This window comes from Erythranthe guttata, chromosome 11 (genome assembly GCF_056151865.1).
Source record: "Erythranthe guttata isolate IM_541 chromosome 11, IM_541, whole genome shotgun sequence".
Lineage (NCBI taxonomy): Eukaryota > Viridiplantae > Streptophyta > Magnoliopsida > Lamiales > Phrymaceae > Erythranthe > Erythranthe guttata.
Window position 1 is genome coordinate 11,455,103 of NC_142543.1, and position 72,089 is coordinate 11,527,191.

At 36.9% G+C, this 72,089-nt stretch overlaps 2 protein-coding genes and 2 long non-coding RNA genes across 4 annotated transcripts; 2 read left to right on the forward strand and 2 right to left on the reverse strand.

The window, feature by feature from the left end:
- Nucleotides 1-30,509: 30,509 nt before the first annotated feature.
- Nucleotides 30,510-33,417, reverse strand: LOC148767000 (uncharacterized). The gene is made up of 9 exons (XM_088825903.1): nt 33,345-33,417; nt 32,841-33,260; nt 32,540-32,755; nt 32,342-32,434; nt 32,037-32,144; nt 31,323-31,562; nt 31,186-31,239; nt 30,773-31,073; nt 30,510-30,657 (listed from the first exon to the last, which is right to left on the reverse strand). Exons 1-9 carry the CDS (start codon nt 33,357-33,359, stop codon nt 30,623-30,625), a joined length of 1,482 nt encoding a protein of 493 aa, XP_088682029.1. The 5' UTR covers nt 33,360-33,417; the 3' UTR covers nt 30,510-30,622.
- A 2,271-nt stretch (nt 33,418-35,688) lies between these two features.
- LOC148767001 (uncharacterized) lies at nt 35,689-50,001 on the reverse strand. The gene is made up of 6 exons (XM_088825904.1): nt 49,030-50,001; nt 37,875-38,577; nt 37,130-37,758; nt 36,755-37,039; nt 36,572-36,677; nt 35,689-36,336 (listed from the first exon to the last, which is right to left on the reverse strand). Exons 1-6 carry the CDS (start codon nt 49,797-49,799, stop codon nt 35,689-35,691), a joined length of 3,141 nt encoding a protein of 1,046 aa, XP_088682030.1. The 5' UTR covers nt 49,800-50,001.
- Nucleotides 39,098-41,390, forward strand: LOC148767002 (uncharacterized). The gene is made up of 2 exons (XR_016034334.1): nt 39,098-39,391; nt 41,191-41,390. It is a non-coding gene; the product is annotated as an uncharacterized LOC148767002 (long non-coding RNA).
- On the forward strand, nt 46,346-48,638 carry LOC148767003 (uncharacterized). The gene is made up of 2 exons (XR_016034333.1): nt 46,346-46,639; nt 48,439-48,638. It is a non-coding gene; the product is annotated as an uncharacterized LOC148767003 (long non-coding RNA).
- Nucleotides 50,002-72,089: the final 22,088 nt, after the last annotated feature.

Sequence of the window (72,089 nt, forward strand, 5' to 3'; positions counted from 1 at the left end):
GCAACATGATACCTACACTTAGATTATTAGGCCATAACTTAGGGGTATCACCTTCATCACTAACTTATCATTCCTACCTCGGATAAAAATAGTCATCTTAAGAAAATCAAACAATTTTGGTATCCTAAGTTTGAAAAATCATTTCTCTTGCACCACAAATCGAAAGCCTTTGAATTTTTTACAACATACTCCTTTATATGTCATTAAAATCAGTAAGAAACAGTTTATAAAAATCATTATTCGAATAAAAGATATAAATAAATTTCTAAGGGGTACATAAAGGCTTTGTATATATTTGAAAGCCACTAGAGAATCCTTAAAGAATTTCGAAAATTAGAAATAGGAATTATAGGGGATTTCGAAAAGTTTAAGAACGAAACAAAGAACAAAGATTTTCTTACCCTTCTTGGTTGAAGAATATTCTTTTGGAGATGAAGAACTATACTAGCTAGGAATTAATGATAAAAAACGAGAAGAAGAAGAATAAGGAATTAGACCTTGATCTTGAACTGTAGGATCACAGAATGTTTTTTGGTGTAGAGAATTGTGAAGAAGAGGTGAGTATTTATAGAGTCTTGGATGCTTGCTACCTTAATAACTAAGTAGGAAGAGGGGTCTTTTTGCAATTTGGAGAATCTTGAAATAATCTAGACGGACTTCTTGGCAATTTTATTTAAGTTATCTAAAAGAAATGCTAAATGAAAAGCCAAGTGGAATTTCACATGGAATAAGTGTATGCATGCAACACATACAATCATAACCAATTTAAAGAGAGGAGTTTACTATCAATTAAGCACATAAACTTTCTAGTGTGAGAAAATAAATTCTTATGTTACTAAAATTAAATCCACGTAGATCACATAACTTCACGTGTTCAATTATACTAAACACATAAAATACATTTTAGTTGCACAAATAGAGAATAAAATGAAAAATATTCATGTAGACATACAATGCACATTAGTTCACATAATTTCATATAAATAGCAAATATAGCAAACTGAAAAGCAACTAACTAAATTCGTACGTACAACACATATTCATCCAAAGGAGACGAGAGGGAAAAGACGGAAACGCGGGGTGTTACACCTAATTTTCGATTTGTACCTTTAAGACACAAAATCTTCCAATTAAAACAGAAATATAAATTAATCTACCCCAAAATCCACGTAAAGGTAAACGTATTGTGTTATTTCTACACTCCATTGTATCTTTTTTATCTAGTGTTTTAGATGTTGTTTGTTGATGCGTATTAAAGTCCTAGTATTGTAGTTCGTGTTTTTATTAACGTTGTTGCGAATGCACTTTAGCGCATCGTTATTTACCTGTACGTTTGTGCATGTCCTTTTGAGAGAGTGTGTTTGTGCATGTTTGTTGATTTCATTCATGTCCTAGAATTGTAGTTTGTGTTTTCATGATCCTTTTCTGCGAATACACTTTTGCGTGAGTACTTTTGTGCATGATTTTGTACCTTTACTTCTCTGTGTATCATTTCTAGCGAGTGTTTTTGTGCATGGTTCTTGATGCGCATTCATGTCTGAATTGTACTACGTATTTTCATGATCGCTTTTGGTATCCAATTTTGACCATGTTGGAGTCCGAATTTGGAAATATGTCGTGAGACGGGAATTGCAGCCCACTGAAATAGCTCTCAAATGCCCCCGGAACAAGGTGATTCGGATTCCGGATGAGAGAGATATGCTCGACTTCATGGACATTAACAACGATGTTGCGGGATTCCTTCTGCTAATTTGAATTTATTTTCTTAATTGCAACTCTTTGCTTACTCTTTGATCATTTTTGCTCCATGGACACCTAATTTAAGATTTGTACGTATAAGACACAAAATCTACCAATTAAAACATAAATATAAATTAATCTACACAAAAATCCACGTAAAGGTAAACGTACAGAGTGTTACTTCTACAGTCCACTGCATCTTTATTATCTAGTGTTTTTTCTGTTGTTTGTTGATGCGTATTAAAGTCCTAGTATTGCAGTTCATTTTTTAATAACGTTGTTGCGAATGCACTTTTGCACATCGTTATCTACCTGTACGTTTGTGTACGTCACTTTGAGCGAGTGTGTTTGTGCATGTTTGTTGATTTCTTAATGTCCTTGTATTGTAGTTTGTGTGTTCATAATTTTTTTTTGCGAATGCACTTTTTCATGAATACTTTTGTGCATGTTATGTACCTTTACTTCTGTGCGTATCATTTCTAGGGTGTGTTTTTGTGCACGTTTCTTGATGTGCTTCATGTCCTAGAATTGTACTACGTATTTTCATGATCGCTTTTGGTATCCAATTTTGACCATGTTGGAGGCCGAACTTGGAAATATACCGTGAGGTAAAACTGTAGCCAACTGAAATAGCTTCCAAATGCCGCCGGATCTAGGTGATTCAGAGTCCGGATGAGAGAGATATGCTCGACTTCATGGACACTACCAACGATGTTGCGGGATTCCTTCTAATTTGAATTTATTTTCTTAATTGCAACTCTTTTCTTACTCTTTGATCATTTTTGCTTCATGGACACCTAATTTTAGATTTGTACTTATTGTTGGGATGTAAAGCCCAGGATTCAATGAAAATTTGCAAGAGGTTCTAGATGAGCCGGTTTTAATTTTATTAATATGCTTTGATAAGATTCGTTTAAAGTGGAATAAATCTAATCTACCATTTTATAGTTTTCGCGAGCAGATTCGTTTCTATCTTCGGCGCACGAACAAGGAACCATACCAAGCCTTCAATCATCGAAAAACTGCTGTCCAAAAATTTACATACCTCTTCCTTCATTGATATCTCCGCTGTCCAAAAATTTACATACCTCTTCCTTCATTGATATCTCCGAGATGGTTAATCGGATTCATAAACCCTTTGACCGGATAATAGTACTATGGGTCAGGAAACTTCTTTATAAATTTCAAGTCTATCAGACAAACGGTTGATTTATGGTGAATTGTTGTTTGCAGGACTGCTCTGAAATTTCGGGAATAATAGTTTGCTCTAAAAACCTATAGTCTTCTATTGTATATCCCAGATTAATAATTCTTCTACAAGAGTGGACTTGTGCTTGAAGAAATCTTAACCTATAATCTAGAAACTTAGAGAGAAAAGAAGAAGAGAAAAATATTTTCTTCTCCACGAGAAATAGGCGTGTACCGAGTTATTAATTTCTCATCAACCCAATCTCTGTTATATAGCACAAGGGATTAGAGTCACACATAGAGAGGATTACGTGGAAACAAATCCCACTCATTCTATAACTCTATAGAGTGGAAAATGAAGGTCCAATAGGGACTTAATTTTCGGGTATATTAATTCTAATCTATAATGTTGGTTTAACTTTATTTTCTCGACTAATTAGAAAATCCATTGGGCTACAATAGGTACTAAAGGAGAAAATATAAATCGGGCAATTAATAATTAATTAAATCCAAATTCTTAAAAGAATTCATTTAATTAATCATTAAATAATTATTTATTTTCCACTACCAAATAATTATTGAACTCCTCTTTATATTCTCAAATATTACACTCGAGCTCCGGTCGATCATTACTTAGATTCTCCTCACATTAAGATATCTTACAACCACCAAATAATTTATTCACTGCTAAATAAATTAAATGATTTCTTTTCATGAGTCTTACCCGCTTAACTTATTTGAGTATGTCGGATGCAAAATCCACCTGGCCAGGACTTGGCATAAACAAATCTTATAAGCTACTCAAGGGTCATAATCAATCTCATATTTTAGAGATGTGGATTCTTTTCGATAATTTATTTCCACCTATTAATTCTTAATGTCTCTACCTAGCGCACCAGGGGCCATTTGACTCAATATAGGAATCTCTCCCATTGTGATATCTAAGTCGAGATCATCAACTAAATATGTATGTTAAATACTTTCATTTGTGAACAGTGATGAAACAATTATTTCACTTTGTTCGGTTCAACAAATGTCGGGTGTGCTAGCACAATAATTCAAAACAATAACTAAAAAAGTTATTCTCTGTTTACTGTGATCAAGACCAATCACTTAAATATTGTGCTACAAACTTTTACAATGGTTAGTCCATTTCCATCTAGATCGTGAACGTTTATCTTATATTCTAAACGATATTTCGAAATGATCTTTCTATGGGCCGTAGCACACCATTTCGAATACTATTAGAATATTAGACTTATGATTTTAATTAATTGATAAACAATCAATTAAATGCATTGAATACCCTAGTGCAGATTCCCATAAAATGATAATATACTATTTTATTAATTCAATAATAAAATTATGTAGCTAAAAGCGAGACTTTTAGTCTACTATCCTAACAATCTCCCACTTAAACTCAAAGACTCGCAGCTCAACGTCTCTAACCCATCCATAGAACATATCTATGGGGCTATCATCCGATGTAAAAGCACACATTGTATATCTAGCAGAATATGCAATCGCAGAATTGCATAAACCTCCCACTATACGTTTTCACTTCCTTAGGAAAATAAATCTCCCACAGTGATAACATGCTAAAGAAAAATTACTATACTTGACCATTAATTATTGAGTCGTACCAAGACTATCCGCCTAGTAAACTAGTATATAATCTCGTATCCTTGAATACTTAAGAATATACTTTACCGCAGTCTGACATACTAGCCTCAAAATAAATTCACATTTGCTAACTATGCAAGATGCAAAGCAAACCTTGAATTTAATTATTTACTATATAGCATATGTAAGGCTTCCTTTACAATAAGAAACTGGCTTCAACATCTCTATCGCACTACATGTTCAAAGACACTAATTTCTCGATAGAGTGACTCCGTGCCTGAAAGAAACAATTATTTCTTTGGAATTTGTGCATGCTAAATTTGGCAAGTATATAAATCAATATAACTTGTCCGTGACAACTTAATGTCCTATTTCATAGATGTTAAAAAATGATCCATACGACATAACTAGTTTCACTCAAGTTATCCATATTGATTTGACTCGAGAATCAATACCCTTACCTAAATAATTTCCAAATCATTTTCTAAAAGGAAATTATTATCCAATACGTCTTTTAAGGCTTTCACCACGCTTCCTTTACAACATGTGATATATCTAGATTCCTTATCAAAATCAAAACATTGATTCTAAGATCAATCTAAATATCACATGATATACGCACTTTGCTTATATTCAAAAATGAATTAATAATAAGTTTGCATTACAATGCATATGGCTCTAAGCTAAAATCCATTTAATTTGCATCGTGAAATTCACTCGTCAAGAGATACAAAATCTTCACATCCATCTACCAAATTAAACAAGGCACTGACAAATTTTAGGAATTTGAATAGATTAAAGTGTGGCTACTAGCTAGAAAGTTTCCTCGTAGTCGATCCATTTCTTTCCGACATAAGCTTCTTACTTTAAGCCTCACCTTTTAAAAGGTTTTCACTTTTCTCAGTCCAATCATTTCCACTTTGGATTCTTATAGCACTAAGCCAATTTCTTGCATCTATAAAAATGGGCGTTCATTCATAGTTCAACGAAGGAATTATATGTTCATCAAGAATCTTTTTATCACCAACACTCTGTAAACATACAATCTTACGATTTTATTATTAAAAACATGTAAAACCGAAAATTATAAAACATACTTGTTCATCATACAATGAAATCGAAACATGTAATCACATATTACTCATGCTCATAAATTGAAATTCATACAAACATGTTCAAATCAATTTACAAAAGTTTCGATTTAATTACCTCTTGTAGCGTGAGATTTCGACGAATCGAAACCTAGAACCAAACACGTACAAGCAGCAAATTACCAATCCTCGGGGCTGCAACTCACGGCCGGAACAAACTGATCCAGCAGGCCACGGACGGCGGCGCGTGGCGAAGTCAGCGGCGGCGGCGCGTGGACGGTGCAGCGGCGCGTGCGGCGGTGCAGCGGCGGTGCGTAGATTCCGTCGGGCCAGCATCTCCTCTCCAATTAGGTTTCACCTCGAATAAACGGATCTCCCCCTACTGTAGCACTAGATACAAAGTGGTAAGATAACAAGGGAATACGATAGAGAAAGGAGAGGGAAAAACCGGCGGATTCCGGTGGCGGACGGCGGCGGTGCGGCGGGGCAGCGGCGGCCGAGAGGCTGGACGGCTAGGGCTGGGCGGCTAGGGTTTGAGGAGTAAAAATCTGATCTCAAACTCTTGTTTGAGGTCTATTTATACTTAGGGTTCTCAACCCTTGTGGGCTTAAGTCATTGGGCTTGACCCACTGATGCATTAAGTCCATTCCCTCGTCGGCCTCGTTTCTAACAAACGATCGTTCACAAAATTATAACAAAATTATATTTGTGACGAGCTCAAAGTCCTCGTCGATACGAGTGCCTCTTCAAAATTTCCAATTTCCAAAATTGGAAACTTCCACTTCAGTGGACCTGCGAAATCGAGAAACTTCCCAATTTAGAGAGTTCACTAAATTCCGCATTTCTCTCTTTCTCTACGTTTATTTCGATTCGCAGTTCACAACTACGAATCTTGGATTCAATCATATCGACATCCAATCGTTCAAAGATTAACATATTAATCTATGCTTGTTGTTATCAAGGATCTATATTACACGAGAAGTGTGACCCTCAATGGTTCAGGTGTATGCTAGCCGTGGGCTCACAACTCTCTGTGATTCGAACAACACATTGTTCTTATACGAACTCCTCCCAAATCGGTGCCCAACAAATCAAGATTGGCGTCTAGCAACTACGCATCATGATTCCCTAGATACAAGTGAAGCGCCTGCAAGAACCTTATGATATAGTTAGCGTACAATACGATCCTTTCGCAGCACATGTCCTGATTGAACTAGAGGCATTGGTTCACCGAGACCTCTTATAAAGTTCAATAACCGTGCGAACGTTCTAGGTATTATAAATCCGTTCGTGTGCGACTTAAGGAAACACATTTCCCTAATCACCCCACTATCAACTCTGGCCAGAGATTCCTTGGATTATAAACCGTCAGAAGACACAGGACATCCATGACTACTCAAGCGCTCGAATCCCCTACTACAATGCACAGACTTCACACTAGATTTCGGATTGCACGAACGTTGGCCCTTGGAGCGGTCCGCGGTGGGACTCAGGGACAGGTCACGATACAATCGGTCCTCTAGTGAAGTCACGGTGATGTCTGGGTCTTAAGGACTAATGGTGTACAACTATATCTTAGAAACCTATTACTCGATGAATGAGAACCACTTATAGATTTCTAGGGCGAGGGAGTTCAGTGAACTCATCTAGTATGAGCACCCACTCAAGTATGCCGATGTCACAACACCGAGGACTGATGAGACGCAGTACACATACACTAAGTGCTAGTCTCAAAAGGGAAAGGCCGGTATCCTCATTATTGGCGTAACCCATCGACTAGGAACAAGGTTTAACAGTTACATTACATTGCTGAGTTATCTCACGATTCTACTAGACCAACTCACAGTAATAGAGTAACTCGTTAGGACTATATCTATGCTGCTTGCATGGGATTAGAGATATAGAATGCCAAATGAAATTTTTTATTATTACGAATGAAAAAAGATTGTTTTATCATAAGATAAAAATGAAAGACCACAGCCACAAGTTGGCTTGTTGGTCACCTACTCCAACAATTTCCTCCCACTAGAAAGTGGCATTGGCATTTCTATACTAGAATACAAGCCAAATTCGTAATGTATTTAGGGTATACCAGAAGATTAAGACGGTCAAACTTCCTTAAAACTTCGTCATTAGGCTATGTAGTCCAAAACATGATCTTCATTTAAGAATCCAACATTGATACAAATCAATGTTTTCGTAACTCTAGGAATCAAAATGGACCACTATTATTTTTCTCTTACTATCCCATACAAGAGACATTTATTTCTAACTTATCTTCTATCAATCGTGTTCTCCCGAAGCATAAATGCTAACTGATTCCAGTTCCGAATACTACAACGATTGTATGTTTAAACAATCTTTAATTCAACTAGAGTAATTGGGTACTAACTTAGAAAATCTTAAGTTCGTAAATAAATAACCGTCTCAAATGTATATATATTATAAAAATAAACAATACTCAATAAATCACTATAGATTAAACCGTCTTCAATAAGTATTAATTATTTTTGACGCTAAATTATATTCTATTGTGGTTCAATTTGGTACAAACATATCTAGGACAAATTCTTAGTTTAACCAAAATGTTAAATAACTTATACCCATAAAGTTTCGCCATATATCTGTCACGGTCTTCAATTTCTTTAAGACCTCAGATGTATGTCGCATAATATGAATATATCTATGTCTCGAGATATCATTAACAAAGGAGATGTACTACTCAAAACTACTTTAACTAGTGTATCTATAGGTCCACAAACTATAGAATAAAATAAATCCAAAAATTATTTGATCTTAGTTACACTAGGCCCATCAACCGGGCACTCGGTCCTTTTACTTTTCAATTAAAATTCTTAGACTGGCAGTGCCCTCACTTTTCATGATCCGTAACGGGCCATTGTAAATCAGTCTCAAAATTTTATTTACAGTAAAATCCAACCTCTTGTAAATATCAAATAATCATGCCATGGATGCGATACAAATACATATATATACTCTATTGAGGTTAATTAATAGATTTATTCATTGAATATAATAGTAGTGTAGGAAATAAAAGATTTCAATATATTTATTATCAATCAATGTGTCTAAATAAAAAATGGTCTATTTTTCACAATGATCAAGTCATTATTAAATAAACAAACTATTTATTTTGAACCATCCTATAAAAGAAAAATAAATTCCTTCTATCTGGAAGACACAAAATGATAATCTCTAAATATAAAATCCTACTTTCGATTTGAACATGCTTAAATTTTACTACTATTATATATGTCACGTGAGTGACAAGAAGCCTAATTAGTAGCTGATGAATGAAGGATTGATTGAATATGACTTCTAAAAGTGCCTTATTCGATCTTCAGAGGAAAGTAAACTCTATTTGAATTACCCATAATAATTTCGATAGAAAATATCATTTTTTTATTCAATTGAAAATATTAAAATTTAATAGATTTCTTTTGTATTAAGTTGATCTCGGTTTCCCACTGATCTAGGTTTCTAAGAATTCATGAATTGTCAAAAGACGTATAGTTTGTCGAACAAGAAGACTAACCAATAATTCAAATAAATATGCATGTATTCAAGAGGATTTTAATATGGCTAAAAATAAAAACATAGTTCTAAATTTCTCACGTTACTAAGAAATTCACTATTGTATTATTTTGTACTTGCCACAGGCTCATTGTAGTGTTTATATATTGAACCAAAATTCAATATATAACACGGAACCAATTAATTGTCCTAAGAAAATAAATGAAGAACTAAATTTTCTTCCAAAATTTCACTTCATTTATTAACTCACGAATTTCCTCAATTAAAATTTACATTTTAAATTCATCAATCGAACGACACTACTTCATATATTATTATAGGTCGATTAATCCTAACAAAGGTAGTCTATAAAGTGGATCTAAGGAATATATCATTAATTGCTAGAGAATCAAGCAAACAAATTTAAACTAAGAAGGGCATCCTTAAGAACTCTAGATTGTCACTTAAAATGGCTCCCTCAAACCAAATTTTGAAATCAACTAAAAATCCATCACTATGAGGAACCGGTAGGCTACGGAGTGTAGACAGACTACTAGTTTTCAATAGATAGACATGTAAAACATCTTTAATTTTATTATCATTCCAATTCAGCGGTCTTGGAAAATAAAATTAAATAGTCGGTTACTTTGGTCCAATAAAATATAACAGGAACTTCGGAGTGAAATATAATTATAATTATATTTTATTGTTAAGTGTTTAACCATCAAGTCATCTTTAAATCAATTGTTTTATGATATCCGTCGACTGGGAGTGAGAAAAAAATATCACTACAATTTCTTTAATAATTATCCGTTATGAGACTTTTCTAGATAAGTCTATAATTAAAAGTGCCCGGAGTGGGAGAGAAATTCGATAAATCTCCTTTCTCACAATCAATTAATTTATCTTAAAGCCTATGATGGAGACCTTAGGATTTATACCTAATAAACTCCCGATACACAAAATTATTTTTCATGAGGGAATATTTGAAAATAATTACCATGCTCAATTTCTAGATTCTCTAATTATATGTCATTGGATTATCAATTAATTTTAAATTGATTATTCTATGAAATCTATTTTACACCACATGGAGAAAATAATGTATCACTATAATCAATTCAAAATTATCCATTTAGGAGACTCTTCTAGATAAGTCTATAATTAAAAGTTCCCGGAGTGGGAGCGAAATTTGATAAGTCTCCTTTCTCACGATTATTTAATTTATCTTAAAGTCTATGATGATGTCCAATATAATTAATCCTAGACATACTATGGACATTTTGAGTGTGCTCAATTTCTATGGTCTCTAATTATATGCAATTAGACTATCAATTAACTTTGAATTGATTATTTTATGATATCTATTTCCCACGACCAGGAGAAAATAATATATCACTATAATCAATTCCAAATTATCCGTTATGAGATTTTTCTAGATAATGTCTACAATTAATTATGCCCGGAGTGGGAGCGAAATTCGATAAATCTCCTTTCTCATAATCAATTATATTATCTAAAATCTATGACGATGTCCAATATAATTAATCATAGAAATACTATGAGCACCTATTGAGTGTGTGCTATTTCTATGTATTCTAGTTATATATATCATGGGATCCTATTAATACACAAATTAATCATCCTATAACACACATAGAAAAACAACAAATCATGATAAATTTATCATGTTCAACAAAGTTATCTATGTTATCTAATTATAATCCATGGTATCACGTAAAAACATTTATAACCAAATATAATTCACATAGATGAACATGAACATAATAAATTAAATGCAAATTTATGCATGTCCAAATTTCATGTTGTCCAATTATATGTCATGCGTATCAATCACATAATCAAATTAAACCCAAATATAATAAACATGAATAATACATGCAATCATGCTTATAACAAATATAAACATACATGAACCATAAAACATTAAATAAAGCAATTTAATATTCCGCTATTATGGTTAAGTTGGGACTCCCGGATTTAGATTCCTTAAAATTAGGAAGTCCAAAATTCCCCGTAAACTCCAGAATTCTCGAATTCCAGGCGGCCCGGAGCCGCTGCCCGCTGCCCAATGTCGAGACCCCGCGCGGTTGATAATTCTTGTCTTGTCCTGGAATTTCAAGCCTTGTTTTAAAAGTTATATCTCTATCTGGATAACTCCGATTCACGATCCGAACGGTCTAATTTTACGCCAAGGAGTTAAGAACCTACGATTCACGATCCGACGATGGACTGGGCCGTAATAAGAGAAACGACACAGTCGTGCAGACAATTCCGAGAACAAAAACTGCTCTATTGTATCTTTGTAATTTCTATCTAAAACTCCTCTAGAAAAATTACAAAAAATAAAAATGTCGTAGGCACACGATCTCCCATCAATATCTCGTGATGGAAATTAAAACCGACAAGTAACCACTCACGAGGTAGTGGGATCCATTCACATAAAACATAAATAAAACATTGATAACCATAATAGCGGATTTTCTATTCTGCAAAACAAAGTCAGAAACAAAACGCTACATGCAACATATGAGTTTTCCGTTTCATGCAACTTTGGTCTACATGGTGAACCTCAAACGGATTAATCAAAGAAGCTCTGATACCAATTGTTGGGATGTGAAGTCCATGAGTCAATGAAAATTCAAAAGAGGTTTTAGATTAGCCATTTTTAATTTTATTAACATGCTTTAATTAGATTCGTTTAAAGTGGAATAAATCTAATATAGCAACTTACAGTTTTCGCGAGCAGATTCGTTTATATCTTCGGCGCACGAACGAAGATCCACACCAAGCCTTCAATCCTCGAAAAACTACTATCCAGAAATTCACAGCCCTCTTCTTTCACTGATATCTCCGAGATGGTTGTTCAGATTAAGAAACCATTTAGACACACTATATTTATATGGGTCAGGAAGCTATTGTATAAATTTCAAGCCAATCGGACAAACCTTTGATTCATGGTGAATTTCTTCACAAGACTGCTCAAACATTTCGGTAATAGTTTGCTCTAAAAACCTATAGTCTTCTATTGCATATCCCAGATTAATAATTCTTCTACAAGGGTGGACTTGTACTTGAAGAAATCTAAATCTATAATCGAGAAACTTACAGAGAAAAGAAGAAGAGAAAAATATTTTTTCTTCCAACATGAAATAGGCGTGTGGAATTATTCTTTTTCTCATCAACCTAATGTCTATTATATATAGCACAAGGAATTAGAGTCACACATAGATAGATTTACCTGGAAACAAATCCCACTCTTTCTATAACTCTATATAGTCAAAAATTGCAGTCCAATGGGGATTTAATTTTCGGCTATATTAATTCCAATATATAATATTGGTTGAACTTTATTTTCTCGATTAATTAGAAAATCCATTGGGCTACAAGAAAATATAAATCGGGCAACTAATAATTAATTAAATCGAAACTCTTAAAAAAATTCATTTAATTAATCATTAAATAATTATTTATTTTCCACTAAAAAATAATTATTGAACTCTCGTTTATATTCTCAGATATTACATTCGAGCTCCGGTCGATCATTACTTAGATTCTACCCAGATTAAGATATCTTATAACCACCAAATAATTTATTCACTTCTAAATAAATTAAATGGTTTCTTTTCATGAGTCTTACCCACTTAACTTAATTGAGTATGCCGGATACGAAATCAACCTGGCCAGGACATGGCATAAACAAATCTTATAAGCTACTCAAGGGTTATTATCAATCTCTTATTTCAGAGATGTGGATTCCTTTTGATATTTAATTTTCACCTATTAATTCTTAATGTCTCTACCCAACGCACCGGAGGGCATTTGAATAAATATAGGAATCTCTCGCATTGTGAAATCAAATTAGAGATCATTAATTAAATATGTACGTTATTTATCTAGGGATTAAGAGAGTAAGTTATTTTACTGTCAACTAGAAATAATACAGTTTCATTTGTAAACAGTGATGAAACAATTATTTCACTTTGTCCGGTTCAACACATGCCGGGTGTGCTAGGACAATAAGTCAAAATAATAACTACAAAAGTTTTTCTCTATTTACTGTGATCAAGACCAATCACTTAAATATTGTGCTACAATCTTTTACCAATGGTTAGTCCATTTCCATCTAGACTGTGAACGTTTATCTTTATATTCTAAATGAACTTTCGAAATGATCTTTCTGTGTGCCGTAACACACCATTTCGAATACTATTAGAATATTTTACTTATGCTTTTAGTTAATTGACAAACAATCAATTAAATGCATTGAATACCCTAGTGCATATTCTCATAAAATAATAATATACTATTTTATTAATTCAACAATAAAATTATGTAGCTAAATGGACAATAACAAAGATGTTGAGGGATTCTTTCTTCTAATTTGATTTTATTTTCTTAATTCCAATTCTTTTCTTGCTCTTTGGTCATTTTTGCTTCATGGACACCTAGTTTTCGATTTGTACCTATAAGATACCCAATCCACCAATGAAAACATAAATATAAATTAATCCAAACAAAAATTCCAAGTAAACGTAAATGTAAACGTAGAGTGTTATTTCTACACTCCACTGTATCTTTTTTTATCTAGTTTTTTTGCTGTTGCTTGTTGATGCGTATTAAAGTCCTAGTATATTAATTCGTGTTTTTTAGAACGTTGTTGCGAATGCACTTTTGTGCATGGTTTTTTACATGTACGTTTGTGCTTGTCCATTTGAGCGAGCGTCTTTATGCATGTTTGTTGATTTGTATTCATGTCCTAGGATGGTAGTTTGTGTTTTCATGATCCTTTTTGCGAATGCACTTTTGCCCGAGTACTTTTGTGCAAGCTTTTGTACTTTTACTTATGTGCGTATCTTTTCTAGCGATGTTTTTTGTGCACGTTTCTTGATGCGCATTCATGTCGATGAATTGTAGTAGGTATTTTCATGATCGCTTTTGGTATCCAATTTTGACCATGTTGGAGTCCGAATTCGGAAATTCGCCGTGAGACGGGAATATTAGCCCACTCAAATATATTTTAAATGCCGCTCGAACTAGGTAATTTGGAGTCCGGATGAGAGAGATATGATCGACTTAATGGACACTACCAAATATGTTGAGGGATTCTCTCTTCTAAGTTGATTTCATTTTCTTAATTGCAACTCTTTTCTTGCTCTTTGGTCATTTTTGCTTCATGGACACCTAATTTTCGATTTGTACCTATAAGATACCAAATCCACCAATTAAAACATAAATATAAATTAATCCAAACAAACATTCCACGTAAACGTAAACGTAGAGTGTTATTTGTATACTCCACTGTATCTTTTTTATCTAGTGTTTTTGCTGTTGCTTGTTGATGCGTATTAAAGTCCTTGTATATTAGTTCGTATTTTTAAGAACGTTGTTGCGAATGCACTTTTGCACATGGTTTGTTACATGTATGTTTGTGCATGTTCATTTGAGCGAGCGTGTTTGTGCATGTTTGTTGATTTGCTTTCATGTCCAAGGATTGTAGTTTGTGTTTTCATGATCCTTTTTGCGAATGCACTTTTGCCTGACTACTTTTGTGCATGCTTTTGTACTTTTACTTATGTGCGTACCTTTTCTAGCGAGTGTTTTTGTGCACGTTTCTTGATGCGCATTCATGTCCTTGAATCGTAGTACGTATTTTCGTGATTGCTTTTGGTATCCCATTTTGATCATATTGGAGTTCGAATTTGGAAATTTACCGTGAGACGGGATTTGTAGCCCACTGAAATAGCTTTCAAATGCCGCCGGGACCTGGTCATTTGGAGTCCGGGTCCGAGTTTTGCACTAAATTTGGCACGGCCGTCCGGAATCACGAGGAGGCGCAGTGAAGGAAGTTTAATTATACAAGGAGAAAGAGAACGGAGCAACGAAGACCAATCCAAGCACACAATTGGGGATCTTTTTCGATACGTAATCTAGGAGCAAGAGAACGGAGCAACGAAGACAAAGACTTGACGAATCTTCATCATAGTTCTCCCTTTACTTTTATTTTTCAACTTTTATGAATTTTCGTATTTTTATTATGCTTTTCGTAGAAAACATGAATAGCTAAGTTTTTAATCTAGGATTTTATTTGAACCCTATGTGGTGATTCGAACCTATTTTCTTATATTATGCAAGTTTAAATTCCATGATTATTTCTTCTATTTGATCTTATTTAGCACATGAACCTAGCTAACTTATGTTGCTATGTGTTATTGTTAGAATTGATTGACAGATCGTTTGAATAATTAGAACAGGGATAGAAGAGCTTTCGAGTAGTTTTCAGCGGATGAGTGTGTTAGTTGCATGTATTATCGTAGATATATAGATAATACCTTAGGTAGCCGTTTACGAGACTTGTAATTTAATGCTTTAATCATACCTGGTTTGCATAGACATATAGCGAATCGTTTATGAATAATATACTCATAATACACGCGACAACGGGTTATGAGTAATTTAGCGTCTCGGGTTAATAATCAAGAATCGTAACTTGCATGATAGAGGTTTAATTGGGTATTGAATTATCGCATAGGGGGAAGATAAAATCCTAGATCCGTTTTTATTAATATTCTCTCATGTTTATTTGCTTTCATGATTAGTTTAGTTATTTAGTTTATTAAAGTTGACAACCTTGCGTAGGGTGGATAAAAATGATAATTGTTAGAATTTGGTACTTAGGATTAGATAATTTTAGTATTCCCTGTGGGATCGACATCCGACTCTCACGAGTCCACTTTTACTACTTGTTTGCGATACATGCACTTGCGTGTTAGGTATTTACCCAACACCTGGACACCTAATTTTTTATTTGTACCTAAAACATTCCATATCCACCAATTAAAACAGAAAAATAAATTAATCCAACCAAAAATTCACGTAAACGCAAACGTAGAGTGTTATTTCTAGACTCCACTGTATCTTTTTTTATCTTGTGTTTTTGCTGTTGTTTGTTTATGCGTATTAAAGTGCTAGTCTTGCAGTTCGTGTTTTTAAGAATGTTTTTGCGAATGCTCTTTTGCGCATGGTTTTTTACATGTACGTTTGTGCATGCCGATTTGAGCGAATCTGTTTGTGCATGTTGGTTGATTTGTATTAATGTCCTAGGATTGTTGTGTGTGTTTTCATGATCCTTTTTGCGAATGCACTTTTGCCTAGTACTTTTGTGCATGCTATTACTTTTAATTATGTGCCTATCTTTTGTAGAGAGTGTTTTTGTGCACGTTTCATAATGCGCATTCAGGTCCTTGAACTGTAGTACGTATTTTCATGATAGCTATTGGTATCCAATTTCTTCCATGTTCGAGTCCGAATTCGGAAATTTGCCGTGAGACATGATTTGTAGCTCACTGAAATAGCTTTCTAATGCCGTAGGAACCAGGTGATTGGGAGTCCCGATGAGAGACATATGCTCGACTTCGTGGACACTATCAAAGATGTTGAGGGATTCTCTCTTCTAATTTGATTTTATTTTTTTAACTGCAACTCTTTTTTTTCTTACTTTTTGATCCTTTCGCTTCCTGGACACTTAATTTTTTATTTTGTACCTATAAGATACTGGATCCACCAATTAAAACCAAAATATAAATTATACCAAACAAAAATCGACGTAAACGTAAATGTAGAGTGTTATTTCTACACTCCACTTTATCGTTTTTATCTTGTGTTTTTGCCGTTGTTTGTTTATGCGTATTAAGGTCCTAGTATTGCACTTCGTGCTTTTAAGAACGTGTTGCGAATGCACTTTTGCGCATGGTTTTTTAAATGTACCTTTGTGCATGTCCATTTGAGCGAATGTGTTTGTGCATGTTTCTTGATTTGTATTAATGTCCTAGAATTGTAGTTTTTGTTTTCATGATCCTTTTTGCGAATGCACTTTTGCCAGAGTACTTTTGTGCATGCTTTTGTACTTTTACTTATGTGCGTATCTTTTCTAGCGAGTGTTTTTTGCACGTTTCTTGATGCGCATTCATGTCCTTGAATTGTAGTCGTATTTCCATGATCGCTTTGGGTATCCAATTTTTACCGTGATCGAGTCCGAATTTGGAAATTTGCCGTGAGACAGGAATTGTAGCCCACTAAAATAGCTTTCAATTGCCGCAAGAACCAGGTGATTCGGAGTCCCGATGAGAGTGATATGATCGACTTGATGGACATTACCAAAGATGTTGAGGGATTCTCTCTTCTAATTTATGATTTTATTTTCTTAACTGCAACTCTTTTCTTACTCTTTTATCATTTTTGGTTCATGGACACCTAGTTTTTGATATGTACCTATAAGATAACAGATCCACCAATTAAACAGAAATATAAATTAATCCAAACAAAAATCCATGTAAATGCAAACGTAGAGTGTTATTTCTACACTCCACTGTATCTTTTTTCTCTTGTGTTTTTTATGTTGTTTGTTTATGCGTATTAAAGTCCTAGTATTGCAGTTCGTGTTTTTAAGAACGTTGTTGCGAATGCACATTTGCACATGGTTTTTTACATGAACGTTTGTGCATGTCCATTTGAGCGAGTGTGTTTGTGCATGTTTGTTGATTTGTATGAATATTCTAGCATTGTAGTTTGTGTTTTCATGATCCTTTTTGCCAATGCACTTTTGCCTGAGTACTTTTGTGCATGCTTTTGTACTTTTACTTTTGTGTGTATCTTTTCTAACGAGTGTTTTTGTGCACGTTTCTTGATGCGCATTCATGTCTTTGAATTGTATTATGTATTTTCATGATCGCTTTTGGTATCCAATTTGACCATGTTCGAGTCCGAATTTGGAAACTTGCCGTGAGACAAGAATAGTAGCCCACTAAAATAGCTTTCCGTTGCCGCCGGAAATAGGTGATTTGGAGTCCGGATGAGAGAGATATGCCCAAATTCGTGGACACTACCAAAGATGATTAGGGATTCTCTCTTCTAATTTGATTTTGTTTTCTTAATTGCAACTCTTTTCTTACTCTTTAATCATTTTCCCTTCCTGGACGCCTATTTTTTGATTTGACTTATAAGATACCATATCCACGGATTAAAACACAAATATAAATTAATCCAAACAAAAATCCATGTAAACGCAAACGTAGAGTGTTATTTCTACATTCTACTGTATCATTTTTATCTTGTGTTTTTGCTGTTGTTTGTTTATGCGTATTAAAGTCCTAGTCTTGCAGTTCGTGTTTTAAAGAAAGTTGTTGCGAATGCACTTTTGCGCATGGTTTCTTACATGTAAGTTTGTGCATGTCGATTTGAACGATTGTGTTTGTGCATGTTTGTTGATTTGTATGAATGTCCTAGGATTGTAGTTTGCGTTTTCATGATCCTTTTTGCGAATGCACTTTTGTCTAGTACTTTTGTGCATGCTTTTGTACTTTTGCTTATGTGGGCATCTTTAATAGGGAGTGTTTTGGGTACGTTTCTAGATGTGCATTCATGTCCTTTAATTGTAGTACATGTTTTCTTCATCGCTTTTGGTATCCAATTTTAACCATGTTCGAGTCCGAATTCAGAAATTTGTCGTGAGACAGGAATTGTAGCCCACTAAAATAACTCTCAATTGCCGCCAGAACCAGGTGATTTGGAGTCTTGATGAGAGAGATATGCTCGAATTCATGGACATTACCAAAGATCTTGAGGGATTCTCTCTTCTAATTTGATTTTATTTTCTTAACTGCAACTCTTTTGTTACTCTTTGATCATTTTCGCTTCATGGACACCTAGTTTTTCATTTATGCCTATAAGATACCAGATCCGCCAATTAAAATAGAAATACAAATTAATCCAAACAAAAATCCACGTAAACGCAAACGTAGAGTGTTATTTCTACACTTCATTGTATCTTTTGTTTCTTGTATTTTTGCTATTGATTGTATATGCGTATTACAGTCCTAGTCTTGTAGTTCATGTTGTTAAGAACGTTGTTGCGAATGCACTTTTGCGCATGATTCTTTACATGTGCGTTTGTGCATGTGGATTTGAGTGAGTGTGTTTGTGCATGTTTGTTGATTTGTATGAATGTTCTAGGATTGTAGTTTGTGTTTTCAGATCCTTTTTGCGAATGCACTTTTGCCTAGTACTTTTGTGCATGCTTTTGTACTTTTGCTTATGTGGGTATCTTTAATAGGGAGTGTTTTTGTGCACGTTTCTTGATGCGCATTCATGTCCTTGAATTGTAGTTCGTAAAATGCTTATTGTCTATGGTTTTACTTGATTTTCAAAGGATATCCGAACGCAAAATGTTTTCTCACACACCTAATCAAATTGCTTGAAATGAATGAAAGTATGTGCTAACCTCACTTGCACATTTTTAAAATTGGAAAGTCTTGTAAAACATAGATCGAATAAGCACGGGGTATGAGGGACCGGTACCCCAAAAATGAGATGAAGAGTGTATGGCTTGATTCCACTTATGAAACGGGTTCCAAATAAATGAAGCCTTATTGTCTATGGTTTTACTTGATTTTCCAAAGGATATCCGAACAAAAATGTTTTTCTCACACATTGTATGAGCACTTGAATGAATGTGTGTGTAAAAGAATGACGACTCCCTTGTAAGGGATTACTCTTATGCCTTATGAAATGATGAAAGGAAGGTCTAAGAGGTAAAATGAGAATGGTCTAAGAGGTAATCCGAGAAGGTAAAGGAAAATTGGTAAAGTCCCCTAATGAAATGAAGATTGAGGTAAAATCGAAATGTTTATATAGTGTATGTGTGTGATTTGAGATAGCATATATACATATATACATATCATAAATATAAGCTTGTTTGCCTATGTGTATTCGGTATTTCTTCGGAATTCTCAATGAGTCCAAAAGACTCATATAGGTGTGTTAGAGTAGGTGACCGGCAAGCCAACTTGTGGCTGTGGTCTTTCTCTTTTCTTTGTAATAAAACAATCGTTTTTCGTTCGTAATAATAAAATATCTTATTTGGCATTCTATATCTGTTATCCCATGCAAGCAGCATAGATATAGTCCTAATGAGTTACTCTATTACTGTGAGTTGGTCTAGTAGAATCGTGAGATAACTCAGCAATGTAATGTAACTGTTAAACCTTGTTCCTAGTCGATGGGTTACGCCAATAATGAGGATACCGGCCTTTCCCTTTTGAGACTAGCACTTAGTGTATGTGTACTGCGTCTCATCAGTCCTCGGTGTTGTGACATCGGCATACTTGAGTGGGTGCTCATACTGGATGAGTTCACTGAACTCCCTCGCCCTAGAAATCTATAAGTGGTTCTCATTCATCGAGTAATAGGTTTCTAAGATATAGTTGTACACCATTAGTCCTTAAGACCCAGACATCACCGTGACTTCACTAGAGGACCGATTGTATCGTGACCTGTCCCTGAGTCCCACTGCGGACCGCTCCAAGGGCCAACGTTCGTGCAATCCGAAATCTAGTGTGAAGTCTGTGCATTGTAGTAGGGGATTCGAGCGCTTGAGTAGTCATGGATGTCCTGTGTGTTCTGACGGTTTATAATCCATGGAATCTCTGGCCAGAGTTGATAGTGGGGTGATTAGGGAAATGTGTTTCCCTAAGTCGCACACGAACGGATTTATAATACCTAGAACGTTCGCACGGTTATTGAACTTTATAAGAGGTCTCGGTGAACCAATGCCTCTAGTTCAATCGGGACATGTGCTACGAAGGGATCGTACTGTACGCTAACTATATCATAAGGTTCTTGCAGGCACTTCATTGGTATCTAGGGAATCATGATGCGTAGTTGCTAGACGCCAATCTTGATTCGTTGGGCACCGATTTGATCGGGATTAGGTAAAATGAGTTTTACTCTAATCGGGACTCTTGGGAAGAGTTCGTAAAAGAACAATATGTTGTTCGAATCACAAAGAGTTGTGAGCCCACAGCTAGCATACACCTGAACCATTGAGGGTCACACTTCTCGTGTAACATGGATCCTTGATAACAATGAGCATAGATTAATATGTTAATCTTTGCAAAGTTGGAGGTCAATATGATTGAGTCCAAGATTCGTGATTGTGGATTACGAGTCGGAATAAACGTAGAGAAAGAGATATGCGGAAATTAGTGAACTTTCTAAATTGAGAAGTTTCCCAATTTAGCAGGTCCACTGAAGTGGAAGTTTCCAATTTTGGAAATTGGAAATTTCGAAGAGGCACTCGTATCAACGAGGACTTTGAGCTCGTCACAAATATAATTTTGTTATAATTTTGTGGACGATCGTTTATTAGAAACGAGGCCGACGAGGGGATGGGCTTAATGCATCAGTGGGTCAAGCCCAATGACTTAAGCCCGCTAGGGTTGAAAACCCTAAGTATAAATAGACCTCAAACAAGGGTTTGAGATAAGATTTTTACACACAAAAACCCTAGCCGTCCAGCCCTAGCCGTCCAGCCTCTCGGCCGCTGCTGCCCCGCCGCTCCGGCGCCGATCACCGTTGGAATCCGCCGGTTTTTCCTCTCCTTTCTCTATCGTATTCCCTTTGTTATCTAACCCCTTTGTATCTAGTGCTACAGTAGGGGGAGATCCGTTTATTCGAGGTGAAACCTAATTGGAGAGGAGCTGCTGCCCCGACGGAATTGCCACGCCGCCGCTGCACCGCCGCACGCGCCGCTGCACCGCCCACGCGCCGCCGCCCCTGACACACACGCGCCGCCGTCGCCTCACTTTCGGACCAGCTGCCGTTTGGTGTTGTTCCTGCAGCCCCTAGGAGTGGTATATAGCAGCTTGTACGTGACTCGTTCTAGGATTTCGATTCGTCGAAATCGCACGCTACAAGAGGTAAATGAATTGAAACTTTCGTAAATTAATTCGAGCATGTTCTGTATGAATTATGATTCATGAGCATGAGTAATACGTGATTACATGTTTCGATTTCGTGAAATGAAGTATAAGCATGTTTCGTGATTTTCGGTTTTACGTATTTTTCAATTAAATCGAAAATTACCATATGTATGGCGGAAGCGTTAAGGTACGTTGACTATGTGATTAGTTTATGCATGTAATCGAAACTAGTTCGATGTAAAAAAAAAAAAAAAAATTAAATTCCGCTGCGTATACATGCACGATCCCCAACAGTGGTATCAGAGCCACGGGTTAATCGTTTATTTGTCAACGTGTTTATCGTTTTCGAAAGCATGCTTCGATTTGTTGAATTGTTGAATTATTGGTGTTATCTAATTGGGTGTTTTAATATTAATTAAATATTTTGAATATTTCAGAAAATATTAAAATTTTTAATTTTGAAAAAATTCGATTTTGCTGCTGTTTTTCAGCTGACCGAACCGGTCCGGTCCGACCGGTCCGGTCAGCACAACAAAAAAAAAAAAAAAAAAAAATTTAATTCGATTTTCTGAAATTAATATTAAAAATTAATTGATTTTTAATTTATGAAATTATTTATCAATTAAACCCAAATTAGATAATTGACCCATTAATTTAATTTGAATTCAAAGAATAGTGTTGGATTAATTATTTAATTTAATCGTTAAATTAGTTTAATTAATGGAACACAAATTAGATAGCAAATAACTAATGGACTTCATTCTTATTTGATTGATTTATGAATGAAGGGAGTCCGTTAATTATATTTGCAATTAATCGTATTAATTAAATAATTCATGAGATGAATAATTGTGATTAAGTACGATGATGATCGTATGTCTCTCTTAGGATCAATATGCGTTTCCACATACCTAGAGAACATAGTTGTAGGAATCACAAATGATCATAACCTAAAACTTCCGATGAGCTAATAAGATTTAATAAATAAAATCCCTCATTCTTTATTAAGAATAATTATCAAGCTATAAAGAAAAACCAAATTGTTGAATTTTTCTTTCCTTCTACCAACAATTAAATTATGTGTAGCCTCTCATAATAGTGCAGTAAGCCGTGTTAGCGGGGAGTGCTATTGTGGGATAAGCTGTAATTTAATTGACATTAGATGGAGATACGGTCATAGATAAAATTATGTTGGATTAATGTGGTCGGCTAGATTAACTAGGGATTGCATTAGTTTGATATAGTTGGATCTATGACATCTCATATTGGTAGGCTAGACTTGACACACGAAGATTTTGATATTCGCTAGATTAACTTAGGTCATTATCAAGTGTGAGGTAAATCGATCTTTAGGGTCACATAGTGATGTGATTGATAGTACTCTACCTTTAGGCTTATGTAATCGTGATAGATTAACTACGGGTTACATTAGCGCTATTGGACCTAAAGCCCATTAAAGAAAAATAAGTTTTCTCGATTGTCTGCTAGAGGGTGGTGGAATTCGATAAAATTAGTGGGAGAACAATTAAAACATAAAAGTCCAAAATTTTAATTGTAACGATTATTACGAACTAAACTCTAATTATTGTCTTCTTAAAATTTTCTCAGCAACAATGTCCAAACATCCCCTTTCCTCAATCCTCGACCAAAACAAACTCACCGGTCCAAACTATTTGGATTGGCTTCGCAATCTGAAACTTGTGCTCCAAGTCGAGGAGCGTCTCTATGTGCTCAATGAACGTCCCCCCGCTGCTCTTCCTGCGACTGCTACTGCTGACGAGACTGCCACTTTCGAGGCATGGAAGAAGGACGACCTCCATGCGAGGTGCTACATGCTAGCATCCATGGTGCCAGAGCTCGCGAGGAAGTATGAGTCTCACGTGCATGCTTATGATATCAAGCATCATCTTGAAAGCATGTACAGTGAGAATACTAGGGCATCGAGGTACTCAGCTACCAAGGAGTTGATCACCATGAGGCTGCGTGAAGGGGCTTCGGTCCACGAACACGGTCTCAAGATGATCACTCTCCTTGAGAAGTTGGTGAACCTTGATGTCACCCTCCCGGCCGAGCTCTCGGTGGATTTGATCCTACTGTCTCTTCCTAGTTCTTATGAATCGTTCATAGTGAACTTCAACATGAACAAGCTCGATCCACCATTGGATGAGTTGTTGAACATGTTGGTCAGCTATGAGTCCACGATCAAGAAGGAGAAATCTGTTCTCCTAGTTGCTCCTTCTGCAAAGAAAGGTTCTTTCCAGAAGAAAAGGAAAGAAAGGAGTTTCGGCCCGAGCAAGAAACTTGAGAAGGGCGAGTCGAGCGGAGTGAAGAATGACAAGGTCACCAAGCAAGTTGATGACGCTTGCCATCATTGTGGAAAGAAGGGCCATTGGCGACGCAACTGCAAGGCTTACCTCGATCAGAAACGTTCTGAAAAGGGTACGTATTTAGTTGAAGTTAACTTGTCCGTTAAAACTTCTGCTTGGGTATTGGATACTGGTTGTGGCTCACATCTTTGTAATGATTTGCAGCTCATGACAAGAAGTAGGAAGCTTAATGTGGGTGAGACCTACCTAAGAATGGGCAACGGAGCAAGGGTTGCTGCTAAAGCCATTGGGACAATTTATCTTTCTGTTTTGGATTCTAGTTTTTCCATTTTTTTGAACAATTGTTTATTTGTTCCGTCACTTATTCGAAACCTTATTTCTATTCCTGTTTTGGATAATGAAGGTTTTACTTTTGTTTTTGGAAATTCGATTTGCATTATACAAAAGGAACAAAATATGATTTGTAAGGGACAACTTATAAACAACTTATATGAACTGAATCCAAGTGAAATACCTATTAACGTTATATCAGCAAAACGAAAAGATATAAGTCTTAACCCCGCACAACTTTGGCACGCTCGACTAGGTCACATTTCCTTGAGAAGGATGAACAAGTTTGTTAGTGAAGGAATGTTCTCCATGGAGGACGTTAAATCACTTCAAACTTGTGTATCCTGCCTTAAAGGAAAAATGACCAAGACTCCCTTCAAAGGGAAGATGGAACGGGCCGAGGGTCTTTTGGATTTGATCCATTCAGACGTGTGTGGTCCACTAAGCGTTAGTGCTAGGGGTGGTTTTAACTACTTCGTTACCTTTACCGATGATTATTCTAGGTATGGTTTCGTGTACTTAATGAAGTATAAGTCTGAAACTTTTGAAAGGTTCAAAGATTTTAGACACCAAGTAGAAAACCAACTCGGTAGACGTATTAAGAAACTACGATCCGATCGTGGCGGCGAATACTTAAGTACTGAGTTTATAGACTATCTTAAAGAGAATGGGATTCTGTCTCAATGGACTCCTCCTGGAACTCCTCAACTTAATGGAGTTTCCGAACGTCGGAATCGAACACTGTTAGACATGGTTCGATCTATGATGGGGTTCACCGAGCTACCGGCATACCTATGGGGTCATGCACTCCTAACTGCCGTGTATTTGCTGAATAGGGTTAATACCAAAGCAGTTAACTCCACACCTTATGAACTTTGGCACTCCAAGAAACCCACGTTTAAACATATTAGGATATGGGGTTGTCCCGCTTACGTGAAGCGGCTAGTGGGAGATAAGTTTGATACAAAATCCGACCTATGCTATTTTGTGGGGTATCCCGAGGATTCCATGGGATACGAATTCTACTATGTTTCCGAGGCAAAGGTGTTCGTCTCGAGAAATGCCGTGTTCCTTGAGAAGGAATTTCTATCGGATAGAAAGGGCAGTGTAGTTGATCTCGAAGAAGTTCGAGAACCACAATCTGAAGTTCAAGCACAACAATCAAATAATGAACCAATTCAACAAACCACTAATATACCTCCTGAACCGTCGCTGCGTAGATCCGAAAGAGTTCGGAGAGCGCCCGATAGGTTATTCCTCGTTGATGAAGTTGACCAAGGATGTGATCCTAGAACTTTCAACGAAGCTATATCGGATACAGACAAGGGACATTGGCTAAATGCCATGAAATCCGAAATGGACTCTATGTACTCCAACAAGGTATGGACCTTGGTAGATCCACCCGAGGGAATCGTTCCCATAGGCTGCAAGTGGATCTATAAGAAGAAAATTGGAGTAGATGGAAAGGTATCGACCTACAAGGCTAGATTGGTAGCGAAGGGTTATACTCAAAAGCAAGGAGTTGACTATGAGGAAACCTTCTCTCCAGTTGCTATGCTTAAGTCCATTAGGATTTTGCTGGCCATCTCTGCGTGGTATGACTACGAGATATGGCAAATGGATGTGAAGACCGCTTTCCTTAATGGGGACATTGAGGAAGAAATTTACATGGCGCAGCCGGAAGGCTTCATATCTTCTGGAGATGAGCAAAAGGTTTGCAAACTCCAGCGATCCATTTATGGATTGAAACAAGCATCCCGTAGTTGGAACAAAAGGTTCGACACAACTATCAAAGAGTTTGAATTTGTGAAAAACCCGGAGGAACCTTGTGTCTACAAGAAGGTTAGTGGGAGTGCAATGACTTTTCTTGTACTTTATGTTGATGACATACTACTCATTGGGAATGATGTAGGGATGTTGCAGTCGACTAAAGTATGGTTATCCACACGTTTCTCGATGAAGGATTTGGGAGAAGCATCCTACGTATTGGGAATACGGATCTATAGAGATAGATCGAGGAGATTGCTTGGCTTGTCCCAATCCATGTACATAGACACCGTTCTTAAACGGTTTAGCATGGAAGAATCCAAGAAGGGATTCTTGCCAATGTCCCATGGGGTTCGTCTCTCGAAATCCATGCGTCCTCAAACGCAAATGGAAATCGAGGAGATGAAAAGGACACCTTATGCATCCGCTATAGGAAGCATAATGTATGGCATGCTGTGTACACGACCTGATATTGCGTATGCTGTGAGCGTCACAAGCAGATATCAGTCGGACCCCGGCCCAGCCCATTGGAAGGCTGTGAAGGACATTCTCAAGTACTTGCGAAGAACTCGAGATTTGTTTTTGGTCTATGGGGATACCGAGTTGAAATTAGAAGGCTTCACGGATTCTAGTTTTCAATCGGACGTGGATGACTCAAAGTCAAACTCGGGGTATATATTCAAAGTCAACGGAGGTGCCGTGTGTTGGAAGAGTTCCAAACAAGGCACGACGGCTGATTCCACCACCGAGGCTGAATATATTGCAGCATCAGATGCTTCAAAGGAAGGGTCATGGATTAGGAAATTCATCCAAGAGTTGGGTGTATTTCCGAACGCTAGCGATCCAGTACGGCTGTACTGCGATAACAACGGAGCCGTAGCGCAAGCTAAGGAACCAAGAGCTCATCAGAAGTCGAAGCACGTGTTGAGAAAATACCATGTGATCCGAGAGATCATAGAGAGAGGTGAAGTCAAGCTAGACAGAGTCACCTCGGAGGACAATATTGCAGATCCCTTCACCAAGCCATTGTCAGGATCAGTCCACGAGAAACATCGAGAGTCGATGGGACTTAGATTTATGAGTAGTTGGCTTTAGGTCAAGTGGGAGATTGTTAGAGTAGGTGACCGGCAAGCCAACTTGTGGCTGTGGTCTTTCTCTTTTCTTTGTAATAAAACAATCGTTTTTCGTTCGTAATAATAAAATATCTTATTTGGCATTCTATATCTGTTATCCCATGCAAGCAGCATAGATATAGTCCTAACGAGTTACTCTATTACTGTGAGTTGGTCTAGTAGAATCGTGAGATAACTCAGCAATGTAATGTAACTGTTAAACCTTGTTCCTAGTCGATGGGTTACGCCAATAATGAGGATACCGGCCTTTCCCTTTTGAGACTAGCACTTAGTGTATGTGTACTGCGTCTCATCAGTCCTCGGTGTTGTGACATCGGCATACTTGAGTGGGTGCTCATACTGGATGAGTTCACTGAACTCCCTCGCCCTAGAAATCTATAAGTGGTTCTCATTCATCGAGTAATAGGTTTCTAAGATATAGTTGTACACCATTAGTCCTTAAGACCCAGACATCACCGTGACTTCACTAGAGGACCGATTGTATCGTGACCTGTCCCTGAGTCCCACTGCGGACCGCTCCAAGGGCCAACGTTCGTGCAATCCGAAATCTAGTGTGAAGTCTGTGCATTGTAGTAGGGGATTCGAGCGCTTGAGTAGTCATGGATGTCCTGTGTGTTCTGACGGTTTATAATCCATGGAATCTCTGGCCAGAGTTGATAGTGGGGTGATTAGGGAAATGTGTTTCCCTAAGTCGCACACGAACGGATTTATAATACCTAGAACGTTCGCACGGTTATTGAACTTTATAAGAGGTCTCGGTGAACCAATGCCTCTAGTTCAATCGGGACATGTGCTACGAAGGGATCGTACTGTACGCTAACTATATCATAAGGTTCTTGCAGGCACTTCATTTGTATCTAGGGAATCATGATGCGTAGTTGCTAGACGCCAATCTTGATTCGTTGGGCACCGATTTGATCGGGATTAGGTAAAATGAGTTTTACTCTAATCGGGACTCTTGGGAGGAGTTCGTATAAGAACAATATGTTGTTCGAATCACAAAGAGTTGTGAGCCCACGGCTAGCATACACCTGAACCATTGAGGGTCACACTTCTCGTGTAACATGGATCCTTGATAACAATGAGCATAGATTAATATGTTAATCTTTGCAAAGTTGGAGGTCAATATGATTGAGTCCAAGATTCGTGATTGTGGATTACGAGTCGGAATAAACGTAGAGAAAGAGATATGCGGAAATTAGTGAACTTTCTAAATTGAGAAGTTTCCCAATTTAGCAGGTCCACTGAAGTGGAAGTTTCCAATTTTGGAAATTGGAAATTTCGAAGAGGCACTCGTATCGACGAGGACTTTGAGCTCGTCACAAATATAATTTTGTTATAATTTTGTGGACGATCGTTTATTAGAAACGAGGCCGACGAGGGGATGGGCTTAATGCATCAGTGGGTCAAGCCCAATGACTTAAGCCCGCTAGGGTTGAAAACCCTAAGTATAAATAGACCTCAAACAAGGGTTTGAGATCAGATTTTTACACACAAAAACCCTAGCCGTCCAGCCCTAGCCGTCCAGCCTCTCGGCCGCTGCTGCCCCGCCGCTCCGGCGCCGATCACCGTTGGAATCCGCCGGTTTTTCCTCTCCTTTCTCTATCGTATTCCCTTTGTTATCTAACCCCTTTGTATCTAGTGCTACAGTAGGGGGAGATCCGTTTATTCGAGGTGAAACCTAATTGGAGAGGAGCTGCTGCCCCGACGGAATTGCCACGCCGCCGCTGCACCGCCGCACGCGCCGCTGCACCGCCCACGCGCCGCCGCCCCTGACACACACGCGCCGCCGTCGCCTCACTTTCGGACCAGCTGCCGTTTGGTGGTGTTCCTGCAGCCCCTAGGAGTGGTATATAGCAGCTTGTACGTGACTCGTTCTAGGATTTCGATTCGTCGAAATCGCACGCTACAAGAGGTAAATGAATTGAAACTTTCGTAAATTAATTCGAGCATGTTCTGTATGAATTATGATTCATGAGCATGAGTAATACGTGATTACATGTTTCGATTTTGTGAAATGAAGTATAAGCATGTTTCGTGATTTTCGGTTTTACGTATTTTTCAATTAAATCGAAAATTACCATATGTATGGCGGAAGCGTTAAGGTACGTTGACTATGTGATTAGTTTATGCATGTAATCGAAACTAGTTCGATGTAAAAAAAAAAAAAAATTTAAATTCCGTTGCGTATACATGCACGATCCCCAACAAGGTGTTGAAATGCTTGTAGGTACTTTCAATTCCGAGTACGAGTCGTAAAGTTGGAGTCGAGTTCGAGAATCGAGGGATGTGTTCATATGGAAGGCGTGTGGATCTTGTGTGCTCTTGTTAAATGATAAAGACAACGCGCGGTCGCACGTTGTTGACGGCCATGTTGTTGAAGATTCACAACATGTAACAACATGCAAATAACGTTGTCACCTGAACAAAAGCACGTTGTCGAACATTTACGACAACTATCCAGAGATGTTGTTATCGGTTATTAACAACATCGACGGACGTTTTGTAATACACTTCACCACAAGCCGCGATCACACGTTGTCATATGCGTAGTACAAGACTGAATGTACGTTGTGGCAGTATGTATAATAACGCATGACGAACGTGGTTATCGTTCTATTACAACATTCGCTTGTGGCTTGTTGAAAGTTAGATAACAACGTTCTTTACATCTTTTTATAATTTGATTAACAAGATGACGAGCGTGTTGTTTTTAACGTATTAACAACATGTTTTATTTTTTGTGGTAAGTTATTAACAATATAATCTTAATGTTGTTAATTCATTAACAATATGCTATGCGTAGTATGATTATTTCAATCGAGCATATTGTAATATTTATATTTTCGACCAAATTAAACCAATGCAATATTGCAAATGATTGGTAAGTCACCAATCATTTAAGCTGTCAAAATAATTTAATTTCCATTGATAAAAAATAAATGTCAAATAAACAAAGTAATTCTTAAAAAAAACCATTCTTAATATTCTAATCAACTTTAAGTCTGTCTACTCAAAATATAATACAAAAAGTAAGACTAAACTAATAATTTAGTTACATCGAACTTGTCTAAGCTCACATTCTAACCAAGTCAAAGTTCATCAAATCTTTAATTTCCCCTTCGACTGTGGAGATGCTCAAACTCTGTCAATGCAAATGACAAAAATAAAATAAAATAAAATAACAATTAAAATGAAATAATGTGCATATGTAACCAAATAAAAAAAAAAATCATAGTTAAATAGTTCTTGAATAATACCTTCATTAATCATTTTGATAGAACTTTTTGGGTACGCAATTGTACTCCCTAAAGCATCACCGAGCTTGTGAAATTCATCGGTGGTTCTATACAAAATCAGATCTTCATTAAAAACGAGGTCAACCCACACCTTCCAACAATCTCTTCCAAGATGCATATGATGAACCTTAGTGCGTGGATCAACTGATGCAATGTGTCCTTCAGCCACAACCTCCTCATTTTCAAAGTTGTACCAATGTAATAGCTGACACTTCTGATCGATCGTAGGTGAATCTTGTGAAGGATGACTTTGTTGTTCTGACTGAAATAAGATAATTAATAGGATAATTCAGAGAAACAATAAATTGATTGGTGACTAATGTAAACATTAATGATATGCATTTATATACGAATCAATTAAAGCTAATACATACCTGAGGAGTAGCAACATCTGAATTTAACATATCCTCAACATTCTTGTTTAGATTCTATAATAAAAAAAAAAAATTTAAAAAAAAGTGTTAAAATGTTCAAGGGTTCTAAATTTAATATAAGTGCATAAAAAAATTACCTGTTCATTTTCTTTGAGATATGATTCAAACTTGGCTTCAAACATAGCAACTTTACTTTCAAGCTCCTTGACTCTTGCGTTACATATGACTGTTGCATCAACTTTAGATGGGGTAACACCAAAACCAAGTCCACGAACTCGTCCTCGAGGTTCAGGTCCTAAAACACGTGCTAGAGCATCATCTCTTATGCAATCCTTTGTTGGTGGATTTTCCGACTCAATGCACTTAGTGATTTTTTCCTGTTAGTACACACATTTGACAGAAAAATAACGTAATGAGAACATAGCATAACCAATTTTAAATAAAGGTCTATAAGAGTAATAAAAATCTATACAAAAATTCAGATGGTTGAAAAAAAAAAAGAGAATGTTGACAAGGGCTGGGAAAATAAGATAGTGGATCATGTATTGAAAATATACCATATCATATTAATAATTATTCCTAAGTATCTGGTGGAATACAATGAAATTATTAAGGTGTCAAATTCATCCCCTTTTAATCATTAATAATTCCAAACATTTGCAGTAGATGAACATTGCTATTTCCTAACCCAATATATAATTTTATAAATTTAGTTGTTGTGGTCCGTACATGCATAACATTATCTCAAGACATTACACATACAAACATTATTATTATTATTATTATTATAATAATTATATATATATATATATATAAAGAAGAAGGTGAAAGAAGTGAATTTTTAAGATTACCATTATTTCACCAGCAACTTCATTGATAGGATCACCGTTCTTTTTTTCGTATGCTTTTTTCCATGATTCCACCCTTGTTATTTCATTGGGATTTGGATGGTTTTCTTTCTGGAAAAAATATAAAATAATTATATATATATATATATATATATATATATATATATATATATATATATATATATATATATATATATACATATATATATATATATATATATATATATATATATATATATATTATATATATGTATGTATATAAATATAACAAGTGACTATCATGTTTCATTTTTAACTTATAACGTTACCAATTCATTCTCCAAACGAGCATAACCTTTACGACTCATAGTGTGTGTGTATTTTTGCTTCATCCTCATTTCCTTAAACATTTCTCTTCTGTTCTGAAAATAACACAAAAATTATGGGATGAGAAAGGAATAATTAAATTAATAATTAAAATTCATGTATACAGTATATCTAATTAACTAAAAAAAAAAATAACTCACTTTAAATGTTGTAGTAAGTCTTCTTTTCACGAAAGTATCCCAATCCTTGACGGATTTCACATTTGAGGGCCTAAGGACTTGTAATGCATGTACCCTATCGGGCAACTCGTTCGCTTCGATTATCTTTATTGTGATCTTTGATTTATATTGCCTCCAATATTTGCCCATCATTTTAAAAATAAGGTCTTTGTATGTATCATTCACGACAAATGATTGCTATATTAAAAAATATGTTAATTAAACATCCAAGTAAATGATAATCAATCAATCTACTAAGAGTGTATCATCTTGATTATATTACCTGAACAAGAGACCAAAGATCATCCCTCAAACTTTTCCAATTCTCCTCAACAAGATTCTTCCACTCTATGACAATCGGGATATGTTCACGTGCTATGACCCCAAGAAATGACACAAACTTAGCTGAATTTGTGCCAAAGGGCTGTCCGTTTGAATTAAAACTCAGTTGCAACTTCTGAATAGGCCCTCTACAAATCATATTCATTGTAGTTGGACCACGTTTTTTCTTTTCTTTTTCTTGTGTAGCTTGGGTATTGTTTGCATGTTCTGTTGACTGCGCGTCGTCGTTCTCCTCTTGTGAGACTACTTTTCGTAGGAGACTACGTCTGTGTGGTTGAGTCTCCTCATACTCAACATCATCATCGTATTCATCAACAAGAGTACGTTTCTTTTTTACTCTTTTTTCAGATTTTTTGGAATTCTACACATAAAATAAAATAAATGGGTTTATTGCTGTATTTTGACAATTTCTTAAAAAGATATAAAGAAGGGAAAGAGGTCTTACCTCAAACCGAGACATCCTTTTCAATTGTTTCAATATGTGACTCAATTCCCTGACAAGATCTTAGGGAAAAAAATTGGTTTTTACTATTATGGATAACTCAAATTTCATGATATCAATCAAGTAATTAACCAAATTTCAACTATATATGCAAATTTTACACTCGTTGTGAGGAATCAGCAGATATGATACTTTCTAAACCTGCAAACGGAATCTCCAAACCGTGTGTAATGAATAAATCAATAATCGTCATACTCAACTACAAAAATAAACAAATGTAACATGTTATTGTAAAATTATGGAGTATTTCTAATATAGAACATTTGTTCTGTTTTCCCCCACCACCCAAAACCCAAGAAAAAAAATAATAAAATAGAAAGAAGCAAAATCAGCAAAACCACCTATTAAATATCTCTCGTAACACAATTTTCCATACAAATTTCCATCGAAAACTTAGAACTTAAAAGAATACCCCATTCATAACTTGACTAAACAAAATTTTGACAATTGCCTTCTATAAAATCAAATTGGTCAAAATAATTATGTGAAAAATTTATCTAATTAAAAGTTAGACGGCGGTGCGGCGGCACTTTTCAGCGCGTTAGTCCTAAGCGGAGCAGTGTTTCTGTGAAAGTGCGAGACAACGCATAGTGGTGTGCGAGCGTCTGAGAGGTATTGATGCGGTGGTTTGGACGATTCAGAGCGGCGACGGAGATGTATTGACGCAGATTTGGCAATTGAGGACGGAACCGTCTGGGAAGAAAGAGTCGGAGCGAGATTAATTAGGGAGGGTTTTTAGACTCTGTATACTTAATTTAACGCAAAAGAAGGCTAGGGAAATTTATTAGAGGGAAAAAAAGGAGGGAAACGAAAACTTAGTAGGAGGGAAATGAAAAAAAAATATAGGATGGAAAAGAAAATAAATGGTGGATGCCGAAAGGAAATAAATAGTAGAAACATTGATAATATTTTTTTTTTTTAATTCTAAAAACATATATTTATTTAATAATAAAATATTGTGTATTTGTACTATGGTGGAAAATTGCACCAACTGAAAGGAAATAAAAAAAATTGATAAAAAATCGATTCGTTTTACGCGAGAAACAATGTCAAGTTTTCCACTTTGATTTGTATTTAATTTATATTATTACAAGCATGTTGTAAAACTCTTACGACGTACGATTCAATGATTCATTTCGATTTTTCAACTTTTCAGTTTGAATCTTAAGATAAATTCGATTGAATATAAAATAATAGATGGTCAACAATTAGAAAATGAGTAGTGGCGTAAACGAATCTAGCCGACTCGACTCGAGTGTATATTTCTTCAAACTTATTCTAATTTTACCCAAATTACGAATAATGTTTGATCCTGGTTTGTTGCCGAATACAATCTTACTCGAACAAACTTTGCAATTATAAATAAAATAGACAGATTATGCTAAATTATGCAGCAATAAACATATTACATATCTTTTTCCTATATGCTGAGTTATGCAGCAACAAATTACATATCCTGTTTGCGGTCTTATCGAAAATTATGGCAGGACATAATTACATGTCATTTTCGAGTCTATGCAAAGGAGTTTGCATCGGTGAGACGAGGTCCCCAAGGAGCTTCTTGTGATTATTGCACTGCCTTTGCAGATAGATTTTCTTATTCTTAAACTTTATAAGTGGAGAAATATCCAAAAAAATATTTGTACACATTGCACGATTTTTTTCCCGAGTGCAGTTGACAGACTGTACGAAAATTATCATAACTTCTTCGTTAGACCTTCTTTTTACAGACCGTTTTTTTTGTTTAAAACTAGACTTTCATATATTTCCAGGCATATATTCTAAAACTTCTAGTTCCTTCTCAATAAAAGCAGTTTTGCGTTCAAAGTCACCCTATCTGCTGGAATATGTTATGGAACAGCATTTGCATCAGCTTATTTCAGCTCTAAGATCCCGGGCCTCGTCTGTAGCAGTCCATTCCGCAAAGAAAACCACCGTATATGCCTATAAAGATTTAATTTTATTAGACAAATAACTATAGCAACAACAAAATTATTGAACTTGTAATTTAACTAAACGGTCAATTATACCTTGCCAAGCCGTGTGGAACAAAACAACTCAGGTTCTGCATTATACATGAGGGGGTATCTGCTACTCCTTAAACATGTAATGTGTCAGCTTAATGGAACATGAATACATGATACACACATGGATTAAAGAAATTGACAGAAAAAATAATATATGACAAACACATTAAACATTATAAAACAATATCACTCGTTTAATGAATTACAAATTCTTTGGAGCATAACATAAAAAATAAAATGAAAATTCAAATTCATTAATACTATGGTTCACAAAGCACTCCTTCGACATCCAATCGTGCATATTCTTCTTCATCTTGTTCTTCCTCTTCCTCTTTATCTACTTGATCTTCATTGTTGTGAAGTCCTGACATATCAATTGGAGGAGATAATTCACATTCAATATGATCACTCATTTCCCACTCTTGAGAACCTCTTGGTGGTGGATGCAACACAATATACCAACTAGAAGTTTCATTCACTGTAGAATAAAAGACTTGTTTAGCTTGTGATGCTAAAATGAAAGGATCCTTTTGAAATTGAGTTTGTCCTTCATGAAGATTAACTAAAGTAAAACCATCTTCGACTTTGATACCATTCACAATGTTTGCCCAATCACACTTGAACAACGCAATTTCAAACGCACTATATGACAATACGATAATATCAGTCAAAACACCATAATAAGTAATTTTCTCTGTGACCATTGCATTATCTTTTGCACTAGCTCTACAAATTGTTGTTGCCTCAAGTGAGACACCACTATTCTGAGTAGTAGTCTCTTTATCCTTGGTACGAAACCGAAGACCCTTTATAATCATCCCAGAGTAAGAAGTAGCCCGTTGCGATGGACCACGTGCAAGCCATCTAAGAGTTCTCGAGATATCATGTGAAACTACTTCATCTCTAATCTGTCTCAAGTCAAATTAACACCAATGAAAAAGTATTAATCGTACGGTTAACTTTTATATATATATATATATATATATATATATATATATATATATATATATATATATATATATATATATATATATATATATATATATATATATATATATATATATATATATATATATATATATATATATATATATATATATATATATATATATATATTATTTTACATTATAAACTTGTTCATACCTTCTTATCGAACCATTCATTGAAGTAATTTATGTGTTTCTTCTCCAACAATGTTTCATTTCGTTCCAGACGAGCATCTGCTCTTTTAAGTTCCTCCTTATGTATACTAATATACAATGTATTGTGTTATGTATATTTCTACAGGAGTTTGAAATATGAAAAATACATTAAAATTAAACATACCTTATATACGGTTGGACATCTTCTGTGTTGAATAACACATATCTATGAGCAACTTGTAGAAGTTCAAATGAAAGATCAATTGGATGCCCTTTTGAAATAGGACGTCCTTCTAACAACAAACTACTCTCGAATTCTTCATTGCGAGCATTCCTAGAGCCAATATCATCAGCTTTTTTTATATATTTGCTGCATAACAACGCACACTCTTCAACAATGTATCGCTCAGCTATACACCCCTCGGGCCGTGCACGATTTTTAACATACCCTTTTATCACTTTCATATACCTAAGAAAATAAAAGATAAAGGTCAAACTATTTTTTCAATATTTATAATCAATTGTTATGACATCAATTGGCATATATAACATAAGTTACCTTTCAAATGGGTACATCCATCGATATTGTACGGGACCACATAATCTAGCTTCTCTTCCCAAGTGAATGGTTAAATGAATCATAATGTCAAAGAATGAAGGAGGAAAGAACCTCTCTAACATGCATAAAGTCTCAACGATTTCTTCTTCAAGTTTTTCCAATTTGTTTCTATCCACGACTTTCTGACATAATTCATTAAAGAAGACACACAACCTAAAAACTGCAGTTCTTGGTGCCTTGGGTAAAAGGTCCTTTAATGCCACCACTAACAATTGTTGCATAAGAACATGACAGTCATGAGACTTAAGACCAATCAATTTGCAATCTGTCAAAGAGACACAATTTGCAATATTTGAACCATAACCATCGGGTAACTTCAGATTGTAAAGTCGTCGGCAAAAAATTTGTTTCTCTGTCTTGGATAATGTGTGAGGTGCTGCGGGTAGGTATAGTCTATTTCCTCTCTTCTGAGGATGCAAGTCACGTCTAATTTGCATTTCTTCCAAGTCTTTGCGAGACTTGAGTCCATCTTTTGTTTTTCCCTTCTGGTTCAAAAGTGTACCAAAAATGCTCTCGCAAACATTTTTTTCAACGTGCATGACATCTAAGTTATGGCGCACCAACAGACTCTACAATAAAACAAATGTTAAAAAAAATTAACCGTCATTGAATTTTATAAACTTTATATGATAACATAAAAGAAAATAAATTAAGAATATAAGCATAAAAGATAGCTCTATCTTACCTTCCAATACGGTAGTTCGAAAAAGATGGATTTTTTCTTCCATAAGGAATCTTGTAATGAGTTTGTATCTACATGTTTTCTCTTTTTCTGTTTTTTCTTATCCATTTTTCCCCAATTATTCGTAACCTCACCTAATTCACGATAAATTTCTTCGCCTGTAGATATCTTAGGCCGTCTTTTAATTTCATTATGCCCGTTGAACCAACCATTTTTGAAGCGCAATCGGTGATTTGGAGCAAGAAATCGTCTATGTCCCATATAGGCAAACTTGCGACTATGTGATAACCAATCTGAACATGTATCTTGACGACAAACAGGACACGCAAATTTTCCTTTGGTAGGCCACCCAGATAGGTTTCCGTAAGCTGGGTAGTCATTGATGGTCCACATTAAAATACATTTTAAGGTGAAACTCATCTGACTAAATGCATCAAATACCTCTATCCCATCTTTCCACAATAGTTTCATATCATCTATAAGCGGAGCCAAGTAAATATCAATATCATTGCCCGGTTGTCTTGGACCTGGAATCAACAAAGTTAACATTAAACTTTCCTTGGACATGCATAACCACGGTGGCAAGTTATAGGGAGCTAAAATCACAGGCCAACAACTATACGTAGAGCGATCTTGGAAAGGATTAAAGCCATCGGTTGAAAGCCCAAATCTCATGTTACGAGGGTCCGAAGCTGTAACACCCCACCTTTCCAAAACCCGAAAATTCTAAAACCCGAGATTTATATTCCTAACTCGAGAACCCTTAGGAAATATTATTACGTGATTATATTATTACGTGATTTTAATTATGTTACTTACGTGAATAATTACGTGCGCTATTATATATGTGACTTATATGATTTAAATTCCCGTAAATTGAAATACTATGGAATTTCGTGAATTATGTGGTAACTTATGTGAAATATATATATAGTATGATTATGTATATATGCACGTAGATACATATAGTTATACATTTTCATGCATGCATTATATATATATAATTAAGTAGACATATATGTGTGTATATATATGTGTCCGTATATATGTGTGTATGACCGTGTGAATGTGTGTGGTGTTTTATTTTAAATTAATATATTAGCTATATTTTGCATGTTTCTTCCACTTGTCACTTCCTCCTTTTGTGTGGCATAGCCACTACACTTGTCTACTACTCACCCCCTATAAAGAATGACTAAGCTATTTCTCTCTCTCTTTTTATCATAATTACCGTAACCCATCTTCATCATTCTCCCAACCCAAGAATATGAAGAATACTCCCCTCTCTCTCCCTCTTGTTTTTCTTTCGGCCAAAGCAACCACCACAAACCCCACCAAGAAATATTACCCAAAATTTCCATCTTTCCACCATAAGTCCTTCAAGATATTTCTCATCTTTAAATCATCTCCATAGCCATATCTCTTGAGTTGATCTTCCAAGAACTCCATAAAACCCATATCTCCATTTAGTGGAATTTCTTGAAGCCTTCTTGAATCCTTTTATTTTCTATTCCATAAAGGTAAGAAATTCGATTTCTTGCTGCAATTAAGGGACATCAATAGTATTGAAAAGATTTTCATGAAATTTTAAAAGATTGGGAAAGATTTCGAAAAATTAGGGGTTTTTGAAGAAAAATGGAAAAATGAGTGTTCTTGTTAAATTCTTGTTCTTGCATGCATAATCTATGTTGATAGTGGTTAGATACAGCATTTATTGGCCAAAAGCCTTGAGAATTTCAGATTTCAAAAAGGGGTTTTCAAGAAAATGAAATTTTTAACTTTTTGTGGTTGCATGTGTAGATCTTCGAAAGTTTGGGCCAAATCTGTAATTTTTGTAAAGTTTGTCCGAAAAATGTTTTCAAAACTGTTTTCCAACATTTATTGAACTAAAATTTCGGATTTAAAAGATTTTTGTAAGAAAAAGGTTGATTTGAATATTCTATTAGGCTTGCATGTGTAGATCTAGAAATTTTGGGGCAAATTATGCAATTTCCGAAATTTCTGCATAAAGTGACTTTCCAACTTCATTTTTCTGCATCTAGTAAAGTGGAATTTCAGATTTGTTAGGGGTTTTCCTGAAAAAGTTGATTTTGAACTTCTAGTGTGGTTGCATGTGTATATTTCGAAACTTTTGGGTCAAAACTGCAATTTCTGGAAAAATCTCTCATTTTTAAAGTTTGGATCTGTTTTACAGCAAGTATTAATTAGGAAAAAGTTTTATTTAGCAAGTTTTTAAATCAAATAGAGTTATACTAGAGTTTTTGATTTTTAAATTGATAAAGGGAATTTTCTAGTTTTTATTTCAAGAAAATTCGAAACTTTTTGAAAATTTAAATTTATTTCAGAATCTGGAAATTTAGTCAGTTAGGAGTTCTAGAATTTAATTTGGGAATTTTTGGAATTAGTTTGCTAATATTTCGAAATTTGGATAATTGCATGTCATTTACATATGTTTTGTGCCTTAAGTGTTCATATTTTGATTTAATGATCATGAATTATGAATTTTGGTATTTTTGTACTTTAATTGCTGTTGGATGTGTTTAATGGATGTGGGAAATTGATTGAAATGGATTATTACCTAGATGTGGTAATAAGTCCATTAAATGAAGGTAAAAATGTATTTGTTCTTGAGTTTGCCTTAATGAGTAATTAGTGAAGTTTAATGTGTTGATTGTGCATGTGTGTGTATGCTGAAAATGTGTGAATGAGTGGGTGCTGATTGTGCATGGTGTGTGTGCCGTGTGTGGTTGTGTATTTATGTGTGTGAATTTGGGAGTTTTACCCAAATCATTAATATGTGGTAAGTTGTGATATTTTGGTGATTTGTGGCACTTGATTGACATTTGTGATGTTATGTGTGGGTCATAAGCATAATTTCGAAAAGTTGCATTAAATGATTTTTGTTTGAAAGATTAATGGAATATCGGGTAATAAACAACTCGGATATAGTGGGCCGGTATCCAACTAGGATGATGTGGTAGTGGTTTGATTCCACTTAGTGAAAACGGGCTCGTAACAGGTTTATTATTCGGTACAGAAATTAATCTTTCACGGATCCGATAAACCGAAAAATGTGTTTTTCATGATTTTCACAAAAAGGGCATTTTAGTCATTTTTGCATAATTACGTGATCTTGTTAAATGATGTGCTTTCGTGAGATATGTAATTTGACCGATTGTCTTGTGTTGTTGTGCGAAACGTGGGTAAGAACGGGTATACGCTACTATATATATTATATATATAACGTATTTCTAAAGTTTGATAATACTCGGATTTCTTACTGAGCTTTATAGCTCATATAGATGTCTTTTAATTGCAGGTAGTAGTAATCCTCAACCGGGATGGATCGAGTAGTGGATCGAGGTCTTGCCCGGGGTTTTGGAAGGCGTACGAGGACCTATGAACGATGCTAGACTTTTGGTTAATTTCTTTTGGTGGTGTAACTCTAAAACCGTAATATTTCCCTTTCGTACTTTTGAACTCGTTTCTTTATGAATCGCACTTATTTCCCTACTTTAATATGTTAAGTTCCGTAAATTGCTATTTTCATGCCATCGTCGGAAAACTTCGAATTATCCACCAAAATAACCTTTTCGAACTCTGATTTATTCTCGAACCGAAAAGAATGTTTAGTGAGAATGTAGCACTCGAATAAGAAACCTCCTTTCGAAACCTATTTCCAAACCAAGATTTATATTCAGCTAAATCAATTCAATAAAGATTTCGAAAATGCAAAGCCTTCAATACCCAAAAGAACAAAGTTTTGATAATTGCATTTTCACCCCATCCCAACGTTTCGAAAATTACAAAGAGATCCTTTGCTTCCGCTAGTTTAATAGAAATTCCGATAAACCGGTTCGATTTATCGCCCGTCTAGAAGGGGGGTGCTACAGAGAGTGGTATCAGAGCATTGTTCATAGATACTCGTACGAACTTCACGGGCTTAGAGACTACTCGAGACGCGAAACTCGGACCATCCGGTAACGTATGTGTATTATTTTCCTTATGTGTTTTATTTGCTTTACTTATTAATGATAATTAATATAGAAATAATGGCGAGACGTATAACCCGAGCAAACCCGAGCAATCCTGCCGATGAACCGCACGACCCCAATCAAACCATTAATAATCTCTCCAACTTAATCCGAGAACAAGCCCAAAACCACCAACGTCAAATCGAACAACTTCTCCAACGTAATCAAAACCCGCCTCAAAATAATGCGCCTCAAGCCATATACGAACGATTCCTCCGAATGAACCCATCCGAATTTCACGGTGGAACCGACCCCACTATAGCCGAAGAGTGGATCAAATCTCTCGAAGTCATCTACGACTACATGCAAATGACCGACCGCGACCGCGTGCACTGTGCCATCTTCCTCCTCCGAAACGAAGCTCGTAACTGGTGGGAAGGAATCAAAGAAGGAACGAACCTCGAAACTCTGCCATGGACCGAATTCAAAGTACAATTTTTCGAAAAATATTTCTCGAAGGACGTGCGAGCCCACAAACTCAAAGAATTTCTCGAACTCCGACAAGGCGACTTACCGATGATCGAATACATCCGCCGTTTCGAACGTGGCTGCCTCTACGCTCCATTCATCGCTCGAGACACCGAAGAAAAGAAGAACCATTTCATTCGTGGCCTCCAACCCGAAATCCGTAGAGATATTCGTATGTCCGACGCCTCAACGTTCCGCCAACTCGTAGACAAGGCACTCATGGCTGCCCAAGACGAACGAGATATTCAAAATAGCCGCCGACCACAAGGAATTACTCAACGACCGTGGAAAAAGAACAATTTCGGCAACCGCCCATTCCGAGGAAAAGGAACGCAGCCCATTCGCCAAACAACCGGACCACCGCCACCGCCGCCAAGGCCAACCTGCCCAAAGTGTGGAAAGAGTCACTCCGGAGAATGCGTACACGGAACACGGAGCTGCTTTCGATGCCATCAGCCCGGACACATGGTGAAAGACTGCCCGAAACCTCCACCGAACGTCCCCGGTCGAGTGTTCGCCATGACTCAAGAACAGATCGAGCAAGACCCGTCGATGATAGCAGGTACCATATTTATCCTCGAAGAACCCATTTACGCTCTTATCGATTCCGGCTCTACTCATTCCTTTATATCGAAAGACATAATTGCGCACTTAAATCTCGAACCGAACCGATTAAATTACGAATACCGAATCCTCATTCCCTCTGGTGAAGAGATGTGCTCTAACCTAGTCATACTCAATTGCCCAATCCGAGTTCATACTCAAACCATGAATTTCGACCTAATCCTCTTACCGATCCAAAACTTCAAAGTTATACTAGGCATGGATTGGTTAACCGAATTCAAAGCCCAAATCGACTGTGCCTCGAAAACGGTCATTTTTCCACTTCCGAATGGCGAAACCCTAAAATTTCGAAGTCAACCCAAATCCTCGATTCCCATCATATCCGCGATCAAAGCAGTCAAACTCATTCACAAGGGACATTCCGGCTACTTAGTGGATATTCAAAAATCCGAGTCCGATCCCAAAGCGCAAATTTCCGATATTCGAGCTGTCCAAGAATTTCCCGACGTATTTCCCGATGATATTCCCGGACTTCCGCCCGATCGAGAAATCGAGTTCGAAATCAATCTGATCCCCGGAGCCGTGCCAATTTCCAAAGCACCGTACCGCATGGCCCCGATGGAATTGAAGGAACTGAAGGACCAAGTCCAAGAATTACTCGACAAAAGCTATGTTCGACCCAGCCATTCCCGTGGGGAGCACCGGTTCTCTTTGTCAGAAAGAAAGACGGATCCCTCCGCCTTTGCATCGATTACCGTGAGCTCAACAAAGTCACGATCAAAAATAAATACCCTCTTCCTCGAATCGATGATCTTTTCGACCAAATCCAAGGCTCATCAGTCTTCTTGAAAATCGACCTCCGATCCGGCTATCACCAACTCAAAATCAAAGAATCCGATATTCCCAAAACGGCTTTCAGAACCCGATACGGCCACTACGAATTCGTTGTTATGCCCTTCGGCTTAACCAACGCCCCCGCAGCTTTCATGGACCTGATGAACCGAGTCTTCCATCAATACTTGGACCAGTTCGTAATTGTTTTTATCGACGACATTCTCATCTATTCCAAAACCCAAGAAGATCATATGTCTCACCTTCGTACCGTACTCCAAACCCTCCGATCGCATCAACTATACGCCAAGTTCAGCAAATGCGAGTTCTGGCTTTCGAGTGTGGCTTTCCTTGGTCACATTGTTTCAGAACAAGGAATCTCTGTCGACCCCAGCAAAATAGAAGCCGTGTCAAATTGGTCAATCCCGAAGAATGCGAAGGAAATTCGAAGTTTCCTTGGACTAGCCGGCTACTACCGCAAATTCGTAAAGGATTTCTCAAAGCTTGCCTCTCCACTCACCCGATTAACTCGAAAAGACGTCAAGTATCAGTGGACTCCCGAATGCGACGCCAGTTTCAACGAATTGAAAGCTCGACTCACATCGGCACCAATTCTCGCACTACCAGAGAAAGTCGGAGAATTCATAGTCTACAGCGATGCCTCGAAATTAGGTCTAGGCGCCGTACTTATGCAAAATGGAAAGGTCATTGCCTACGCCTCACGTCAACTCAAAGAGTACGAATGCAATTATCCAACGCACGATCTCGAATTAGCAGCCGTCGTTTTCGCACTCAAAATCTGGCGACACTACCTCTATGGCGAAAAATGCACCATCTACACCGATCACAAGAGTCTGAAATATTTCTTCACTCAGAAGGACTTGAACATGCGGCAACGACGATGGCTCGAACTAGTCAAGGATTACGACTGCGAGATACTCTACCACCCCGGCAAAGCAAATGTGGTCGCCGACGCACTAAGCCGCAAATCGATCAACGCGCTCATCGTCCAACCTAACTTGGGAGAATCGATCAAATCCGCCCAACAAAACGATCCGCAAATCCTCAAAATTCGCGACAACCTCGAATCCAATCCCAACTTTCAAATCACCAAAGATGGTCTCGTCCGATTCCAAAATCGCATTTACGTCCCCGATGATCCAAATGTTCGCCGACTCATCTTAACCGAAGCTCACCAAACCACGTACACTTGCCATCCCGGAGAAACCAAGATGTATCAAGACCTCAAAAAGCTCTACTGGTGGCCTGGAATGAAGAAAGACGTGGCCCGATTCGTAGCCGAATGCTTAGTGTGCCAGCAAGTCAAAGCGGAACATCAAAGGCCCGGAGGTCTACTTCAATCGAATCTAATTCCGGAATGGAAATGGGAAGCTATCACAATGGACTTCGTGCAAGGATTTCCGAAGACCCAAAGAGGATCCGACGCCATTTGGGTGATCGTTGACCGACTGACCAAAACGGCTCACTTTCTTCCGATTCGAATGACGCTCAGTTTAGAGAAGCTAACCGAACTATACGTCCGCGAAATAGTCCGACTCCACGGCGTCCACGTCTCGATTATTTCCGACCGAGACCCTCGATTCACGTCCAAATTCTGGAAAAGTTTACACGAAACCCTCGGAACGCGATTAAAAATTAGCACCGCGATTTATTGGCCCATTCGAAATTCTCGACAAAGTTGGTACTCGCGCCTACCGACTCGCCTTACCGCCCAACTTGTCCAACTTCCACAATGTCTTTCACGTTTCGATGCTTCGAAAATACATTCGCAGCCCCGACCACATATTGAAAACCGAACCGGTCGAACTAAACCCCAACCTATCCTACGAAGAGAAACCTTCCCAAATACTCGATTTCAAAACCAAAACCCTTCGAAACCGAGACCTTAAATTCGTTAAGATCCTTTGGCAAAACCATACCCCCGAAGAAGCCACGTGGGAACGAGAAGAAGAAATGCGCGAGCGATACCCCGAGTTGTTCAGGTAACAATTTTGGGGACAAAATTTCTTTAAGGGGGGGAGATTGTAACACCCCACCTTTCCAAAACCCGAAAATTCTAAAACCCGAGATTTATATTCCTAACTCGAGAACCCTTAGGAAATATTATTACGTGATTATATTATTACGTGATTTTAATTATGTTACTTACGTGAATAATTACGTGCGCTATTATATATGTGACTTATATGATTTAAATTCCCGTAAATTGAAATACTATGGAATTTCGTGAATTATGTGGTAACTTATGTGAAATATATATATAGTATGATTATGTATATATGCACGTAGATACATATAGTTATACATTTTCATGCATGCATTATATATATATAATTAAGTAGACATATATGTGTGTATATATATGTGTCCGTATATATGTGTGTATGACCGTGTGAATGTGTGTGGTGTTTTATTTTAAATTAATATATTAGCTATATTTTGCATGTTTCTTCCACTTGTCACTTCCTCCTTTTGTGTGGCATAGCCACTACACTTGTCTACTACTCACCCCCTATAAAGAATGACTAAGCTATTTCTCTCTCTCTTTTTATCATAATTACCGTAACCCATCTTCATCATTCTCCCAACCCAAGAATATGAAGAATACTCCCCTCTCTCTCCCTCTTGTTTTTCTTTCGGCCAAAGCAACCACCACAAACCCCACCAAGAAATATTACCCAAAATTTCCATCTTTCCACCATAAGTCCTTCAAGATATTTCTCATCTTTAAATCATCTCCATAGCCATATCTCTTGAGTTGATCTTCCAAGAACTCCATAAAACCCATATCTCCATTTAGTGGAATTTCTTGAAGCCTTCTTGAATCCTTTTATTTTCTATTCCATAAAGGTAAGAAATTCGATTTCTTGCTGCAATTAAGGGACATCAATAGTATTGAAAAGATTTTCATGAAATTTTAAAAGATTGGGAAAGATTTCGAAAAATTAGGGGTTTTTGAAGAAAAATGGAAAAATGAGTGTTCTTGTTAAATTCTTGTTCTTGCATGCATAATCTATGTTGATAGTGGTTAGATACAGCATTTATTGGCCAAAAGCCTTGAGAATTTCAGATTTCAAAAAGGGGTTTTCAAGAAAATGAAATTTTTAACTTTTTGTGGTTGCATGTGTAGATCTTCGAAAGTTTGGGCCAAATCTGTAATTTTTGTAAAGTTTGTCCGAAAAATGTTTTCAAAACTGTTTTCCAACATTTATTGAACTAAAATTTCGGATTTAAAAGATTTTTGTAAGAAAAAGGTTGATTTGAATATTCTATTAGGCTTGCATGTGTAGATCTAGAAATTTTGGGGCAAATTATGCAATTTCCGAAATTTCTGCATAAAGTGACTTTCCAACTTCATTTTTCTGCATCTAGTAAAGTGGAATTTCAGATTTGTTAGGGGTTTTCCTGAAAAAGTTGATTTTGAACTTCTAGTGTGGTTGCATGTGTATATTTCGAAACTTTTGGGTCAAAACTGCAATTTCTGGAAAAATCTCTCATTTTTAAAGTTTGGATCTGTTTTACAGCAAGTATTAATTAGGAAAAAGTTTTATTTAGCAAGTTTTTAAATCAAATAGAGTTATACTAGAGTTTTTGATTTTTAAATTGATAAAGGGAATTTTCTAGTTTTTATTTCAAGAAAATTCGAAACTTTTTGAAAATTTAAATTTATTTCAGAATCTGGAAATTTAGTCAGTTAGGAGTTCTAGAATTTAATTTGGGAATTTTTGGAATTAGTTTGCTAATATTTCGAAATTTGGATAATTGCATGTCATTTACATATGTTTTGTGCCTTAAGTGTTCATATTTTGATTTAATGATCATGAATTATGAATTTTGGTATTTTTGTACTTTAATTGCTGTTGGATGTGTTTAATGGATGTGGGAAATTGATTGAAATGGATTATTACCTAGATGTGGTAATAAGTCCATTAAATGAAGGTAAAAATGTATTTGTTCTTGAGTTTGCCTTAATGAGTAATTAGTGAAGTTTAATGTGTTGATTGTGCATGTGTGTGTATGCTGAAAATGTGTGAATGAGTGGGTGCTGATTGTGCATGGTGTGTGTGCCGTGTGTGGTTGTGTATTTATGTGTGTGAATTTGGGAGTTTTACCCAAATCATTAATATGTGGTAAGTTGTGATATTTTGGTGATTTGTGGCACTTGATTGACATTTGTGATGTTATGTGTGGGTCATAAGCATAATTTCGAAAAGTTGCATTAAATGATTTTTGTTTGAAAGATTAATGGAATATCGGGTAATAAACAACTCGGATATAGTGGGCCGGTATCCAACTAGGATGATGTGGTAGTGGTTTGATTCCACTTAGTGAAAACGGGCTCGTAACAGGTTTATTATTCGGTACAGAAATTAATCTTTCACGGATCCGATAAACCGAAAAATGTGTTTTTCATGATTTTCACAAAAAGGGCATTTTAGTCATTTTTGCATAATTACGTGATCTTGTTAAATGATGTGCTTTCGTGAGATATGTAATTTGACCGATTGTCTTGTGTTGTTGTGCGAAACGTGGGTAAGAACGGGTATACGCTACTATATATATTATATATATAACGTATTTCTAAAGTTTGATAATACTCGGATTTCTTACTGAGCTTTATAGCTCATATAGATGTCTTTTAATTGCAGGTAGTAGTAATCCTCAACCGGGATGGATCGAGTAGTGGATCGAGGTCTTGCCCGGGGTTTTGGAAGGCGTACGAGGACCTATGAACGATGCTAGACTTTTGGTTAATTTCTTTTGGTGGTGTAACTCTAAAACCGTAATATTTCCCTTTCGTACTTTTGAACTCGTTTCTTTATGAATCGCACTTATTTCCCTACTTTAATATGTTAAGTTCCGTAAATTGCTATTTTCATGCCATCGTCGGAAAACTTCGAATTATCCACCAAAATAACCTTTTCGAACTCTGATTTATTCTCGAACCGAAAAGAATGTTTAGTGAGAATGTAGCACTCGAATAAGAAACCTCCTTTCGAAACCTATTTCCAAACCAAGATTTATATTCAGCTAAATCAATTCAATAAAGATTTCGAAAATGCAAAGCCTTCAATACCCAAAAGAACAAAGTTTTGATAATTGCATTTTCACCCCATCCCAACGTTTCGAAAATTACAAAGAGATCCTTTGCTTCCGCTAGTTTAATAGAAATTCCGATAAACCGGTTCGATTTATCGCCCGTCTAGAAGGGGGGTGCTACAGAAGCGAATGATGGCCACCTCCTATTTATCGAATCCCATGCCAATGAATGAACAGGATGTCTTAATTTTCCATCTATACTCTTATTAGTTGAGTGCCATCTTACTTGTTCTGCTATCTCAGCTATAGCAAACATTCTTCTCAATCTTGGTATAATTGGAAAATAACGCAGCACTTTTGCGGGAACTCCATTTTTAATTCTTGTTTCATTCTTGCTAACTTTCCATCTCGACGCACCACATTTAGGACATTCGGTTGCGTGCTCAAGATCATTTCTAAATAGACAACAATCATTCGCGCATGCATGTATCTTCTCATAGCCAAGTTCTAATGTCTTGAATATTTTCTTTGTCAAATAAAACGATTCAGGAAGTGTATTATCATCAGGCAACATATCACGGATCATTTGCATCATGCTATCAAAAGCACTATCAGTTATGCTAAATGATGCTTTGAACTTAAACATAGTTATGATCGCAGACATCTTTGTGTACTTTATGCAACCTGGGTACAGTGGAGTCTCTGCTTCCCTAACTAAATTATCAAAATCTGTTTCTCTAGTTATTGGTTCCTCGTGATTGTCGTCGTTTTGAAAATATAAGTCCTTGTACATCCTATACATCTCTGGTATTTCCGCATTATCATATTGGATTGATTCATTTGGTCTTTCACCATGCAAAACCCAAATTTTGTAGTTAGGATCAAAACCTTTTATGACTAGGTGTTCATACACTGTATTGAAGTGGTGGTGTTGTAGGTTTCTACATAACAAACAAGGGCATACAATCATATATGAATCTCCTGATCGAGCTCGAGCTGCATCAACAAAATTGCGTGATCCCTTTTGGTAAATCTCTCCACGTCTACATTTATCAAAATTAAAATTTGTAAAAATATTAAACTTAACCAGAAGATATAATTTAAAGCTAATTAAATGTTAAACCTGTCAAATTTCAGCCATTCTTTATCCATTTAAAGATCAATACAAAGTCTCCTGCCACGCTTATACTGTCCAAGTTGAAAATCTGATACGCAAAGAGAAGTCAAAAGAAAGATAGCATATGTTTTTTTACATTAGCACATGAACTTTAAAGTAAAGCAATTCTTTAAACGGAAATTAGAAATTAATTCGTGTGATTTTATTCTTCCAAAAGTAAATAGTAAAAGATATAAACTACTTTCATAAATAACATACCCGTGATTTGTTGCACAAGGAATATACATGTGAAGAAGTTACGATTTTTGATATATATGATTTTTCATATGAATTGTCTGCCTTTTTATTTTTTTCTTTGTCCATGTATTGTTGTCAAAAATCAAAGGTTTAAATCTGTAATACATGAAGAATACAAATTCTCAATCACCTGTTTCTTCCTCTTCTTTCCTGCACAACAACAAGAATTATGAAGATCCTTTGTAGCAACGCCGCCTGAAACGTGAAAGTCTCCCTTTTTCGGCCGCTTCTTGTTTTCTTTTTTATGAAGTTGGATCGATCAGGATTCCATCTTCTTCTCCTTATTTTTTTTCTATTACTGTAATCAAATATCAAAGTTTTGAATAAAAAATAAATGAAAAAACTAAATCTCAAACAACTAATAATAAATACCTTTTCTTTCCTGCGACACAAGAATGGTGAAAATCCTTTGTTGCAAAGTTGAAACGTGGAAAGTTGAAATGTGGAAAGAAAATCCTCCAAGTTTTGTTTTTTTGGCCGACTTGTTCTGTGTCTTCAAAGTTTATTTCCTCAACGTCATTAGGTTAACAAACTCCTAATTTGATTGGTAACTTAATTCCTAAATTAACATAGCTAATTAAATTAAATACGTGTAAATATAATTATAATAAAACTTTGCTGATTATTATCAAAGCTGATTAAAAACACGAATCTCGCAAATTTAAAATAGATTTTTAAAATAACCATTCGACAAAGTGCTATGTGTGTTGTTACAGTAACTCGATTCGACAACACACATTATATCTTGTTACAGTTACGCTTTTGTACAACTTGCGAGAAAGGTTGTTGTAAAGAACTTGCCAACTGAGATATCACAACATGCTGCCGCGTCTTGTGGAATCATGAGTTAACAACACGCTAAACACACATGTTGTTAAATATATTGTTCGGGAGCTAACAACAACATTCATTAAAAGCATATTGTTGAAAATATATTATCACAACACAAATAATATGCGTGTTGTTAAAATGAAGTGGTTAAAAGTCACTTTTCTTGTAGTGAATGCTTAGCTCGAAGCTAATGCCAAAAGAAAAGTAAGAATACTTAGCACATGCTAATTCCATAAGAAGAGGAATAATGCTTAGCTCGATGAAAAGGCCAAAAGGAAAGTATGAATGCTTAGCACAAGCTAATTCCATAAGGAGGTGAACAATGCTTGGTGACAAGCTAATACCGAAAGGAAAGTAAGAATGCTTAACTCGAATATAATGCCAAAAGCATTGTAAGAGAGCTTAGCACAAGAAAATTCCTTAAGTAGAGGAATAATGCTTATCTCCTAGCTAATGCCTAAAGGAAAGCAAGAATGCATAGCTCGAAGGTAATTTAGAGCAGGTGACCAACAAGACAACTTGTGGTTGTGGTCTTTCCGTTAAATCTTGTAATAAATAATCCTTTTTCGGAGTAATGATAAAACACGTTGTTATTCTATATATTTGTCCCTTGTTCAAACATAAATGTAGTCCTTGCAGTTATTACAATTACTTGTAATTGATCTTTTAGGATCGTGAGATATTTACTTTAGTATTATAACTGGTAAACCATGTTCCTAGTTGAAGAGTTACGCCACCAACGAGGATATCGGGCGTTCCCATTAAGATACTAGCACTTAGTCTATGTGTACTGCGTCTCATCAGTAATGGGTGTTGTGATATCTTCATGCGTAAGTGGGTGCTCGTAAGTTGACGAGTTAACTGAACTCCCTCATCCTAGAAATCTCTAAGTGGTTCTCAATAATTGTGTTGAGATCTCTATGGTATAGTTGTACACAATTAGTCCTTAAGACCTAGACATCACCGTGACTTCACTAAAGGACCAGCTGTAATGTGACATGTCGATGAGTTCCACCAAGGACCGTCACAAGAGCTCGTGTTCATACAGTCTAAAATCTAGTGAGAGGTCTGTGCATTGTAGCTGGGGATTCGATCGCTAGAATAGTCTTGGATGTTCTGTGTGTTCTCATAATTTTTAATCTTTAAGTCTTTGGCCAGAGCTGATTAAGTGATGATTATGGAATTCAATTATCTTTAAGTCATGCATAAAACTAAAGTAACTGAGGTGAAGTTTATGTAACGAGGCAAAAACGAGAATATTGGAGGAAATAAATTTCTCTTATTATCTGGATAGTTGAAATGAATAACATATGCTGTAAATAAATAGGAAGTGGAGTAGTAACAAACTCCTAAATTCACTCTAACAAATTAGAGATAAATCTGCCACTAAAAATATTAATCTAACTATTGGCATAAATTTTTTTGACCTGGTAAAAACAAGAAATATGAAATTACTTACTAAACTAATTAAAATTAAAATGCACTAATTTTCAACACTCCCCCTTAGTGCATACTTACAATCAACAACCCCAAGTGCAGCTGTAAAATATTCAAACTTAGACTTTGCTAGAGCTTTTGTAAAGATATCTGCAACTTGTTCGCTTGTGGCAACTTTCTCCAACTCGATTTCTTGCTTCAATACGTTCTCTCGAATGTAGTGATGACGATTTTCGATATGTTTTGTTCTTCCATGAAACACTGGATTTGGAGCAAGTTTAATAGCACTTTCGTTATCAAATTTAATTTTCACTGCATATTCAACTTTGCAAAGCAAGTCTCCGAACAAACTCTTTAACCATATACATTCTTGAGCTGCCATTTTTGCCGCTACATATTCCGCTTCAGTGCTTGATAGTGCGACGACCGATTGCTTTTTGCTGCACCACGAGACCATTGCCGAGCCAGTGTTGAAACAGTAACCTGAAGTGGAATGACGATCATTTACATCTCCAGCCCAATCCGCATCTGTAAAACCGCTTAACCGAAAAGTGTCTGACTTCGTGCACAGAAGCCCGTGATCAAGAGAACCTTTTACGTAAGGTAGAATCCTTCTTGCTGCATCTAAATGGGCACTTCTTGGAGATTGCATAAACTGGGAAACAACTCCCACCGAATAAGAAATTTCGGGCCTCGTGATAGTTAAATAAATTAAACTACCAACGAGTTGTCGAAATTTTCTGGAATCTGTCAATAACTTCCCTTCATCTTTCCTTAATTTGAGATGTGGTTCCATTGGAGTGGCTTTTTCCTTTGACTCCCCCATACCGAAACGACGCAAGAGATCATTTGCGTATCTTCTTTGAGATATAAAATAACCAGAGTTTGATTTCTCAACTTCCATGCCAAGGAAATAATTTACCTCCCCTAAATTTTTCATCTCAAATCGAATGGACAGCTCTTTTCTTAACAAAGAAATTTCCTCTTCATTATCCCCCGTAATTATCATATCGTCGACATATAATAATACCAACAAATGCATCTTTGATTCAGATTTTATAAACAAACTCGAATCTGCATCAGAAATTTTAAAACCACAAAAGACAAAGTATTGTGTGATTTTACCGTACCAGGCTCGCGGGGCTTGTTTCAGGCCGTACAACGCTTTCTTAAGTCGACATACATGGTTAGGAGAATGTTGAGAAATATATCCTTGAGGCTGCTCCATGAATACTTCTCTATCCAACTCTCCGTAAAGAAAAGCGTTCTTTACGTCGAGTTGCCAAAATTTCCAACCTTTAAAAGCAGCAAGAGAAAAAATTGATCGAACAGTCACCATTTTGGCCACCGGGCTGAACGTCTCTTCATAATCTAGTCCGTAGCTTTGAGAAAAACCACGCGCAACTAGTCGTGCTTTGTATCTATCGATTGAGCCGTCTGATTTTCTCTTCAACCGATAAACCCATTTACAGGTTATAGGTTGACATATTTCAGGTTTTGGAACCAACTCCCATGTTTGATTTTTGCTTAAAGCTTCAATTTCTTCTTCCATTGCCGTTGTCCATTTCGGATGATTTTTGGCTTCGTCGTAACTTGCTGGTTCTTCTTCATCTGAAGCACCTGTGAAGAAGCATGAAGAAATGCTGCAAGAATTTAGTTGTACCTCATAGTCCCTGAGGTAATTTGGTCGTCTCCTCTCCCTTGTCGATCTCCTTACACTAGACTCCTCATGTTCACCAGAATTATCAACTGTGTTTTGTTCAATTATGGGAATGATCGGGTCTTTTGCTTCTTCTTCGGGGAATGGCTGGAGCTCTCCTTGATCGATTGAAGGAACATCTTCAAATAAAGCTTCTCTATTAGAATAATACGATGAAACATCATCGAATACAACATCTCTAGAAGTTACAAACTTCTGTGTTTCTGGATCCATACACTTCCATCCTTTTCTATATGGATCATAACCGACAAACACACACTTCTTTGCTTTTGGATCAAGCTTAGTTCGATTTGATTTAGGAATATGAACATAACAAATAGAGCCAAACACCAGAAAATAATTCACATTAGGCTTTGAATTATAGAGAATTTCATGAGGTGATTTTTCTTTACCTGGCCAAGGAGGTAGCCGATTTATCACGTGACATGCGCACTGAATAGCTTCTGCCCAAAGTTCCCTCGGAAGACTCTTGTAGTGCAACCATGAAAGACTCGTGGAAGCAAAGTGAGCTAATTTCCTTTCGGCATGTCCATTTTGTTGAGGAGTGTTTGGACATGTCATCTGTCTCGCAATACCATTACTATCGCAAAACTGAAAGAAATCATCTGACATATACTCGCCACCATTGTCACTGCGAAGACATTTGATTTTCGCTCCAAACTTTTTCTCGACAGCGCTCTTAAACTCGATAAATTTCGATAAAGCTTCACCCTTCTCCTTTAAAAACTTTACCCATGTATACCTTGAGCAATCATCTACTAATGTCATAGCATAACGATTCCCACTATAACTTGGTGTTTTGGTCGGGCACATCAAATCTGAATGAACCAACTCGAACATGGTTTGTCTTCGATTCGATGACTTCTTGTAGGGAAGACGATGTGATTTGCCAAATTGACAACCTTGACAAACCACATTCTCACGAACATTCTGTAACGTTGGCATAGCATCTACCAATTTCTTTGCTGAAATTTGTTGCAACAGTTGGTAGCCTAAATGACCCAATCGAGAATGCCAAATCGCTGCATTTTCGCTTTGGCTTGTTTTCTTAACATAAGCCTCTCCTGCAGACAAGACAAATAAGGAGCCTTTCTTTTTACCAGCGAGAACAACATCCGCTGCTATATTCTTCACGTTACTTAAAACCATCACATCATCTGGACCAAACAAGACGTACTTTCCCGTCTTCGTGATTTGAGAAACTGAAACCAAATTTTTCGTCAAGCCTGGAACAAGATAAACGTCATCCAATCTGATATTTTTGGCACTAGGACACTCGCCGCTAAATATTTCAACAACACCTTCTTTCGCCACTGGGTAAGTTGAGTTATGGGCTGTAACAATAACTCGTTCCCCATCATGTTGACGTAGCTTAGAGAATAGCGAGTCATCACCGGTGACGTGATGAGAGCAGCCCGAATCGATAATCCAGTCCTCCTTCTGACAAGCGTGATTGGCGGAATCTTGATTTGATGTCGATTGAGTAGGAGCTTTATCACTTCGTTCAACTAGTTGTGTAGTAAAGTATTGCTCCCAATTTGTCAGATCAGATCCTTCATTTTCACATGCAATGTTAGCATTGGAAAGCTTCACACGACAATACTTCTTTATGTGACCAAGCTTTCCACATCTGTAACATTTCTTGGGATTGTTACTATGTGAATTTTCACCACCAACTCTTTCCGAAGTAAAGCGAACTTCATCCCTTTTGTTCCAAGGTGAGGTAAAATTTTTGTTGAATTTTCCTCTTGAGAAGAGAACAACATCTAGATCAGAACTCTTCGCCATTTGTTTTGCCAAAGCCTCTTGGTTAGAAAGCATATTTTCTAACTCTTCAACGGAAGGTTGGTTTGGCCATCCTTGTATGGAAATTATAAATGACGTGTACTCGTTCATCAAACCGCGAATGAGGAAGCGACGAATACGTGCTTCGCTGATCTTCTCATCCGGATCTAGTTCTGAAATTTCAGCACAAATGCTTTAACTTTCAAGAAATACTCCGAGATTTGCATACCTCCTTGCGTGAGCGCCGCCAATTCATTTTCCAGCAATTGTAGCCTTGCTGTATGCTTCTTGGTAAAAGTCCTCTCAAGTATTTCCCAGACTTCTTTTGGAGAGCTAACATCCCGAACGTGGTCAATGTACTCTTTGCCGATAGATGTCCTCAAGGCGAAGAGAGGTTTCCCGCACTTGATCTTCCACTTCCTTCGTGGCTCGACGTTTTCTTTAGTATCTGCTGGAATTTCTGCATCATCACCATCAATTAGATCCCACAGATCTTGACCTTGAAGGTAAGCCTCCATGCACACCCTCCAATACTTGTAGTTTGTTCCTACAAGTTTCTCTACACCATACTGAGTGGTAGAACTGGATCCCCCGTTTGCCGACTCCATGTTACAAGATACGACTTCCTCTCAATTACTTATAGCCTCCTCCAACAAGACACCTGGTTGCTTGATAGACAAGAAGGAAATAATATAAAATTGCCTCAACGAGGCTCTGATGCCATAAAACAAAAGTAACTGAGGTGAAGTTTATGTAACGAGGCAAAAACGAGAATAATGGAGGAAATAAATTTCTCTTATTATCTGAATAGTTGAAATGAATTACATATGCTGTAAATAAATAGGAAGTGGAGTAGTAACAAACTCCTAAATTCACTCTAACAAATTAGAGATAAATCTGCCACTAAAAATATTAATCTAACTACTGGCATAACTTATTTTGACCTGGTAAAAACAAGAAATATGAAATTACTTACTAAACTATTTAAAATTAAAATGCACTAATTTTCAACAATGCACGTACCGATTACAACACTTAGAACGATCGCACAGTCATTGAACTACGAAGGAGGTCTCAATGAACCAGTCCCTCTAGTTCAATCGGGACATATGAATCGAAGGGATCGTAGTGTATGTTAACTATATCACACGTTTCTTGCCGGCACTTCACTTGTATCTAGGGAATTATGACGCGTTGTTGCTAGACGCCAATCATGATTCGTTGGGAGATAAAGTTGAAACGAGCACCATCTTAATTGTAACTCTAGGGACAAGTTTAAACCACAAAGGGTAGTGGACCCACGGCTATCTTACACCTGAACCATCGAGGGTCACACTGCTCGTGCACTTGAGATCCTTAATTCAACAAGCTAAGATTAATTAGTAAATTTTAGTGTAATTGCTTGTCAATGTGATTGACTCTAACATTCGTAATTGAATAGACGGTCAAAGACAAAAATGTTTAATCTTTACATTATTGGAAGTCGATATTGTTGGGGATCAGGCACATGTACGCAGTGGAATAAATATTTTTTTTTATTTATATAAACAAATACGTGCACAATAATTACAATTAATTGCGTACCTTTTCGCTTGCAATCACCGACAAACATGCTCGTATATATAATTAATTGAAATAACATAAATTAAATCATCATAGCATGCTCGCGAAATTAACTCAAATAATTACAATGCTTAACGAACGATTCACATAAACACATAATCAAACATATAGATTCATGTGATTCAATAATCAATTAACATACATTAATCTCAATTAATATAAATTAATTAATACAAGTATATTAATTAGGGAAAACAATATTTTACCCTTGAAGCGTGAATCGAACGAAGACTCGAGAAGATGGCTAGCTGTTCTTCCCACTCCTATTGATACAACCTGTTTGATGATCTGAAATTACAGCCTTGCTCCGACTACAATATCTCCGTGGTTATTTACTGGATGGACAATTTCTTCTGGAATATCTTATATTCATGAGTCTTGACGCTTCTGTCACAATTTTGACATCCATCCGATCACCGATTGATTTATGGCGAATTTTCACGCTGGACTGCGAAGAAAATCCAAGAGCAGTTTTCAGAATTGCCTTCTCGCGTCACCGCCTTGTGGCGGCGCGTGGGGGCGCGTGTGGACGACCCTGGAGGCGGCGTTGGCGGCATAATAACCTTCCTCCTCTTAGGTTTCACCTCGTATATTTAATCCACTATCCACGCAGCACTAGATACGTGATAGGCTAAGTACAACGAAGAAGAACGAAGGGAAAATGAAGATGCCGATGCAGCGGCGACTAGCGGTGGCGCGGCGCCTGGTGGCGGAGGTAGGAGTTCGGCTGCAAGGTGGACGGCCGTGAGAAGAGAAGCTAGGGTTTCAAGCTTGTGTTATGTCGTTTTTGTTGTATCTTTCACAAGACATATAAATCCAATTTATATGCTCTTTGTGAAAACCCTAACAGACCTTAAGTTGGGCTAGGCCCAACAGCTTAAGTCCACTCTCTTTCTCGGTTCGTTTCTAACAAACGAATGCTTGTAAAAATATAACAATTATATTTTAATAACGAGCACAAATTCTCGTCGATACGAGTACCACTTTGCAATTTACCAATTTCCGAAATCGGAAACCCTAATTTAGGACATGCCAAATTGGGAAACTTCCCAAAATAGAAAGTTCACTAAATTTGCGTTGGAATCTTTTCCTCTACTTATTCTCATCCGTAATTAACAATTACGAATGTTGGACTCAATCATATTGACTTCCAATTACACTAAGATGAACTAATTAATCTTAGCTCGTTGCATTAAGGATCTCAACTACACGAGCAGTGTGACCCTCGATGGTTCAGGTGTAAGCTAGCCGTGGGCCCACAACCCATTGTGATTTAAACTCGTCCCTAGAGTTAAAATTAAGTTGAATCTATTTTAAACTTAACTACCGAACGAATCAAGATTGGCGTCAAGCAACTACGCTTCATGATTCCCTAGATACAAATGAAGTGCCTGCAAGAACCTTGTGATATAGTTAACGTACAGTACGATCCCTTCGATACATATATCCCGATTGAACTAGAGGTATTGGTTCGTCGAGACCTCTTTATGAGTTTAGTAACTATGTGGACGTTCTTGATTACATAATCCGTTCGTGTTTGACTTAGAGAAACACATTTCTCTAAACACGACACTCTAGCTGTGGCCACAGACTTCATGGATTATATATCGTAAGATAACATAGGATATCCATGACTACTCAAGCGATCAAATCTCCTACTACAATGCACATACATCCCACTAGATTTCGGACTACACGAACACTGGCCCTTGGGGCGGTCCTTGGTAGAACTCAGGGACAGGTCACGATACAACTGGTCCTATAGTGAAGTTACGGTGATGTCTGGGTCTTAAGGATTAATGGTGTACAACTATATCATAGAAACCTCTACTCGATTATTGGGAACCACTTAGAGATTTCTAGGATGAGGGAGTTCATTGAACTCATCAACTTATGAGCACCCACTTATGTATGCCGATGTCACAACACTGTTGACTAATGAGACACAATACACATACACTAAGTGCTAGTCTCGAATGGGAACGACCAATATCCTCATTAGTGGCGTAACCCGTTGACTCGGAACTATGTTTAACTACGATTACTTATTTATTTAGTATATTTTTCTTGTTATCGGTTAATTAGGTCCATGTTCTATGTATTTAATGTGTTTGAAGTCAATTCTATTTATCTATTCTCTAGAATAAGAAGATTAGAAGTATGATTCAAACTTGTGTATTCCTATGTTATGTAGGGATGTTCCAAAACCCATATGTAACCCCATGTCAATGTTTAAAATTATAAATTTAGTCTAAACATTTTTGCAAGAAATCTTGCATTTAAAGTAAATACTCATCCTTACAAGTGATCGATGAGTGGTTTGAATACGATCTTCTCAACTTCTTATATATACATGTATGGAAGTTAATAGCATTTTGCCACCCGTATTTTAAACTTTTATAACCCTATATCTTCAAATTGGCCCATCTTTCCACTTTTAGACCTGAACGAACCAAACAAAAATTGCACGAACCCACCCAATCCTTTAAGTTTGACTCACTTAACCATCTAAGGCGAATATTTTTATGAATCCTCACATTTTTCGACACACCTATTAGTTTTGGTTCTTTCTTTTCTACTAAATAAAATCTTATCCCTGTGATTGTGAATTGTGAATAAAATCTGAGATAAATATTCATTTTTAAAAAAACATTGCGGTGTTTGCATTAAGAAAAAAAATAAAAAATCACTCATACCGTATTAAAAAAAGAACTACATAAACCCTAAAATTATGAACACGCATATGATCATCCAAGTCTCTTCTTAAATTCAAAATTGTTTCCAAATGAATTATGGAGTATTGTTGAGTGTAGATATTACACTCAATACGTTAACTTTACGTGGATTTTTTGTTTAGATTTAATTATATTTGTGCTTTAATTGATTGATTTTGTGTTTTATAGGTGAAAAACGAGAATTAGGTGTCCATGAAGGAAAAAAGATCAAAAAGAAAGGAAAAAGTTGCAAATAAGGAAACAAATCAAATTGGAAGAAGGAATCTCGCCACAGCTTTGACAGTGTCCACGATTTCGAGGATATCTCTCTCATACGAACTCCGAATTAGGTGATTTTGGCGGCATTGGAAAGCTAATTTCAAGGGCTACAATTCTTATTTACACAATATTCCAAAATTCGGACTCCAACATGGCGAAAATCGAAGAACAAGTCCTGATGGGGGAAAGTGGCGGAAATTGATTCCTATTAGGTTTCTACTACTTCCTTATCAAGAAAAGCCTATAAAAGCAACATGTCTCTACACCATAAGCACGAAATTTTACACCACAAAACGCGAAGAACGAAGATCAACGAAGACTCAAGCATAGTTTTTCTTATTTATTTTATTTATTCTATTTTGCTTATCATAAGAATTACGAGTAGCTAAGTTTTTAATCTAGGATTTTGTCGGAACCCTATGTGGGGATGGTGAACCCGTTTTCTTGAGATTATGCAATTATGATTTTATGATTATTTCTTCTCCCTGTTATGATTGTTAGTGCATGAGCCTGATCAATTTATGTGCTTTATCTGTGATTATTGGGATTGACTCGACAGAGCTATTTTGATAATTAGACGGTAGGTAGAAGAGCCTTCGAGTAGTTTTCACCGGATGAGTGTGTCAATTGCATGTGGTGTCGTAGACATACAGATATCACCTTAGGTAGCCATTTACGAGACTTGTTAGTTAATGTTTTATTCATAATTTGTTTGCATAGACATATAGTGAACCGTTTATGAATAATAGACTCATAATACACGCGACAGCGGGTTATGAGTAAATTAGTGTCTCGGGTTAATAATCATGAATCATATATTTCATAATTGAAGGGTTTTGGGTGAGCAATTCTTGCATAGGGGGAAGATAAAATCCTAGGTCCGTTTTTATTGATATTTTCTCGTGTTTATTTGCTTCTTAATTAGTTTAATTATTTAATTGATTTAATTCGACAAACTTGCGTAGGCTGGATAAAAATCATAGTTGTTAGAATTTGGTACTTAGGATTAGATAATTTGAGTATTCCCTGTGGGATCGACATCCGACTCTCACGAGTCCACTTTTACTACTTGTTTGCGATACGTGCACTTGCGTGTTAGGTATTTAGCACCCAACAAGTTTTTGGCGCCGTTGCCGGGGAATACGGCTAAATTATCTATTTATTCTAATATCAAATTTGAGCAATTTTTCTTACTTCAGCCATTTAATTTTTATTTTTATTTTTATTTTTAATTTTTTTTTTTTTTTTGTTTCATGTCTGGTTACAATGTTCGGGCACCTCAAACGGGATATGAATGGCTTCCATCTGACGACTACCTCCAAAACACCAATGATATGCCTCCGTTTTGTTCAGCATGTGGTGGAAATCATTATTCCGATCAATGTTGGGGATCACCAACAACGACGAATTTCGACGAAATTACCAACGGAGGTTATTGGAACACTTACACCATCAACAAATACGAGCAAAGCTTTCAAGACCAAGATTTGAACGAGTTTCAACATAGAGAGCCACAATTTGATGCTTTTCAAAATTATTATCCAATGCAGCAGCGGCAGACCACTGATGAACAAGTTGATTTGGTATCCCTCATTGCCGAATTCATGAAGTCCACTCAAACATCATTTCAAAACATGGAGATACAACTGGAAGAGATGACACTCAAATTAAAATCTGAATCTCTTGAAAATATTCCAGACGAAATCGGCAATGGTTATATCAAAGAAAATTCGGGTGAAGCCTGCGGTGAGAAAAATCTTCTATGTCCGGAAAATAGTGTCGATGTGAGAGAAATAGAAATTACGAAGACACTTGAGCATGATGAATCTGAGAAGGCAATCGAGCTAAATCACGAAGATGCCTCAGAACAAGAGAAGAAGGAGATGGATGTAATGATTGAAGATATTCTAGTTGTGGACCCTGTCGTTGATCTAAATGTAGATTTGAAGGCATCAATAGAGGTTGACGAGAAGACGAAGGTGTTTGAAGTGGAGGTTATACGCGGATGTGAGGTTTTTGTGTACCGATTTGAGGGAGCGGGTGATGAAGATCCCATCTTGGCTTCGTACCGATTGATTACAACCAAAAACGACTACAAGCTAAGGTGGACGGTAACATATTGCAGTGATATCCATGCCTTGATTGGAATTGAAGTGATAGAGCTCATGGATGGATGCGCAATCTACAAGGCTTTGGATTGGACATAACAATTTCAAGAACCAAAGTCTGGCTGAAGACTTAAAATTTAGCGCTTCTCGGGAGGCAACCCGAGCTTTACTGTTTTTCATATTTTTCTTTAATTTTATGTTTTATTTTTATTTTCTTAGGCATGCATTCTAATTAATTTATTTGATTTCTTATTTTTAAGGTCGGAATTGCGATCGCGACGGTCACCTGAGAGACAGAGAGGGCATCTTCGCAAGAGGAAAATCAAATTTCTTTCCCACAAATTCTCACACCCCGAAGATAACGATTCCGACTAAATCAGGTGTTTTCTATCCTTAAACTTTGTGCTAATTTCGTTGAGGGTAACGAAAATTTTAAGTTTGGGGGTGAAAAAAAACATGTTTTTTTTGCTTTAATTTTTTAGTTTGCATGCCTTAAGTTTTTTTATTTGAGTTATTTTATTTTAGTTATTTCTTTCGAAAAAAAAATAAAAAAAAATTGCTTGAGATAAATGCTTCGATGAATCATGATGATGAAAGATGGTCGATGTTTAATGATGAAATTGCTTGTTTTATCTTGATTTTGATCGAATTTTGGTGAGCTCTTGATTCAAAGTTTCGTAAGAAGGAGTCATTGTTAGGAATCTCGAATTATGCGTTGCTTTGGTTGAAAGTTTTGTGTTTTAAAATTTGAGTTAATTTATGTTATATCATATGCTATTCGGTTTTAGAACTTGTCTTATGAATTTACAAAGTGAAATATTAAATTGTTGAGCAATTTGGGAAGTGATTTGGGCCATCTTTGAACCGTTTGAGCCTTTCAAGCCTACCTTTAAATTTTTATCATTCGAACCTTGATTGAGCCTTGGAGAAACGGTGTTCTTTCTTTTAGCCAATGTGTATAAGGTAGAATAAATGGAGATTCTTGAAAAATTACCCTTTGGAGTTCGGTTGGAAAATTTTATAAGGTCCTTCTTCTTCCTCTACAAAAAAAAAAAAAAAAAAAAAAAAAAAAAAAAAAAAAAAAGAGAGAGATATAAAAGAAAATAATAAGAAAGAGAAAGAAAAAGAAGAAGAAGAGACTAGAAGGGGAAGTAAGGACTAGTTGTTGAATTTTTGTTTGAAAGCTCGATCCATTGTCTTAAGAGCAAAGTGGAAACTTTTGAACTCTTAAAAAAATAGAGTTTATTAAAAGTCCTTGGAGGTGAATTCATTGTTTCAAACGCTTATCTTTCAAAATTTGGCGTAATCATCTCAATTCAAGAAGCATAGCCACCTATACCCATATCTCCTACCTCGAACCAAAAAGCCCAACATTTGAAAGCCAAAAAGTCCCAATGATCCCAATAGCTCAATTATTTGATACTAGCCGACTAAAGAAATTTGGTGAGTATTTGGAGTTGAATATTAATATGTAAGTATAAATTTTCTCAATTTTTAATGTACAAATATGGGATACTTGAAGCGATAGCATGGTTTGTGGTTTTTAGCAATGGTGAGTGAATACGTATCTTTGAATTACGAGCTTGTAAATTTTTGAGAATTTTCATTATAATTACAAGTTCTGAAAACGTGAAGTTGGTCATTAATCTATGTGATGAGATGCGGTAGTTGAGTTTTTTTTCGCTTACGATTAGATTTTGCTTGAGGACAAGCAAAAGTTCAAGTTTGGGGGTGTGTTGAGTGTAGATATTACACTCAATACGTTAACTTTACGTGGATTTTTTGTTTAGATTTAATTATATTTGTGCTTTAATTGATTGATTTTGTGTTTTATAGGTGAAAAACGAGAATTAGGTGTCCATGAAGGAAAAAAGATCAAAAAGAAAGGAAAAAGTTGCAAATAAGGAAACAAATCAAATTGGAAGAAGGAATCTCGCCACAGCTTTGACAGTGTCCACGATTTCGAGGATATCTCTCTCATACGAACTCCGAATTAGGTGATTTTGGCGGCATTGGAAAGCTAATTTCAAGGGCTACAATTCTTATTTACACAATATTCCAAAATTCGGACTCCAAGATGGCGAAAATCGAAGAACAAGTCCTGATGGGGGAAAGTGGCGGAAATTGATTCCTATTAGGTTTCTACTACTTCCTTATCAAGAAAAGCCTATAAAAGCAACATGTCTCTACACCATAAGCACGAAATTTTACACCACAAAACGCGAAGAACGAAGATCAACGAAGACTCAAGCATAGTTTTTCTTATTTATTTTATTTATTCTATTTTGCTTATCATAAGAATTACGAGTAGCTAAGTTTTTAATCTAGGATTTTGTCGGAACCCTATGTGGGGATGGTGAACCCGTTTTCTTGAGATTATGCAATTATGATTTTATGATTATTTCTTCTCCCTGTTATGATTGTTAGTGCATGAGCCTGATCAATTTATGTGCTTTATCTGTGATTATTGGGATTGACTCGACAGAGCTATTTTGATAATTAGACGGTAGGTAGAAGAGCCTTCGAGTAGTTTTCACCGGATGAGTGTGTCAATTGCATGTGGTGTCGTAGACATACAGATATCACCTTAGGTAGCCATTTACGAGACTTGTTAGTTAATGCTTTATTCATAATTTGTTTGCATAGACATATAGTGAACCGTTTATGAATAATAGACTCATAATACACGCGACAGCGGGTTATGAGTAAATTAGTGTCTCGGGTTAATAATCATGAATCATATATTTCATAATTGAAGGGTTTTGGGTGAGCAATTCTTGCATAGGGGGAAGATAAAATCCTAGGTCCGTTTTTATTGATATTTTCTCGTGTTTATTTGCTTCTTAATTAGTTTAATTATTTAATTGATTTAATTCGACAAACTTGCGTAGGCTGGATAAAAATCATAGTTGTTAGAATTTGGTACTTAGGATTAGATAATTTGAGTATTCCCTGTGGGATCGACATCCGACTCTCACGAGTCCACTTTTACTACTTGTTTGCGATACGTGCACTTGCGTGTTAGGTATTTAGCACCCAACAAGTATCATGATTGCTGATCATGTATTTGTCCATATTCATCAGATACTAAAACATGATTGTTTTTATTTTTTAGTTTGGTTAAACGAAAGGTCGGAAATTCCACACACTGAAGCATTACCGAAGAAGATTCGTGCACTAAAACAGGGTTTTCTTGAACAAACATTCGTTCCACAACAGCAATTATATTTCGTGGAAATACAAAATTTTAATTTGACCCTATTATTCAAACTTCTGAAAAGACAAAACGCAAAATTTGAAGAGATCTCGTTCGGAGAAATAATCTCCAGTACTCCACAATCATTGCAAGTTCTTAAATACTATATAAATGAGTCTATATATTTATAGTCCGGTTTGATGTTTTCCTTTTTTCCTAAACAATGTCTTTTTAATGAGTCTATATATTTATATATTTATTTTACGCATATAAGACATACTCCAAAAAAATTAGTGTTGCATGTCGGGCCAAGCCAAGCCGCGCCGGGCCAAAAAAATCTTATCTATAAATAAACCCTAAAACAAGCGAATTAACACGCATTAGGAAAACCATGGCGATAGAATTAGAAAAAACACCATCATCATATCTTCCCTTCGACATCGTCGAAATTATCATGTTGAAATCACCATCGTTTAAAGCTCTTCTTTGATTCAAAAAAGTTTGCAAGTCATGGAATACGAAGATCTCCGATCCTGCATTCATCCGTAAACATCTCAAAAAATCTAAAATCTCCCCAAATAATAATAATCTCTTCCTAAGTACGTACAAGAACAGTACCCAAATGTTTTCTCTGTTTATATTCGAAGATTCAAGAATCAATGTCGCACGAGTAGAAGAGAATATTCACTACATCTACGACATTATATTATGCGAATGCAACGACGTGCTACTCTGAAGGAATCTCGGTGCTACACACGAGAAAGCACGCGTTGTGGAATCCGTCTACACAAAATGTCATGTATTTCGAAGGCCCGCCTACATTTAGAGTATGTGAATTAGTGAATGGTGACGTGATTTGTTACGATACGATAACAGATGATTTCAAGGTTGTCTTCTTTTCTTAGATGACATATGAAATTTACTCCTGTAACAACCGTTTTTGGACGGAAAAGAAAACCGACCTAGAGATTGGTTATTATAGTACTCATTCAGGAATATTCATCGACAGAGCTATCTATTGGGTTTCAAAGGCTGGAAAATTAGTCATTTATTTCGATCCAAGAACAAACGAGCTCAAGAGTTTGCCGAAGCCCGAAGTACTAAATGGCGACGAAATGTCAACTATTAGGATAGCTTCTTTGAGAGGAGTCTATATTTGTACTGCGACGACAGAGGCAAGGACACTGTCCGAATCTGGATCAAGGAGAATTGTTGTAACAAGTATATAACGATTGAGAATTTGATGCCTCGTAACAACTGGTGGCTCCAACCACTATGTTTTGTGAGAAACAAGATTTTAATTCGATTAGATGGGAAACTATTCGTCTACTATAGCCCGTTCCAGAAGACGTTCGAAGAATTTGAAGAGATTGGTATATATGGCTGATTGTTTTTGATTCAAGTAGTCTCTATTGTTGGGTTTCGGGCACGCATACGCAGCGGAAAACAAAAATTTTGTGCGAATTAAACGACTTTAAAACACACAAGTACATGCCCGATGAATTAAAACAATTAATTGCGTACCTTTGCGCTTCCAGCGAAATTTAAAAAACAATATACATGCTAATAAATTTAACCGAATTTAAATCAATTAACATGCTCGCAATTTAAACCAAATAACATGCTCGCAACGATTTAATCGATTACACATAATCACATAAAATCATACAAACACAAGCATGAAATCATAGTTTAAATTAAACCCTAAAAACGAAACTAGGGTTTCGAGTATTTACCTCTTGACGCGTGAGGTAGGAGCGAACGATTCGTCGTGATTACTACGGAAACCAATCCGTAGAATCGGGGCAGCAATGGAACAGCAGCAGCGGCGGTGCGGCAGCTCACGGCGGCGCGTGTACAGCACGCGCGGTTGTGCGAGGCGGCGCGTGGGGCAGCGTGCGGCTTCGGCTCGTGCGTTGCTCCTCGATTCTTCGATCTACGGTCTTCCTCCTCTCGGATTTCACCTCGTATACTTCGATCTACTAAATCGTGGCACTAGACACGAAGTAGTTAGAATAAAACGGAAAGAAAATAAAGGAGAAAGAATACCGAACAAAAACCGGCCGAGGAACGGCCGTTTCCGGCGACGGAGCGGCGGTGGTGGCGCGGTGGTGGCCGCGCGGAAGAGAGGGCGAGAGAGAGAGGGTGGCCGATTAGGGTTAGGGTTTTGTGTTTTTGTGTGCTAGGGTTATAAATCATGTATTTATAGTCCCTAGCATGAAACCCTAGCGGGCTTAAGTTGGATTGGGCCCAACAGCTTAAGCTCGTTAGTTTCTTTAATCGCTCGTATCTCTCAATTCAATGATCGAAAAATTGTAACGATTACAATTTCCGAGTCATTATAATTTTCTCGTCATTACGAGTGCCATCTCTTATTTTCCAACTTTCCAAAAGTGGAAACCCTAGTTCAGTGGACTTTCTAAATTTGGAAACTTCCCGATTTAGAAAGTTCACTAACATGTTCGCTTATTCTTTTCCTTTTCTTATTCTCATTCATAATTCCAAATTACGAATGTTGGACTCAATCATATTGACTTCCAATTATGCAAAGATAAACTATTTTATCTCTGACCGTTTATTCAAAGATCTCATGTGCACGAGCAGTGTGACCCTCGATGGTTCAGGTGTAAGCTAGCCGTGGGCCCACAACTCTTTGTGGTCAAAACTCGTCCCCTTCGAGTTACAATTAAGATGAAGCTCGTTTCACCTTAATCACCCAACGAATCAAGATTGGCGTCTAGCAACTACGCGTCATGATTCCCTAGATACAAATGAAGTGCCTGCAAGAACCTTCAGATATAGTTAACGTACAGTACGGTCCCTTCGATTCATATGTCCCGATCGAACTAGAGGCATTGGTTCATCGAGACCTCTTTATATGTTCAATAACGGTGCGATCGTTCTAAGTGTTGTAATCCTTACGTGCATGACTTAAAGAATCGAATTCTCTAATCATCACTTAGTCAGCTCTGGCCAGAGACTTAGAATGATTACAAACTTTCAGAACACACAGGACATCCAAGACTATTCTAGCGATCGAATCCCCGACTACAATGCACAGACCTCCCACTAGATTTCGGACTGCACGAACACTGGCCCTTGGGATGGTCCTCGGTGGAACTCAGGGACAGGTCACGATACAGCTGGTCCTCTAGTGAAGTCACGGTGATGTCTAGGTCATAAGGACTAATGGTGTACAACTATACCATAGATATCTCTACTCGATTATTGTGAACCACTTAGAGATTTCTAGGGTGAGGGAGTTCAGTGAACTCGTCAACTTACGAGCACCCACTTGTGCATGCCGATATCACAATACCGTTTACTGATGAGATGCAGTACACATACACTAAGTGCTAGTCTTAATGGGAAAGGCCGATATCCTCATTAGTGGCGTAACCCTTCGACTAGGAACACGTTTAACAGTTATAATACTTAAGTAAATATCTCACGATCCTAACGATCAATTACTAGTACTTGTAATAACTGTAAGGACTATATCTATGCTTGTGACAAAGGGACAAAGATATAGAATGCCAATGTGTTTTATCATTAATACGAATAAAGGTTCGTTTATTACAATAATAAATACGAAAGACCACAGCCACAAGTTGGCTTGTTGGTCACCTACTCTAACAATCTCCCACTTGACCTAAAGCCAACTACCCATAAACCGCAATCCCATCGACTCTCGATGTTTCTCATGGACCGATCTTGGTAAAGGCTTCGTGAAGGGGTCTGCAACGTTCTCTTCCGAGGTGACTCGTTCAACCTTGACTTCACCTCTATCAATGATCTCTCGGATCATATGATACTTTCTCAGAATATGCTTCGACTTCTGATGAGATCGCGGCTCCTTAGCTTGTGCCACGGCTCCGGTGTTATCACAGTACAACGGTACTGGATCACTAGCATCAGGAATTACACCCAACTCTTGGATGAATTTCCTTATCCAAGTCCCTTCTTTTGCAGCTTCGGACGCTGCAATGTATTCCGCTTCGGTAGTGGAATCGGCCGTCGTGCTTTGCTTGGAACTCTTCCAACACACGGCACCACCATTAAGCGTGAATATAAATCCAGAATTCGACTTCGAGTCGTCCACATCCGATTGAAAACTAGAGTCAGTGAAACCCTCTAATTTCAACTCGGCACCCCCATAGACCAAAAATATATCCTTAGTTCTTCGCAAGTACTTGAGGATATCTTTCACGGCTTTCCAGTGAGCCGGGCCGGGGTTAGACTGATATCTGCTTGTGACACTCACAGCATACGCAATATCGGGTCTAGTACATAGCATGCCATACATTATGCTTCCTATGGCAGAAGCATAGGGCGTCCTTTTCATCTCCTCGATTTCACTAGGTGTTTGGGGACACATAGATTTCGAGAGACGAACCCCATGGGACATTGGCAAGAATCCCTTCTTGGATTCTTCCATGCTAAACCGTTTCATAACGGTGTCTATGTACAGGCTTTGGGACAAGCCAAGCATCTTTCTTGCTCTATCTCTATAGATGCGTATTCCCAATACGTAAGATGCTTCTCCCAAATCCTTCATTGAGAAACGTGTGGACAACCATGCTTTCGTTTGCTGTAACATTCCTACGTCATTCCCAATGAGTAGAATGTCATCAACGTAAAGCACTAGAAATATTACTGCCCTCCCACTAACCTTCTTGTATACACAAGGTTCCTCCGGATTCTTCTCAAAATCAAACTCTTTGATAGTTGAGTCGAACCTAATGTTCCAACTACGGGATGCTTGTTTCAATCCATAAATGGATCGCTGGAGCTTGCAAACCTTTTGCTCACTTCCAGAAGATATGAAGCCTTCCGGCTGCGCCATGTAAATTTCTTCCTCAATATCTCCATTAAGGAAGGCGGTCTTCACATCCATTTGCCATATCTCGTAGTCGTACCACGCAGCTATGGCCAGCAAAATCCTAATGGACTTCAGCATCGCGACCGGCGAAAAGGTTTCCTCATAGTCAACACCTTGCCTTTGAGTGTATCCTTTTGCTACCAATCTAGCTTTATAGGTCGACACCTTTCCATCCACTCCAATTTTCTTCTTATAGATCCACTTGCAGCCTATAGGAACAATTCCTTTAGGTGGATCTACCAAGGTCCATACCTTGTTGGAGTACATGGAGTCCATTTCGGATTTCATGGCAGTTAGCCAATGTCCCATGTCCGCATCCGATACGGCCTCATTGTATGTTCTTGGATCTCGTCCAAGATCAACATGATCTTCATCATTTTCGAGGAGGAATAACCTGTCCGGTATTTTCCGAACTCTTTCGGATCTACGTACCGTAGGTTCAGGAGGTATATTAGTGGTTTGTTGTATTGGTTCGATTACTTGTTCTTGCGTTTGAACTTCATTTTGTGGTTCTTGAACTATTTCAAGTTCTATCATGCTGCCCTTTCTATCGGATAGAAACTCCCTTTCCAAAAAGGTGGCATTTCTCGAAACAAACGTCTTTGCTTCTTTGACATAATAGAACTCGTATCCCATCGAGTCTTCGGGATACCCCACAAAATAGCACAAGTCGGATTTACTATCCAACTTATCTCCCACTAACCGCTTCACATAAGCGGGACAACCCCATATCTTAATATGTTTGTAATTGGGTTTCCGGGAATGCCAAAGTTCATACGGTGTGGATTTAACTGCTTTGGTGTTAACTCTATTCAGCAAATACGCGGCAGTACGGAGTGCATGACCCCACAAGTATGCCGGTAAGTTTGTGAACCCCATCATTGATCGAACCATATCTAATAAAGTTCGATTCCGACGTTCGGATACTCCATTAAGTTGAGGAGTTCCCGGTGGAGTCCATTGGGACTGTATCCCATTTTCTTTTAGATAGTCAATGAACTCGATGCTCAAGTACTCTCCACCACGATCGGATCGCAGCTTCTTAATACTTCGTCCGAGTTGCTTTTCTACTTCGTGTCTAAAATCTTTGAACCTTTCAAATGTTTCAGACTTGTACTTCATCAAGTACACATACCCATACCTAGAATAATCGTCGGTAAAGGTAGCGAAGTAGTTATATCCACCCTTCGCACTAACACTTAGTGGACCACATACGTCTGTATGGATCAAATCCAAAAGACCTTCGGCTCGTTCCATTACCCCTTTGTAGG

What these genes read in the sequence shown, in the direction of transcription:
- LOC148767001 (XM_088825904.1), bottom strand. Translation starts at nt 49,799, where the DNA reads ATGATTGTATGCCCTTGTTTGTTATGTAGAAACCTACAACACCACCAC. An exon ending in TGGATGTACCCATTTGAAAG is followed by an intron (nt 37,040 to 37,129) that starts GTAACTTATGTT and finishes TTATTTTCTTAG; the next exon opens with GTATATGAAAGTGATAAAAG. An exon ending in ATGAATGGTTCGATAAGAAG is followed by an intron (nt 36,337 to 36,571) that starts GTATGAACAAGT and finishes GACTTGAGACAG; the next exon opens with ATTAGAGATGAAGTAGTTTC.
- LOC148767000 (XM_088825903.1), bottom strand. An exon ending in ATCTCAAAGAAAATGAACAG is followed by an intron (nt 31,240 to 31,322) that starts GTAATTTTTTTA and finishes TTTTTATTATAG; the next exon opens with AATCTAAACAAGAATGTTGA. An exon ending in CAGATGTTGCTACTCCTCAG is followed by an intron (nt 31,074 to 31,185) that starts GTATGTATTAGC and finishes ATCTTATTTCAG; the next exon opens with TCAGAACAACAAAGTCATCC.